The sequence below is a fragment of the Mus caroli genome, unplaced genomic scaffold (assembly GCF_978045245.1).
Source record: "Mus caroli unplaced genomic scaffold, Mus_caroli_1 scaffold_6, whole genome shotgun sequence".
Taxonomy (NCBI): Eukaryota; Metazoa; Chordata; class Mammalia; order Rodentia; family Muridae; genus Mus; species Mus caroli.
This window is the reverse complement of record NW_028227261.1, coordinates 61,050,262-61,122,350: the sequence shown is the minus strand read 5'-3', so window position 1 is coordinate 61,122,350 and position 72,089 is coordinate 61,050,262. Positions and strand designations below refer to the sequence as shown.

At 40.8% G+C, this 72,089-nt stretch overlaps 1 long non-coding RNA gene across 1 annotated transcript; it reads right to left on the bottom strand.

Annotated features, from left to right (window-relative positions):
• Window positions 1-41,498: 41,498 nt before the first annotated feature.
• Window positions 41,499-69,403, bottom strand: LOC110293790 (uncharacterized). Its single transcript, XR_015047344.1, has 7 exons — window positions 69,236-69,403; window positions 53,138-53,219; window positions 50,905-51,018; window positions 49,890-50,013; window positions 49,575-49,671; window positions 46,546-47,821; window positions 41,499-43,989 (listed from the first exon to the last, which is right to left on the bottom strand). It is a non-coding gene; the product is annotated as an uncharacterized LOC110293790 (long non-coding RNA).
• Between the last annotated feature and the right edge of the window lie 2,686 nt (window positions 69,404-72,089).

Sequence of the window (72,089 nt, the reverse complement as noted above, 5' to 3'; positions counted from 1 at the left end):
GGGCTGTTATCCAAGTTACCACCAACCTGGTGATTTCAAATAACAGAGACTTACACTCTTACATTTCTGGAGATGAGAAGCCCAACTTAGCATTGTTAAGCTGAAATCAAAGTGCCACAGGACCATAAGGTTCTCAGAGGCTCTAGGAAGGAATCAGTCCTATCTTCTACACTATCTGATTTCTACCAGCACTATTTGGTCTATTGCAGTGGCTCTCAACCTGCCAAGTGAGGATACCCTTTAATATAGTTCCTCATGTTGTAGTGACCCCCCAACCATAAAATTATTTCATTGCTACTTTATAACTATAATTTTTCTACCATTATGAATTGTAGTGTAAACATCTGATATGTGACCCACAGATTGAGAACTGCTACGAGTCTGTAGTGACAGCAAATCTGCATGGTCTTCATGCTGCCTTTTCCAATGTGTGTATGCATCCAACTCTCTCTCTCTCTCTCTCTCTCTCTCTCTCTCTCTCTCTCTCTCTCTCTCTCTCTCTCTCTGTGTGTGTGTGTGTGTGTGTGTGTGTGTGTGTGTGTCTGTGTGTGTGTGTCTGTGTGTGTGTGTCTGTGTGTGTGTGTGTGTGTGTGTGTGGTCCCTTCCATGCCTTCTTAAAGGATACATGTACAATAGGACTCACTCACTCTAAAACTCCAGGATAATCTCATCTCAAAGTCCATAATCTTGTTGTAAAGGCATCATATCTATGGTAGAAGCTGGAAAAGATGGAAACAAAATCAGTTTGCTCAGAAGCATGGCTCCAGTGGGTTTATAGTTTGGTTATGTCTGCATGCACAGGTGCATATGCTTCCATGTCCTCTGATGGAGTGGGACTTGATTTGTAATAAGAAAACATATGTAAAGGCATCAATATGCCTAAAAGATATCTTCATCCTTATGCTTTCTGCAGCATTGCTCACTACAGATATGCCAACAACCTAAGTGCCTATCATTGAACAGACATAGAAAGTGTAGAAGCTGAGATGGTGGCACAGTTGGTAATGTGATTATCACACAAGCATGAGGATCCGAGTGCAATAGCCAGCATCCTCATTAAAGGCCAGATAAGGTAACACACTCTTATAATCTCAACACTAGGGAGGAGAAGACAAGCAGATGCCATGGCTGTCTGGATAGCCTTCTCAGTCAAATGGGTCAGCCCTGCATCACTGAGATCCTGTCTCAAAGACAAGATGGTAGCTCCTAAGGAAAAGCAGCCAAGGTTGTCCTCTGGCCTCCACATAATGCAAGTGCTCAAACAGTCACAAACACCCACATATACACACACAAGAAACTCAATTTATTAGCTTAAAATGTACTATATGTGCACAATGGGTTATTATTTGTCCACTAAAAAATGAGGGCTGGGGTTCTAGTTTATTAATACAGTACTTATGTGCAAGATTCTAGGGTTAATTGACAGACAGACAGACAGACGAGACAGACAGAGAGAGTTAAAGATACGAAGACAGAGATAGACAGGAAGACAGAGCAGAGAGGGAGGAGAGACTATGAAACCCATCACATGAGGTCAAGAAAAAAACCTCGGACACAGAAAAAAAAAGACTTCACATCTCAGTCTCTATGTAAGAACCAAAAACATTTATCTCATCAAAGTAGAAAATTAAACCAGGGCCACCAGAACCTATGGACACTGGAGTTAGAGAGCAGTTAATAGTACATGGAGGTTCATAATCACTTTTCTGTTTGCAAGCAGAACCTTGAAGGAAATGACATGACTTTCTTAAATGTCATGATCAAATGAATCATTTCCCAAAGGTGAAGCTAAACTCATTTGCTGACTGTAATTTTTGCTTGTTTTTGGTTTCTGGTTTTGGAGGAGGGTTGTTTGTTTGTTTGTTTGTTTGTTTGTTTAAGAACACATTAGCCTGCCATAGCGATGTCTTTCTGGAATCCCAGTAGTAAAGAGGCTGAAATAGGATTGTGAGTTCATGCCAGCTGAGGTCTCATGAGGAATAAGGAAAACAAAGAACAAATACACATTAGGTTCCTGAGACTGCATCTACCAGACAGACCAAGAGGCAGATAAACCACAATGAACAGCTTCCCTGAGTTCTGTTGTAGACATAAATCCTTTTGCACTAGGTCCCAGGCCCATGGTATCCTGGTCCTGCTAGCAGCTGCTTACCCAACAGACTGCCATTGTAGCCGCATTGTCTCTGTGTAGGTTGGTGTTTTGTTTGTGTTGTGCTTTATTTTTTGTTTATAATCACTGTGGCAAAATACCGAAGGAAAAACATTCAACTTAAAGGAGGAAAGATTTATGTACTCACTTATAAGTGGATATTAGCCATAAAGTACAGGATAAACATGCTACAAAGCATAGATTCAAAGAAGCTAAGTAACAAGGAGGGCCCAAGGGAAGAACTGTAAATAGATTAGATATCTGGGCATGACAAAGGGATGGGACTGGATGGATAAGGGATGGGGATGAAAAGAAAAAGGATGAGGTACAGGGAGGACAGAGAGAAAGAATACTGGATGAGACAACTAGATTCGGGGGCAGGGACAAGAGCATCTCTGGGACAAGCTAGAAACCTAGGACAATGGAAACTCCCAGGAATCTGTGAGAATGACCCTAGCTAATACTCCTAGCAATGGGGAATATGGAGCCTGAGCCAGTCACCTGTTCTAACCAGGCAAGACTTCCAATGAAGGGGTTGGGACACCAACTGAGCCACAAAACCTTAGACTCACAATTTGTCCTGGCTACAAGATCTTCAGGGGTAAAAGATGGAGCAGAATTTGAGGGAAAGGATAAGTACTAGTCTTACTTGAGACCCATGCCATGAGAGGGAGCCCACCCACAATATTATTCATGATACTCTGTTATACTTGCAGGCAGGAGCCTAGCATAACTGTCATCAGAGAGGCTTCACCGAAAAACTGATGGAAACTGATGCAGAGACCCACAGCCAAACCTTACGTGGAGCTTGGAGAATCCTGTGGAAGAGGGGGAAGAAGGCTTGAAGGAGTCAAAGGGGTCAATGACAACACAAGAAAACCCACAGAATCAACTACCACTGGCCCATAGGGGCTCACAGAGACTGAACAGCCAACCAGAAAGCATGCATGGGATAGACCTAGGTCCTCTGCACATATGTAACAGTTGTTCAGAGGCCATCACAGAGGAAGACCAGGGAAAGAGCTCAAGGTAGGTGCTTGAAGCCAAAGCCATAGCAACACAGACTGCAGGGGTGTGCTATTCACTAGGTAATCTGCATACAGCTCAGTTTCTTATACAGTACGTGCCTACCTGCCTAGGAGTATTATCCCCCACAGTGGGCTGGATCCTTCTAAAGTAGCTAGCAGTTTCAAAGATGCTCCACAGTTGTTACATATGTGCAGAAGGTCCAAATAAGTGCAACTTGATATGCCAAGGCTGATTGATATCCATGGGAGGCCTCCCCTTTTCTAAGAAGGGCAGGAGGAACAGATTGGGGTCAGGAGAGAAGTGAAGGGAGGGACTATAAAGAGAGGAGGGAGGGGAAGCTGCAATCCAGAAAGACATAGCAGAATAAAGTAGCTTACCTCATGGCAGCCAAAACACAGATAGAGAAGACACACAGGGACTAGAAGCATAACAAACCCTCCAAAGGCAACCCCCTCCAAAGGTAGACCTGCTTCCTCCAACTAGGCCCCACCTCCTAATCCACTCAGTTATGTATCCATCAACAGAGTCACCCACGAATGAAATTAGTGGCCTCATGAGCCAGTCACTGGTCAATAACACCATCAGCTGGGTACCAAACCTTCAACAATCAAGCCTTTTTAAAAGAAACTACTAGCCAAACCATACCATCAGAAGCCTGAAATTCTGTTTCCTAGGGTAGTAATTGTGAGAGGCAACTTGGAAGGTACAAAGACCCTGCATTTTCAAATCAGATAGATTTAGAATTGCAGATTAATCAGGAAATGTTAAATTCATGTATACCGACCTCCACCTCAAACTTTTTAGCAGTGCATTAATGCAACATACTTCAGTGAGCATGTAGGTCAGTAAGAAAGGGTTCACACTGTAGCTGAATGGTAGCATATGTGCCTAGCAGACACAAGACCCTTGGTTTTGATGCCTATTGCCACAAAAAATATAAAAAATAAAAAGGGATAATATGTGTACAAGAATCTAACACCTGTCATGCATGAAGTGCCAGTTGTCCCTGCTCCTTTTCTTCCACTGAAACTTTGCCCCACCCCCACTTCTCTCTGTCTCTCTGTCTCTCTCTCTTTCTTTCTCTCTGTCTCTCTCTGTCTGTCTCTCTTTCTCTCTGTCTCTCTCTTTCTCTCTCTCTCTGTCTCTCTCTCTCTCTCTTGTGTGTGTGTGTGTGTGTGTGTGTGTGTGTGTGTGTGTGTGTGAGTGAGCAAATATATTGATTCTTTGATTTACAGCTACCATCTAGCTCCTGAACTCCCTTTGATTAACTGATTGATCCTGAAATTGAGACTACACTACTGTACTACACTACACTACTACTACACTGTATACATAACACTGCTACTAGGTTTCTGTCTTCCCCCTCGTGTCTCATACCTACTCTCCCACAGTCAGCAAGGCAAAAGGAGGAAGCTGAGAAGGAGGAGCACCCCTCCATTATCACTGCAATGTCCTAGACGACCCTTGGATAAACATCATTGGCTACCTTTCCCTGATTTGGTGCCCACTCTCAAATTCACCTAGACTGAGGGCACTGTGGACTTTTATTCTTTCTGTGATCAAGACGGTTTACGTAAAAGTTATAGCCAGGAAGAAACATTTGACTTTTCAGCAAGCACGATTTGCAGACCTTTGCAGTAGAGAACCATTTTTTGCAGTTGATAAAAAGGAGGCAGGAGAACTGGTCATTTGATAAGCAGCGGGCATCTAGGATTATTTCCAAAGATAACGAATAGGTTCAAAGTCGTAGATTATTTGGACTTAAATTAGGAATCTATTTCATATACATTTTAAATGTTAATCACTGTTCAGTGAACCAGTGGACTCAGATAGGTCACCCACAGCCTACTTGAGAGGTAAAATACCGGGTGGTAGTGGCACAACAGCCTGTCCCCTTGAAGAAAATGACAAAGGACCCAAAGAGTTCATAGTACATACACAGAATCTTCAGATTTGTAAATCTCGCTTCATTTAGCTGACTTTTTAAACACTCCTCTCTACAACAGAGAGTGGCAATGAGTGTTGTCATACATAATACCTACAAGTTACATTGGTTCTTTTTAAGACTTAATTTCAGAGCCTCTGAACATAAGTCGGAGGCACAAAGGCAACAGTAAAACTAATTTGGTAAGGTCTACAATTAATCAATACTGGATTTGAGCAGGACAGGCCACTAGGGGGTTAGGGCTAAACCTCTAGTTCATCTGTCCCAAGAAGCTAAGAGTGCCACCCATTCAAGCACTCCATCTAAAGGGATGAGGGCTGGTGGAATGCAGAGGAAGGAAGTGCAATCACTGAGCAGAAGGGAAAGGAATAGCTAACTGGGGGGCCAGGGGCACCAAGTTTGCTTTGGAGCACTGACCACGGGCCTTAGTCTAAATGGAAAAGGAATTAGAGCGGAAGTAAAGAGAATGCGTAATTAAGCAATAAGGGTCAGAATGTGGCCTAGTGGGTCCTTATCTTGAGTTCTGGGTTTGTATGGTGGCCTTAAGTTGTTATGGCTGTCATCATTCGGTAGGATCACTTGGACCTCTGCAAGTTATTCCTACTGCTCTCCCATGCAGACTTACCATCACAGAAAATTATCCTCATTTGAGGAGAGGTCTTGCTTCTTGCCGAAGTGTTTGGGAGCTCTAGTTTCTGAGTTTCTCAGCCTCTTTCAGCTCTTGTTGCACAGGTGCCAGGGAGCCACATATAAGGATGCACCCAAACTCCATGTCAGTTAAATACCCATCAGCTTTGAGACTGGATCGCTGGGTTTTTATGGTTGGGGGGGCTATATTTATCATAATCTTAGTAGTGATGCCATTAATTTTGGAACCTTGTGTATACAATGGTTGTCTTAATTTTATCTCCTATTGTTTATAGTCAACATGCATTCAAATAGTTTTGCAGCAATTTGACCTCACCTATCTGGGTCCCCTTGATCCAGACCTGAAAGTCAACAAAAATGAAGATCTCAAATGGCCTGTACCCCATGTTTAGCCACAAGTAGCAATATATCAAGGGTCATTGCCTATATTATTTTTTTCAGCTCAGCTCCTAAGTGGGTTAGATAGATAGGCAAGATTGGTGGCCTTATATGCTTCTGAAGATGAACTCTTCTTTCTCATAGTAACACTAGAAAGGGAAATATCACAATTACCACTATTTAAGGTTAAAATCGTCTTAACGATTCAAGATGCTGATGGCTGCCAGCACCCAAGGCGTGCAGAGCCACTCCAAGGAGCCTGGGGGACACGGAGACTTTGAGGATAAACTTTGCGGCAGAGGATGAGCCTGCTGAGCGCACAGTATCTCCCAAACAAGTAAAGAAGGATAGGTCGTATGGAAAGATGCTTGTAAAAAGCCGTCTCACGGGATTGACGCTGGGCAAGGCAGAACAGAAGTGGGTGTGGTAGAGAGATAAAGAACTGGCACACCACAACAGACAAAGGAGGCTGTCCTCGCCTAGCAGGGCCAGTCCTCAGGCCGCTGGGAGGCTCAGACCACCACCAGCACACTTTGTCCAGTTTCCACCCGCTAAGATGGAGCCACCATTGCTGCCGCTTTGCACTGATCGCCATGCTGGGGTAGGACAGTGTGGCACCACGATTCAGTGCTGCCCACAGGCTATAAGCTCGTCTGTGAGTTGGCCACGTGGCCCGTGCCAAGGGCAGGGAGGTGCACAGCAGCCTGAAGCTCCGGCAGATCCTGGCCTCCGATGTGCTGCCCAGCTGCAAGATCACCCTGACTCTGAGCAACAACAATATATCCGAGTTGAAGATTGGTTCATTTTCTGGTTTTAAGCCTCCTCAAAAGACATTCGTGTCTGAGCTGACGCCAGACGCCTTGCTGGTATCCGTGGTCTGTGTTGATGATGGAAATCATGCTGCTGTCTGTGATCAGAGCTGCCACAAGAGGCCATGTTGTTGTCCATGCTGAGGACAGAAACCATGTTAATGTCCTTAATCTGTTCTGCAGCTGGAAACCATGTTGATGTCCGTGGTCTCTGCTGCCACCAGAGACTATATTGAAGTCTGTAGTCTGTGTTGCCTCCAGCTGTCATGAGCAAGGAAGTTTCTTTTGCAGTGGCATTGATGACTGCAGACTCATAGCTAAAAATGAGACAACCCCCTCCTAAAAAATGAAACAAAACAAAACCCAAAACAGCTAGACAGAAAGCTACTGAAGAGAGTTCTTAAAAACTTTGATAACAATGCTAGAGTGTCGCTCTTCATGATTGATGGTTTCTGGTCGGGAGGTGGAGAAGGACTCAGTTTTCTTTAAGAGGCTGGCAACTGGGAGTTTGACCATGATCCAATGAGTATATTGACGATACAAACTGGACTTGGTGTATTGGTCAGGGGAGCACAAGGATGGCAAGGTATACCTGGGAGAAATGGAAAGAAAGTGTGATCGGTGTGTGTATGTGTGAAAGTCCCAAATAATTAATAAAAATATTATGTTGTGGGGAAAAAAATACCACATAAAAAAGGTAAAGATATGAGAACTGTTGAAGTCCATTAAAGAAAAGCTTCTCCCTCTGGTCCAAAGAATACAAACTGAGTTCTGTCTCTAGCCCTTTTTGGAGACATGCCTTTCTGACCTGCTCTAAAGCTTAGACATTACATGTTATTGTTTGCCATGAACTGGGTTCAGCTGGTCTCTCAACCCACGGGGGAATCAGGCTTTCAGTACTCAGGTGGGCAAGGAGTCGGCAAAAAGTGACAAAGAGACACTGACACAGAGAGAGTGCTGTATCTGAATGTAATTTCTCAAAGCAAGCATCAGACTTATAATACAGAAAAAAAAAAAAAAAAAACAAGAAAGCTAGGCGATACATCAGCCAAGAAACATAGAGATGCATAATGGCTCTTTACACAAAACAGAAAAATGTATACATAAAAGTCAGCAGGAGCCAGGAAGTGTTTACAACTGAGATAAGATCAGCCCTATCTAAAATCAGCTATTCACAGGAACCAGGTAAAAGGGCTAATACACCCAGGTGCAATACTATTGTTAAACCCACCACCAGGGGTCCCTTAGTAAATACCTAATTATGCTATTCCTCTGAGCCTAGTGAAAAGCACTAGGGAAGTTCTGTTCTACTAACCCTTTCATGAATAATACAATACTCCAGTTCCTCCTTAAACCACAACCCACCTTCTTTCTACTATTATGTAATGTAGGCTGCCATTCATGTCTCTAGTGAGAATTGTAAGTTTACTATTTTGAACTAGCCCTGAGTTTTCAAGCTCCTATCTAACAAACTGCAATATGTCTGATTACAATATTATCTGATTGCAATATTATCTGTTTATGGGGTGCCCGAAACTTTCCAGGAGACAAGTTTCCATGAAACTTTATGCCTCAGGACTGCGGCCAAGCTTTTGGGTCTGCCATGCAGTTTTTATTGAAGTGGGTGTGGCAATTGTTTCTTCCTTAAGGTTTAATCCATCTGTGTCTGCCAATAGCCTGGCCAGGAAACAACTTCCCAAGTAGGTGGGTTTCTCCTGGAAGCTAAGGTGATGGGAGGAATAATTATCCCCTGAATGAAATACTGTGCTTATTCCTCCAAGAAACTCCTCCCTCCTGCACTTTGCTTACATTGTTTCCACAATACAGTACTTCTAACTCAACTCTCCCCATTTTTTTCTTTTTATTTCTTTTTTTAAATTCAACTCAAAATGGTAGCTTTTCTCTTTCATTATCATTATCTCTTTCTCAGACACGAAGCAAAATCCTAAGGATGCATTCCCTGAAATTCTGGACTCCCTCACTATTTGTCTGAAGAGCCTTCCCAGCTTTCTACAGCTGCCTGACAAAACTCTGTTACTCAGTATGCCAACTTTGTTTGGATCCTAATTCAAAAGGCATGACTTTCTCTCTCCCCTATCAGCCTTCTCTTGGAAGTTACCAAAATTTGTAGATTTCCTTCCCTGCTGTTTTCCCTGCAAATATTAATGCAAGTCTCCTTGAGCTTCCAAGTCCATTTCTAAATTACTTGATTAACAAGACCAAGAACCCAAAAAAGAAAAGCATGATTTCTTTAGTAAGGGTGAGCACACTTAGGAGCCCTGGGTTTTACACAGGAATTCCTAGAGTACCTGTGGTGAAATGAAGACAGAAATACCCTACTTGCATCCTGCTTTAATTTACCTTGTAGATCCAAATGAAGAGGCAGTGCTTCTTAGCAAACGCCACCTGTAACGATTACTCCAATAAAGAATTCTAAACCTAGTCTATGACCTAATTTTGCCTCTTAGAATAAGAAAAACCAAAGACTACTAAAAACAATTGACTTCTCTTAGATATAAGTATCAGTAGATATAAAATAATCTCTTTCCTAATTTCCTGGTATTAAAGTATCTTTCTAAAAATAATAAAAGTTCCTAGTAGATGGTGGCCATGTATTATTGCTTTTAGTAAGTTTGTAATTAGTAAATTGTTTTTCATAACTTCGAAGGATGTGAAGGGAAACCGTGGTAAGTACATGATATTCTCTCTGGACATGCTGAACTGGACTATCCCTGTCCCAGCATGCATCAAGAAAGAAACCCTGTTGTTTTCTGATCTTTCATTTCAGCAAAGGACAATGTTTAAAAGTCAATATTTCTTCATTTCCTGGATTTTCTTCTGATGAGAAAGGACAAACACTCCCTACCTACCTCCTAATGCACACAAGGTACTTGAAGACAGAAATTATTTCCTCAAAGTGGCTTAATCATGCTCTTGAAACCACTTCCTTCAATGGCCTAATCACATAAATCAGATCAAAAGGTTAAAGACGGAGTTCGCTGTAGCAAATCGCCTGTGAATGTTTCTCAGCAACAGATTCCTTTGTATTAAAAGGTGACATCTCTCTGATAATAGTATGCATACTTGGTGTCTGGGTTGTAGCATTTCCTCTGTCCAAAAAATGTATGCAACCTTTGAATATTCAGTTTGAAGAGAAACATGTTTAATTTCTATCAGCGTTTCACTCAGACCTGGACACAAATTGTTTTTCATAGGTTTGAAGGATATGAAGAGAAATCTAGTAAGTACATGATATTCTCTCTGGAAATGTTGAACTGGGCTATCCCTGTCCCAGCATGCATAGAAAAAGAAGCCCTGTTTTCTCATGACAATGTTTAAAAATCAATATTTACTTGTTTCCTTGCTTTTCTTCTGATGAGAAAGGACAAACACTCCCTACCCAACCCAGAGGGGACACAATGGCCACTAAATGTCATTTAATGCCATAAACAAAAGGAGACAGCATCAAGATTCTGTAGGAGTAAAATAATCTAATTTCTTTACTTCTTCCTTGATTATTAAATATCACCCAGAACAATTTTCTTTATTACTCATGATTCCCAGGTAGTACCATTATAAATAAAAAAATAGTCAAAATACAACTTATTCAATAAATACAGTGTATTGCACCACATTGCAATGACTCTTAAACACTTCTGAAAGCCTACAACAGGAAGTCCTGGCCCTGAGTGGCAGGAGACAAAGGGATTTCTCCTCTGGTAAAGCACCATACAAAAGTTACCCAATATTTTGTGTGGCTACTTTAACTTAAAAAGATGTGTTTTGCCTAAAATTTCCCTTTTATCTCTGCTCTTAAGCATTTGCCTTGGCTAGCAGCACACATCTGTAATCCCAACACTCAGGAAGCTGAGGCAGGAGATAGCTGCATGTTCTTAGCCAGTCAGGGTTGCTTAGCAAGACTCTGTCTAAAATAAACACCTGAAGAAAAGCCTGGAAACTGATAAGGAAGACAGTGAAGCCCCAGTGTAAGCTGCATCCGAGTGTGCCTGCCAGGCCTTACAGAAGGACTTCACTCTTAGGTAACACTCACCAATGCATCTGTGGCTAAATGCCATGCCCTGCTGTCTTTGGTTTGTATAATGGCTGAGATGAAGGTAAGGGAGACGTGGAAGGAACATGATCCCACCATGAGATACCTTCATATGCTGACATTCTATTTTCCTTAATAACTGGCAGGATTGATATTTTTATACTACTTTACAAAAAAACAAAAACAGACTCAGAGAGTTGAGATTCAAATTTAGAGATGCCTCTTTATATCTGATTCTAAGTCCTAACACTCCTCCTCCCTCCCCACAGTTATGACTGTTCCGCAGGGGATGTGGGAGATTAACTCAATCTCTTTTCTAACTGAATTTGCTTAGCATCTCAAGAAGGGTGTTTAGCTGTGGCACTTCGGTGCATACATATCATCCCAACTTACTCTTGCTCACCCGGACAGCTCTTCCCAACTCCTTTCGCTTCTCCTGGAACACCTTTTTCTCCTTGTAAGTAATTCTCTCTCTCTCTAACTGACTCATTCAAGATAATTTCATCCATAAAGAACTGTGCTAGAACTCGGGTGTCTGCTCTCTCATCCAGGAACGTTCACATTCCCCAAAATTAATGCAGTCGCTCTCTTCCCAAAGCAAAGGCTCAGCCACAGCTTCTGTGACTACGCTTTGCTCTTTGTGAGTTTTTTTTTTTCAGTTTTTTTTTCATAAGTAATGATTTCTCTTTTCAGAGGCAGCACAATTTCATCTCAGCTCCAGTCAAAAGAAGAAAAATGGGTACTGTGTAATTAACAGAAAGTCGTGCTTTGCAAATGTGAAAATGATCTTATTCTATCAGGGAAGACCCTCCTCTTTAGTGGACAGTTCCGCTTCAGAAAGGATGTACACGGAGCAGAGAGCATCGAGGGAGGAAGGGCTCACCCACCTAGCCATGCAGATCCTCTGAGTGAAACCAGGCAACCACGGGATTACAGATGTCTCACCAGATCACCTCCGAGCCCCCCACATCCACAAGCATAGCTCTTGGAGCAGATGCGGTGTCTATATGCTTTCCTCTCACAGAAGACCCACTCATCTCAGGGGAGTGTAAGTGAGTGCACCCAAAAACTCAATTCAAAATACTTGTATTTGATAAGAAAGACCTTATTTGAAAAATAGAAAGGGATAATATGTTTATGCGTTCTGTTCCTTAAATTATATGTAACCACTGAATTTCTGTGTAGCATCAGGGCAGTTGCAATTCTTGTGATGAGGCAGTGCTCCATTCAGAATTAAAATAAATTTTATTTATCTCCTCATTTGATCTCAAGTGAAAAATGAGAATTGTGTTTACCAAAACTTACAGCTAATGATAGGTGCCTCATACTCTGCTGACTTTACACAATGATTTCTTTCATTCTTTGTGGCTTTGAGCAATGAGCTTGCTCATCTGTGTTACATTTCAAGTAGTACCCAAATTCCAGCTAATTTATCACATTTATATTACAAATAAGGACATGGAGTTAAAACTCCATAAATCAATTCATCTATCCATCTTAAACTAGTCATACAAACTCAAAATGGAAGTGTGTTTCATGGAGCTTATTTTTCTGGCTGATCTTGCTGACAGAGATCTCTCCCTCTCTGGTACCACTATTCCCCCACTCTCTCGACCCTACTGTGTACAAGATGACCCAGAAGACTCCACAGGTCAGAATCTTGGCTTGGTTTCTCAAGGTATGCTTCATTGTCCTCATGAAAGTCCATTTCCCCCAAGCTCTCTAATTGACCAGACAATGAATATTCATTAAACACCTATGGACCACATCGTTAGGAATTGTAGATGATATAAAGATGCAAAGAGAACAGGCCTTTGTCCTGGACATACTAGATAAACTGCCTTTAACTGACCATTAATTCTCCTACCAAGAAATGAAACTAACTACATTTTCTCAAAAGAGATTCCTGTTTAACATAGGTTTGCTGTTCATTTTCTGAGAAGATGCCAATATATTACAAATGTGCACCACTTTTAGGGAAACACATTTGCTTCCCTCATGATGACAAAAATAGTTTAGTGGTGGTTTTTCTCTGTTTCCAAACAGCAGGAATTAATTTTTTATGACATAAGTTTTTAATTTGTTTTAGGCAAAAAAAAAAAAACTTGAAAACAAGCAATTTATTTATTGTGTTATATGGCACTAGAAAAAAACAGCCATATTTCTGTTTCCCCTGACTTCTCTCTTTATAATATTCCTTTTAAAAATTCATTAAAACATGTGCTTCTTCCTTAGACTATAAATTTCATATGACCATTTCCAAAGAAGCTGTAAAAACTACAAAACTATTATCATAATCAATAGGATATCAAGAAACAAAAATGAGATCTAATTACACTTTACTGTAGTCGTATGTCCCCTTAATAGCATTCATACATTTCCAGTTACATAATTAAATGCCAAAGGTGTTATCAAAGATACATTTTAAGGTCTAATTAACTGATAATAATTATAGTTGGATGCTAAGACTACATGATAATTAGAAAGACATTAGCAGAGATAGGCTGCTCGTCTGAGAATTACAAAGCTACTTCCCACCTGTTGCAGCAGAGATGAAGTTTTGTCTCCAAAAGCAATAGCTTCAGGGTTTTAGGGCAGATTGGAAATAAATGAGGCTTAATGTGCACCTGACATAAAATAAAAATTGCAACAGGAACTATTTATTTATTCATTTATTTAGTATTTTATTTATTTATTTACTTATTGCTATGCTGGGGATTAAGTCTGGTGTGTCACCACTAAGCTGTGTGTGTGCTGTACCACTAAGCTACACTACAATCATTTTTATAAGCCAAGTTTCCTCTACATTACTCAGATTGGTTTTGAATTCACTCTGTAGACCAAGCAGGCCTCAAACTTGCAGTTCTCTTGCCTCTGCCTTCCACATACTTGATATGTCAGACCTGTGCCACGAGGCCCATTTCTTCTCTTTAATTGAGATCCAATAGACACAATACAAAATGTACCGCCTATACATTTTTAATGAAACTTTAGTAGAATAAGATGCATTTAGTAGAATAAGATGCACTGTTGTTCACCTGACAGCCAGAACTTCTCTATCTTGCAGAACTGAAACTGTTTATTCAGTATCTCTGAACCCCCTTCCTTGACAAGATCCATTTCACTACTTCTAAAAGTTCAGTGACTCTGCGTCCCTCATATAGGAAGACTTATACAATAGTTCATTTCATACAACAAATCTCAAAGTTTCATCCACATAGTACCCTGCGTCTGAATGTCCTTCTCTTTAAAGATGTACATATTCCATAGTGTATACACCACATTTTGTTTCCAAGTCCCATCAGTGGACCTTGAAGTTGCTTTTCCGTCTGGTCTTTTGGAAATAACGAACCTTTCAATGGGAGTGCTATTGTACTTTTTCTTGATTTCCTACATGTAGAAATGTTACTTACTCAAAAATTGGCCTGGTGGCACCATCACTTCAGCAAAGCTGCCTCTTCTACTGATGAGCCAGCTTCATCAGGGTGACTGAGGTGTCTCCTCCTAATAGGGAGGATCTAATATTCACTGTATCTACAATGTTCTGTGCAAAGCCCTTTTACTTAATGGTCCTATGACATAGATATTGACCCCTTTATTTTATACATGAAAAAACTGAAGCTGGGGAACTAATTATTTGCCCTTAATCTCAAAGTCATAGACTATACAAATGGATTAAAATCTAAACCCATTGTTGTTGTTATTGTTGTTCTTGTTGTTGTTGCTGTAAACCCTATATGCCTTTTCCAACCACACAAATAATTAGTGGAACAACTTTTCCTACTTTACTCATAGGTAGAAATCCTACCACCCGATGGGGCTCACTCAGTATAAGTACTTCTTTATGCCATAGGCATTGACTATTCCTTGCTGTTATGTGCCTTATCTTAGGTAAGATGGGACAATGAATCTGAAGATGAAACTCTATACATAAAGGCCTCACACCTGGGAGGAAACATGAAGAATCTCATGAAGGAGAGCTCATGGAGTGAGTTTTCATGTGCACGCTAGAGTAGGAGTTGAGGGAGGGGAGGCATGGCTTGATCCCAGTTCTAGCCAGTATCAGGTAGGACTTCCTTTACACTCCAGGATTTTGATGTTTTATTGCACATATACAACCAAATTACCAGGTAACTCCAGGCAAAAAGCTTAAGTTTTCATCCTAAGTGAATATGTATCCAGAAAGACCTGGGGGAGTGGTTAATGCAACATTTCCAAGAGAACCAGAAACACCCTTTGGTACAATAGATGGTCGCTGGTACCACCATGGAGGTGTGCTGACCACTGATAAAGTTGACAGCAGAGATGTGGAATAAAGATAACACATGCCAGCGTGCCTAAGGTGTGGTTTCAAGGCTTATCTTTTCCTCCAGGACAAAAACAATTCAGTTCAGCATCCTGACTCCTGGGAGAATCAGACCCAGGTCTGTGTTTGAAATTATTTTCTATCTGCAAGGAAAACCTCCAAGGATTTCTTAAAAGCCCCGTGGCTCAGTTTAATTCAGTCATTTGAGAGGAGAAGCCTTGAGAATCACAAACATTGTTGGCATCTTTAACTGTGCCCTGCCCCCGCCATTTTTTCAGAATCAACACTGCCTGTTTCTCTGCGGCAGCTGCCACACTACCATCTTTTCTGCTTCCAGAACCCTTAGTGCTCTGAAGCTTCAGGTCAAACTTCACAGTACCAACTCAGAGAGGGCTTCTGCATTCTTCCTCAACCAGAGATTACATTCAATGAAGTTTCAGCTCATACCAAATATCTTACAACTATTTTTATTTTATTTTCCCTTTTGTTATTGATGTAGCCTAGAAACTGCAGATAACAGAAAAAAATGGGAAAAAAAGGTTAAGTACATATAATCCACCACCCACCTTCAGAAGTACTAAGATACACACGCATACACATGCATATACACACACACACATACACACACACACACAGACATACACACACACACAGAGACACACATACACACACACAGACATACACACACACACACAGAGACACACACACACATACACACACACACAGACATACACACACACAGACATACACACACACACAGAGAGACACACATACACACACATACACACACATACACACACACAGACATACACCCACACACACACATACACACACACACGGACACACACATACACAAACATACACACACAGATACACACACACACAGACATACACACACACACAGAGACACACACACAGACACACACACATACACACACACAGAGACACACATACACACACATACACACACACACACAGACATACACACACACACACATACACACACACAGAGACACACATACACACACACATACACACACACAGACATACACACACACACACAGAGACACACACAGAGACACACACACACATACACACACACACACAGACATACACACACACAGAGACACACATACACACACACATACACACACACACAGACATACACACACACATACACACACAGATACACACACACACACAGACACACACACACGCACGCACACACACAGACACACACACATTAGAACAGGACAACACTGTGTATTATATTTTTATGATCCTTTTCCACCACACTCTTTTCATCTTGAGTGTTGATTGCTAGATGTCTTCTGCTGATGTGAGCACTGGAGCTGGCTTCCAGCACTCATGATTCCCCAGGTCCAAAGTAATCCTCACATCTAGGTTTCGAAACCACAAAGGATTACCACAGAGAGGCCAGGAGCCTGAGACTGGGGAGAATACAAGAAAAGGTGGCTTTCTGCCTCTCCTCTCAGGCTTCCCTGCCTCCTCTTCCCGCTCTTGTCAGGTAACCCTCTACACAGGGTACACTGAGACTCCAGTGCTTTTTAGTGAGCTCACTCTGCCAGGAATCAGGCACAGTGCCACTGCAGCAGATGGGCTGGAGAATAGGTAGTCAATGAACAGGAGCACCAGCGTGGATTTTGAAATAGAACTCCTAGGTAAGAATTTATCCTTCAACACTCAAATCAAGACAGACACCGTCAGAATGCTAGCTGAGGGACAAATTTACTCTGGCCCAAGAGGAACAGCTGTCAAGTCTTGAGGAAAAATGTTTCCACAGAGACTGGAGGATGGTAGTGAGGCCAAGGAGCTCCGTGGTGGGTTCCTCAGAGTTCCACAGAATCCCTCTCCTAGCCAAAACCAGCTTGCTCAGCCCAGCCGGTGCCTGGTAAAGCAGGCTATTAAAATGCAGGGCTGCACTCTGCAGGCTCTCCTGATACAGAAAGAGTCCATAACATTTGGGCTACAGCCCCAACTCATTATTTGCTATGAAAGTTTATGCAGCCACAAAATTAAATGGGAAAAGCACATTGTGAAGTGTTTGCCACCCACTTTACTCCTGCCTGACATCAGCAGAAGACCCACAACCTGACTGTCAGCTTTGTTCCTCTCTGTGTACATCACAGCCGCTTCATCAAGGGAAGTTCCATACAGACATGACCAGGCCTTGTCCCTTGGACCCAACAGAGGTAAGGAAAATGCTCTATCTGGGACATTGATGGAGTCCTCTGCCCCAGCTGCCACTTCCTGGAAGTCCCGGAGCTCTCTTCCATAGGCCCTACTGGGTGGAAGCTGAAAACCCCCCATTCAGACAGAGATTGAATCTTTTAAAAGATCTTTTCTTTGGCTAAAACACAGATCAGGACTGAGATGGTAGATCAATTGGCAGAGCACACCCCTAGCATGAAAAAGGCCCTGGGTTGGCTCCCCAGCATGTGTAAGTCAGGAGTTGTAGCATTCACACTCTGGAGATGAAGGCAGAAGGATCAGAAGTTAGTTTGAAGTCATTCTTGACTACGAAGAGCATTTGAGGACAACCTGGGCTACAATGAGATCTTCTCTCAAACAAACAAATAAACAGTCAAATAATCTGGGAAGCCTAGTCTGGGCAATGCAGGTGTGGGCCTATAGCTGGACCTCCTGCTATACTACCTGCAGATACTGGAGAGATAAAAGTTTGTTACTTCAAGGAAAAACTATAAAGGACTTGTACAACAAAGTATGTGAATAAACCCTTAAACTTAGAATGAAGATAAGGTTCTAAGGAGACACACACTGTTTGGAAGCAAAACAGACCCTATTCTAAATTTTCTTTTTTTTTTTTTTCTCACTTTATGCTCTACACAACTCCATGTGGGTATTTCTTACTACCGTTGATTTCAAGATGAGAAATCAATAGCTTAAGGCATTGATGGACTCAAGAATTTACAGCAGTAAAGAATAAAGTGTGCAAGGTGACTTTTTTTTCCTTTTTTTTTTAATTAGGTATTTTCCTCAATTACATTTCCAATGCTATCCAAAAAGTCCCCAATACACTGCCCCCCCAGTCTCCCACCCACCCACCCCCACCCCTTGGCCCTGGCATTCCCCTGTACTGAGGCATATAAAGTTGGCAAGTCCAATGGGCCTCTCTTTCCAGTGATGGCCGACTAGGCCATCTTTTGATACAAATGCAGCTAGAGTCAAGAGCTCTGGGGTACTGGTTAGTTCATAATAATTTCCACCTATGGGGTTGCAGTTCCCTTTAGCTCCTTGGGTACTTTCTCTAGCTCCTCCATTGGGAGCCCTGTGATCCATCCAATAGCTGACTGTGAGCATCCACTTCTGTGTTTGCTAGGCCCTGGCATTGTCTCACAAGAGACAGCTATATCTGGGCCCTTTCAGCAAAATCTTGCTAGTGTATGCAATGGTGTCAGCGTTTGGAAGCTGGTTATGGGATGGATCCCTGGATATGGCAGTCTTTAGATGGTCCATCCTTTCTTCACAGCTCCAAACTTTATCTCTGTAACTCTTTCCATGGGTGTTTTGTTCCCAATTCCAAGAAGGGGCACAGTGTCCACACTTTGGTCTTCGTTCTTCTTGAGTTTCATGCGTTTAACAAGTTGTATCTTATATCTTGGGTATCCTAAGTTTTTGGGCTAATATCCACTTATCAGTGAGTACATATTGTGTGAGTTCCTTTGTGAATGTGTTACCTCACTCAGGATGATGCCCTCCAGATCCATCCATTTGCCTAGGAATTTCATAAATTCATTCCTTTTAATAGCTGAGTAGTAGTCCATTGTGTAAATGTACCACATTTTCTGTATCCATTCCTCTGTTGAGGGGCATCTGGGTTCTTTCCAGATTCTGGCTATTATAAATAAGGCTGCTATGAACATAGTGGAGCATGTGTCCTACTTACCGGTTGGGACATCTTCTGGATATATGCCCAGGAGAGGTATTGCTGGATCCTCTGGTAGTATTATGTCCAATTTTCTGAGGAACCGCCAAATTGATTTCCAGAGTGGTTGTACCAGCTTGCAATCCCACCAACAATGAAGGAGTGTTCCTCTTTCTCCACATCCTCGCCAGCATCTGCTGTCACCTGAATTTTTGATCTTAGCCATTCTGACTGGTGTGAGGTGGAATCTCAGGGTTGTTTTGAGTTGCATTTCCCTGATGATTAAGGATGTTGAACATTTTTTCAGGTGCTTCTCTGCCATTCGGTATTCCTCAGGTGAGAATTCTTTGTTCAGTTCTGTGCCCCATTTTTAACGGGATTATTTGATTTTCTGGAGTCCACCTTCTTGAGTTCTTTATATATATTGGATATTAGTCCCCTATCTGATTTAGGATAGGTAAAGATCCTTTCCCAATCTGTTGGTGGTCTTTTTGTCTTATTGACGGTGTCTTTTGCCTTGCAGAAGCTTTGCAACTTTATGAGGTCCCATTTATCAATTCTCGATCTTACAGCACAAGCCTTTGCTGTTCTATTCAGGAATTTTTCCCCTGTACCCATATCTTCGAGGCTTTTCCCTACTTTCTCCTCTATAAGTTTCAGTGTCTCTGGTTTTATGTGGAGTTCCTTAATCCACTTAGATTTGACCTTGGTACAAGGAGATAGGAATGGATCAATTCACATTCTTCTACATGATAACCGCCAGTTGTGCCAGCACCATTTGTTGAAAATGCTGTCTTTTTTCCACTGGATGGTTTTTGTTCCCTTGTCAAAGATCAAGTGGCCATAGGTATGTGGGTTGATCTCAGGGTCTTCAATTCTGTTCCATTGGTCTACTTGTCTGTCTTTATACCAGTACCATGCAGTTTTTATCACAATTGCTCTGTAGTACAGCTTTAGGTCAGGCATGGTGATTCCACCAGAGATTCTTTTATCCTTGAGAAGAGTTTTTGCTATCCTAGGTTTTTTGTTGTTCCAGATGAATTTGCAGATTGCCCTTTCTAATTCGTTGAAGAATTGAGTTGGAATTTTGATGGGGATTGCATTGAATCTGTAGATTGCTTTTGGTAAGATAGCCATTTTTACAATGTTGATCCTGCCAATCCATGAGCATGGGAGGTCTTTCCATCTTCTGAGATCTTCTTTAATTTCTTTCTTCAGGGACTTGAAGTTCTTGTCATACAGATCTTTCACTTCCTTAGTTAGAGTCACGCCAAGGTATTTTATAGTGTTTGTGACTATTGAGAAGGGTGTTGTTTCCCTAATTTCCTTCTCTGCCTGGCTATCCTTTGTGTACAGAAAGGCCATTGACTTGCTTGAGTTAATTTTATATCCAGCTACTTCACCAAAGCTATTTATCAGGCTTAGGAGTTCTCTGGTGGAATTTTTAGGGTCACTTATGTATACTATCATATCATCTGCAAAAAGTGATATTTTGACTTCTTCTTTTCCGATTTGTATCCCCTTGATCTCCTTTTGTTGTCTAATTGCTCTGGCTAGGACTTCAAGTACAATGTTGAATAGGTAGGGAGAGAGTGGGCAGCCTTGTCTAGTCCCTGATTTTAGTGGGATTGCTTCCAGCTTCTCACAATTTACTTTGATGTTGGCTACTGGTTTCCTGTATATTGCTTTTATCATGGTTTAGGTATGGGCCTTGAATTCCTGATCTTTCCAAGACTTTTATCATGAATGGGTGTTGGATTTTGTCAAATGCTTTTTCAGCATCTAACGAGATGATCTTGTGGTTTTTATCTTTGAGTTTGTTTATATAATGGATTACATTGATGGATTTTCGTATATTGAACCATCCCTGCATCCCTGGGATGAAACCTACTTGGTCAGGATGGATGATTGTTTTGATGTGTTCTTGAATTCGGTTAGCGAGAACTTTATTGAGGATTTTTGCATCTATATTCATAAGGGAAATTGGTCTGAAGTTCTCTATCTTTGTTGGATCTTTATGTGGTTTAGGTATCAGAGTAATTGTGGCTTCATAGAATGAGTTGGGTAGAGTACCTTCTGATTCTATTTTGTGGAATAGTTTGTGAAGAACTAGGATTAGATCTTCTTTGAAGGTTTGATAGAACTCTGCACTAAACCCATCTGGTCCTGGGCTTTTTTTGGTTGGGAGACTATTAATGACTGCTTCTATTTCTTTAGGGGATATGGGACTGTTTAGATCATTAACCTGATCTTGATTTAACTTTGGTACCTGGTATCTGTCTAGAAACTTGTCCATTTCATCCAGGTTTTCCAGTTTTGTTGAGTATAGCCTTTTGTAGAAGGATGTGATGGTGTTTTGGATTTCTTCAGGGTCTGTTGTTATGTCTCCCTTTTCATTTCTGATTTTGTTAATTAGAATACTTTCCCTATGCCCTCTAGTGAGTCTGGCTAAGGGTTTAATCTATCTTGTTGATTTTCTCAAAGAACCAGCTCCTCGATTGGTTGATTCTTTGAATTGTTCTTCTTGTTTCCACTTGGTTGATTTCACCCCTGAGTTTGATTATTTCTTGCCGTCTACTCCTCTTGGGTGAATTAGCTTCCTTTCGTTCTAGAGCTTTTAGGTGTGTTGTCAAGCTGCTAATGTGTGCTCTCTCTAGTTTCTTTTTGGAGGCACTCAGAGCTATGAGTTTTCATCTTAGAAATGCTTTCAATGTGTCCCATAAGTTTGGGTATGTTGTGGCTTCATTTTCATTAAATTCCAGAAAGTCCTTAATTTCTTTCTTTATTCCTTCCTTGACCAAGGTATTATTGAGAAGAGTGTTGTTTAGTTTCCACGTGTGTGTTGGCTTTCTAATATTTATTTTGTTATTGAAGATCAGTCTTAGTCCATGGTGATCTGATAGGATGCATGGGACAATTTCAATATTTTTGTATATGTTGAGGCTTGTATAATTGTGACCAATTATGTGGTCAATTTTGGAGAAGGTACCGTGAGGTGCTGAGAAGAAGGTATATCCTTTTGTTTTAGGATAAAATGTTCTGTAGATATCTGTCAGATCCATTTGTTTCATAACCTCTGTTAGTTTCACTATGTCCCTGTTTAGTTTCTGCTTCCATGATCTGTCCATTGGTGAAAGTGGTGTGTTGAAGTCTCCCACTATTATTGTGTGAGGTGCAATGTGTGGTTTGAGCTTTACTAAAGTATCTTTAATGAATGTGGCTGCCCTTGTATTTGGAGCATAGATATTCAGAATTGATAATTCCTCTTGGAGGATTTTACCTTTGATGAGAATGAAGTGCCCTTCCTTGTCTTTTTTGATGACTTTGGGTTGGAAGTCAATCTTATCAGATATTATAATGGCTACTCCAGCTTGTTTCTTCCAACCATTTGCTTGGAAAATTGTTTTCCAGCCTTTCATTCTGAGGTAGTGTTTATCTTTTTCTCTGAGATGAGTTTCCTGTAAGCAGCAAAATGTTGGGTCCTGTTTCTGTAGCCAGCCTGTTAGTCTATGTCTTTTTATTGGGAGTTGAGTCCATTGATATTAAGAGATATTAGGGAGAAGTAACTGTTGCTTCCTTTTATTTTTGTTGTTAGAGTTGGTGTTCTGTTCTTGTGGCTGTCTTCTTTCAGGTTTGTTGAGGGATTACCTTCTTGCTTTTTCTAGGACGTGGTTTCCGTCCTTGTATTGGTTTTTTTCTGTTATTATCCTTTGAAGGGCTGGATTCGTGGAAAGATAATGTGTGAATTTGGTTTTGTCGTGGAATACTTTGGTTTCTCCATCTATGGTAATTGAGAGTTTGGCTGGGTATAGTAGCCTGGGCTGGAAATTGTGTTCTCTTAGTTTCTGTATAACATCTGTCCAGGCCCTTCTGGCTTTCATAGTCTCTGGTGAAAAATCCAGTGTAATTCTGATAGGCTTGCCTTTATATGTTACTTGACCTTTTTCCCTTACTGCTTTTAGTATTCTATCTTTATTTAGTGCATTTGTTGTTCTGATTATTATGTGTCGGAAGGAATTTCTTTTCTGGTCCAGTCTATTTGGAGTTCTGTAGGCTTCTTGTATGTTCATGGGCATCTCTTTCTTTAGGTTTGGGAAGTTTTCTTCTATGATTTTGTTGAAGATATTTGCTGGTCCTTTGAATTGAAAATCTTCATTCTCATCTACTCCTATTATCCGTAGGTTTGGTCTTCTCGTTTTGTCCTGTATTTCCTGGATGTTTTGAGTTAGGATCTTTTTGGATTTTGTATTTTCTTTGATTGTCGTGCCGATGTTCTCTATGCAGTCTTCTGCACCTGAGATTCTCTCTTCCATCTCTTGTATTCTGTTGCTGATGCTCATATCTATGGTTCCAGATTTCTTTCCTAGGGTTTCTATCTCCAGCGTTGCCTCAATTTGGGTTTTCTTCATTGTCTCTACTTCCCCTTTTAGGTCTTGGATGGTTTTATTCAATTCCATCACCTGTTTGGTCTGGTTTTTCTGCAATTCTTTAAGGGATTTTTGTGCTTCCTCTTAATGTCTTCTACCTGTTTAGCAGTGTTCTCCTGTATTTCTTTAAGGGATTTTTGTGCTTCCTCTTTAATGTCTTCTACCTGTTTAGCAGTGTTCTCCTGCAATTCTTTAAGGGATTTTTGTGCTTCCTCTTTAATGTCTTCTACCTGTTTAGCAGTGTTCTCCTGTATTTCTTTAAGTGTGTTATTAAAGTCCTTCTTGATGTCCTCTACCATCATCATGAGATATGCTTTTACATCCGGGTCTAGCTTCTCCGGTGTGTTGGGGTGCCCTGGACTGGGCAAAGTGGGAGTGCTGGGTTCTGATGATGGTGAGTGGTCTTGGTTTCTGTTAGTAAGATTCTTACGTTTACCATCTGGTTATCTCTGGGGTTAGTTGTTATCGTTGTCACTGTTTAAAGATTGGAGCAGACGCTGTGTTCCACTCACCAGAAGTCTTAAGATCCTGTGGCGGGTGTCGTGGGTAGCTGGCGGGTGTCAGCTGACCCTGCGCCCTAGCTACTCCGGTGCTGGTCAGACCGGAAGAGGCTTGTGGCCCCACTCAGTCCAGCTTTCTGCTTCCCTAACTAAAGCAATCTCAGGTCCCGCGCGATTGGACTGGAGCAGAAGCTGTCTGTGTTCCACTCACCAGAAGTCTCAAGATCCTGTGGCGGGTGTCGTGGGTAGCTGGTGGGTGTCAGCCGACCCCGCGCCCCAGCCACCCCGGTGCTGGTCCGACAGGAAGAGCTTCTAAATTTTCTATTCAGAAATTGAAAAATAGTTTGTTTTGTGAGTGTGTGTGTGTGTGTGTTATGTATATGTGCTTGCTTATGTGTGCTCATGCAAAGGCCAGAGGTCAAAACAAGAGTTGTCTTGTTCTATTGCTGTCTAATTTTGGAAACATGTCTCCCACTGAACCATGACCTTGTCTTTTTGGACTAGGTTGGCTGGCTAATGAGACGCTGGGATCTACCTGTCCCTGCACAGGTGTGCACCAACATAGTTGGCTTTTCAGTCCTCATGCTTGTACAGAAATGACCTTACCTACCAAGCCAGCCCTCCATCCCTGGAAATAGTATTTTAATAATTTACCTGTGATGGCTTGTATATGGTTGGCCCAGGGAGTGGCACTGTTGGGAGGTGTGGCCTTGTTAGAGTAGGTGTAGCCTTGTCGGTGTGGCTTTAAAATCCTTGTCTTAGCTGCCTGGAAGCCAGTATTCTGCTAGCAGCCTTTAGATGAAGATGTAGACCTCTCAGCTCCTCCTACACTATGCCTACCTGGATTCTGCCATGTCCCTGCCTTGATGATAATGGACTGGACCTCTGAACCTGTAATCCAACCCTAATTAAATGTTGTCCTTATAAGTATTGTCTTTAAAGTCTAGATACTGTGACAGTGGCCAAATCCATGAGGTAGAAAGAACATTTTAGAGTGAAAATGTGCCTTAAATATTGGGATCACTATTTGGAACTAGGGCTAGATTTATGAGTGATAAGATTTCAGGTAGAACTTCAATGAATACTCCATCATTTATTTCTTAGAGACATAACTGCAGGCTAGGACTGAATATGAAAGCTGTCTAGTTTAAACCTTTCAGCTCATCAGATAAAAATCACCGAGGCATATGAGTAAAGAAGTAGCATTTATTGGGCAGCTACTATGTGAAGTACCACTACCAACAGTAGCACCACTCTACCAATGTTGTCTTGTATAGAGGCAGAAAAATCAACTAAAAGGTTATGTCATAGGCAAGAGAAAATAATAGCTGCAAAGTATGACAGAGATATTTCCAGAAGAGTATTAACCCTTTACCAAGAGGAACAACAAAAGCAGGTGAGAACAGAACCTGGAGAGAGACACCACTGAGCAAAACTGGGCCTGCACAGGTTGATATACTGTACAGCCAACAAGAGAGAGGGCAAAATTCTGGTCTGTGTCTCATTAGTAGACACAGGCTGGAGTAGCCTAAGCCAGCACAACAAAGAGGAGAGACTGAAAAGAAAATCATGACAAGGCTGCAAGTATGGCTGAATTGAAACAGCACTTATTTAGCTTATACAAGGCACTGGATTTGATCCTCAGTGTTGCATAATCAGGTGTAGTGGCAAATGCCTGGAATCCCAGCTCCTGAGGAACAGAGACAGGATACTCAGAAGTTCTATTTCATCTTCATCTATGTAAGAGTGTGAAACCAGTTAGACTGCAAATCTTACCAGACAGACAGAATGAAAGAGACAGACACAGACAGACAGACAGACAGACAGACAGACAGACAGAGACAGTAGCAGAGAGGGAGACACACACAGAAAGGGGCAGAGACAGATGACAGATAGACAGACAGATGGACAGACAGAGAAAGAAATCTCAAAGGAGAGAAGAGGTCCTGAAAGCAATAGCCCACCATCAACACTAAACGTTCCCAATAGGTTAAGTGTGATCAATAGTTTAGAGAGATTGTCTAAAGCCAGGCCAGGAGAGCAAATGTCACATTGTACATGGGGAAGTTGTAAACTTCAAGAGGCAGGCATCAAGAAGAGAGAGCAGTGAACTGTTTTCTAGTTAGTGGAATGCCATGCCCCTGACCAAGTGTGGTCTTTACAGAGTTTTGCTGGTCTGGTACTTGAATATTTGAGTTTTATTCTTTTATTTTTGAATTCATCGTCATCCTTGAAACTTATATTTGCCTAGTCTTGTCCATACCCTGTAGAATCAACTGCACTGAGGACTAAACAAGATTTTGGAAGCAAGCCTCAACTCATCCATTTATAATAACTTGCTGTAAAGGACAGTATTGAAAACTAAACTCCTAAGATTATGTAGTTGTTCTTTTTCTCTCTCCCCACCCCCATCTTTTCTGAACCTATACCTTAGAGAGAGGACGTCCAAGTTAAAGGACCTGTTTATGAGAAGAGTATTTCTTAATAAATCAACCTAGAAGAATAACTGCATCTTGATACTCTCTAGGATTCTGACTCTCTCTCTCTCTCTCTCTCTCTCTCTCTCTCTCTCTCTCTCTCTCTCTCCACACATAGAAAGTTATATGAATTATCTCTGAATTACTATCACAAGTGGAAATGGTAGTTTAAAATATATTCTTTTTCTCTGTAGCAAATCTGAACTGTAAAGATGTAAAACAGAAACTATTATACTACAAATAAAACCTACACCTGTGTCTGTCTAAGATGCCAGTTTATTATTGTTGTTATAAGAAAGGAGAAAAGCAACTCTATAGGTATAAACCTTCACAGAAGAAAAATATCACACTGGCAACTCATTATTTTGGGTTGTTATTCTGTTAGATGATAGTTTCTAGGTGGAAGGCACACATGATCACATTAAGGCAGAACCTCGTTAATAATAGATGAGATCCGATTATATCTATTCCTGATGCTGCTTTAATAATGTGGCATTTTTGCAACAAAAATAATAATTTAATCTTTTTTTGCTTTTTTTTATTACAAAAGTTATTCTTGGAAAACCCTTAGTACCAAACTGGAGAATATAAGCTGCCTTTGAATCAAAGCTCAGCCTCTGAATTGACATCTTCCTTGTGCCTTTAGACATTAGGACTTGGCATTTCAAAGAAAATGAAATAACTTTAGACTAAATTTCTGGTCTTTTAGAGAATTTGATAGCTTTTCATAGCTATGTACAGTCATTTTTGGTGTTTTCAATTAGAATACATCAGCTTCTGTGACTACAGCAAACCCAAACACTTTGTATTCTCTATCAGTCAGCTGGTCCAATGGAGTTAACTGTAGGAACTGAACAGTTATCTGTACAAAGTCTCTGTTTTTTCCCTATGAGGGGCTTCCTTGTTGATTTCCTTAGTCCCTCCCCTCTCATATACACGTGATGGCATGGGGTAATTAGTGTCCCTTCCACCAAAGATTCCATTAATCATCTATGAGAAATAAATACTTTGTTACTTTATTTTATATGTGTTCGCATGTATGCCATGTGCATATGTGTGTGCATAAGAGTGTGTGCAGTCCAGAAGTCAATATCTCGTGTCTTCCTCAGTTATTCCCTATGACTGCTGCTGTGGCTACTACTACTACTTCTACTGCTGCTGCTGCTGCTGCTGCTCCAGACAGAATCTCCCACTGACACTAATGTTCACCAAGTCAGCCAGGCTGGCTGACCAATGAGCTCCAGAGATCCACCTGTCTCTAGATTTCCAGCACTGAGTTTGCAGACACAGACTGTCACACCAACTTCTGTAGGTGCTGGGACTCAAACTCAGGTCCTTGGGCTCGCTCAGCCATCACTTTTCAAACTGAGTCATCTCTACAGCCGCAATTTTAGTTTATTTCCAAGACGTCCTTTATTTTCTTTTTTGTCCTTGCTGGACTCAGACGCCAAATTTCAAGTGCTCTTTCTGCTTCAGCCTCCTGAGGGATGTCGCTGCAGGACCCTGCTACATTCCACACCCCCAGCCATAACTTGTGCAAATATTTCTTAAGGATACTGACATGGAAATTGAAAGACTATGTTGGGTACCTGAGTCTACCTGATAGAATTACAAATATCATCATCGTAAGGGAAGAAGGTGACTGATGGGAGAGAACAGTGGAGTCTTTTGAACATGCAAGAAGGGACCACAGCCAAGCATTAGTCAGCCACTGTATGCTGCCAACAGTAGAGAAACAAATTCTCCCTCAAAACCTCCAGACAAGCCCAGACATTTCTATATTTTTACATTAGCGACATAAAATCAAAGTTTTCTGACCTCCAGAAGTACACAGGAATGAATTTATGTCGTTTTAAACCAGGAAAACATTTATTATCACTTGTTATAGCAACAACTAGAGACCAATGTGCCCTGTATGTTCTCTCCTTTAAAGGGTATCGACCTTAAATCTTTTTGTTTGAAAGGAAATGTTGTGCAGGGCAAAGGAAAAGGAGGAGAAATGCCAAGGGTCATAGTTTTCATCTGAGTCTGAACACAAACCCGTGTTAACAATGAAAATCATCACTTTCTTATGAAGATAGCACTTATGGTTTTTAAGTTGGAAAGCATAAACAGAACAAGCAGCAACGGTTGGCATCCTACTGGGGTTTTTTCCTTCCATTCTCCTTTCTATGTGGTTTTCTATTTGTTCTCACATTTGCTGCTGAGATCCTGGAAATCGTGGTAGACAGGCATTTAATGCCCATTTTGTAGATAAGGAGTGTGGTGACAGAAATAGAAGCAATTTTGTCCAGAGATACTGCTCCTGGGGAAAGCTTGCTCCCATCTGGGTGTGTCTCAGAACAAACTTCTTTTGACCACCTCATACTGTAAAGTTAGTGAATGATAAAACTGGTGGCCAGATTCACCAGTTGTAAACTATAGACTCACTTCCTGCTGGAAGTAACCCCACAGAACCAGATACCTCACAATGAAGTGCTCATGAGGAAGAACCACCTTTGTTTTTCCTAGACTGACTCTACTAGGAGGCCAGAGAGGTCAGGAAGACATTAGATTGATATCACTGAGATCCATAAATTCTCCTCCTTTCACATCAGCAGCAAGTCTGCTTTACTGCTTTATTCCCAAAGGGAGGCAACATGGTTTCCCAAACCATCATGGAATCCCCGAGATAAAGGATCTTACATACAGACTTCTCATCTACTGTGTTACTCGTGTCTACACCATCTTGTTCCGTTGTCATGGACTTACTTTGTCTTTTTTAATTTTACTGTTGTGTGCTTGTGTAAGTGCATGTGTATGGTGTATGTGTGGATGCCAGAGGTTGACACTAGAATGTCTTTTTCTCAATCATTGCTCTACCATGTTTTGTGAGACAGGGTCTTTTACTGATCCTGAAAAATCACTATTTCAACTAGACTAGCTGCCCACCAATGTCCTGCCATCTACCTGTCTCTTTTCCCTCAGTGTTAGAACTGTGCCTTGATTTTACATGGATTCTGGCATTCTAAACTCAGGTCTTAGAACCAGCAAGGCAAGCACTTAAGCTGCTTTCCCAGCTCTCTAGCCTTTTCTTTGCAAAGAAAACTTCAAGGAAGAAAGGAAGTTTTTTTAAGCCCTTATAAAAGTTAGAAACTTTGATTATCAGGTTCTCCCTCTTTGCATTTTGGGTTCCTCCATGGGCTTCCTTTTTTATTATTATTCATTAAAGATTTCTATTTGTGTCGGACAATTGGGAATTGCTTGCATTTAACAATTTAATGCCTGTGCAGTCAGTGATATAGAGAAATTAACGAGAATGAAAATAAATTGAGTATTATGCCCAGTAGGAAAGTACTCCAGCCTGCAACCCTCATCTAATTCACTGCCTAAGCCAGAGTACAGAACTTCTAATGTGGTATAATTTCCTCTTCATAAGGTGCAAAATACGGCTTCCATTAATGGTCAATCTGAAGGATGCTTCATAAAGAGAAAGAGCATCTGTATCTAGGCAGGTACGTGTGAAGCTGGTGTCCTCTGTATGGATTCTGGCTGGGACATTCATCCTGAAGGCAATTTGGAGAGAGAGACAATAGGCAATAAAGCTAAATCATTCCAGAGACATCAGAGGGCTCTCTTCTGTGTCCGGGCAGTGGAGCTGGGCTGTGGCCAAGGCCTTTCTCTTTGCTCAGAATTCAGTTCCCCCACACACATCCCTTCAAGGTCATTCTCCCAGTAGAGCAGAAAAGCAGAAGGGGCTGGAGCTGACATGAGATTACTGAATGCCCTTATACGAGAAATCTACAGCCTCTCATTTCTTATGCTTTCTTCTGTGCCACGTTCCTAGATCATATTCTCAGGGTCAGGGTTCTAGCAGCTGCAGGATTATCTAACCTCATGTCCACAGTATGTAAGGTGATGTGCTTGTGTTTATGCTAGGGCCCATATGGCAGAAACGAAAACACATACCCCTCCCCCCAAAATAAAAGAAAAATCGTTGTCTCTGGTAAATATATTCATTATACACACTCTTTGCAATTGCCCTCATCTTCTGCAATAGGCACCTAACATTTTTACAGTTAGAAAACACTTAATGAAGTATATAAAGGTTCGTTTTCTATCTAACCTGAATCAGCTTTGCTCTGTTCTAAACACTTAAGAAGCTTTGAAGGAGACAGAGAGATGGATCCATGAGTAAGAGTATGTGTTGCTCTTCCAGAAGACCTCAGTGTGATTCCCAAAACCCATATGGTAGCATATAACCATTTGTAACTCAAGTTCCAGGGGAAACAAACCCCTTCTGGCATCCACAAGCAACAAGTACACACATGGTGCATAGACATACACAGGACAAAACACCTGTACACATAAAATAAAATAAATAAATATTTAAAATAATAACTATTTTAAAAGATCCTGATCAACTGGTTAATCATGCATATATTTCAGTATGATTTACCAAGCACCAAGTAGGATCTGAGCTGGACTACAAAGTTAAATAAGACTCCATCCAGGAGCTAGAGAGATGGTTTGTCCTGTAAGAGCACTTGGTATTTTTACAGAGGACTCAGATTCAATTCTCAACACCCACTTGGCAGTTTGCAACATTCTATAACTCCAATTCTATGTAATCTAACGCCCTCTTCTTGCCTCTGTGACCAGTGCTGCACAGAGCAAAATATTCATACTCATAAAATAAAAATACAATTGAAAAATGGTCTCTGTTCTTACCTCAAGTGGATATTAAGTTAAAATATCAACACACATTGATTGTGTCTAAGTGTTTTGCATGTTTACTCTAGCCTGAATAGTATTCTTCACATGTTTTTCTTGTTCTTTGTATTGTCAAACAGATGTCCTATTAGATGACAACATATAAATTGTGTTTCAGTGATATTTGGAAAGTGGAAAATGGAGAAAGATTCTATTCTTTGGGATGAAATTCTTTGTTTCACTTCTGAAACACTGGTCACAGGCCAAATGCTTTAAGTGGTTGTTTGCCTGGCTTGAGTGGTATAAACTGAGAACAGCAGGTCAGGGCTGACAGCCATCATGTAATGGATCAACCCCACTAAATCCAGATCTGGAAGAGAAGGAGAGGCAGAGGCACATACACATCGCTGTAGGAATCTAGAGCATATGACTCCCTTCAGCAGGAAAGAGGATAGGTTTTTTCCCCTTACCTTACAGGGTAAGCCATTTCTCTAGCCCCTGAATAGAGCCTTATTTAACTTCATAGTTGTAACAGAGCTCAGAGTTGGGTACTCGATAAATCTTACTCAAATATATGCGTGTTTGGCCAGTTGATCATAATCCTTTAAAATAATAATTATTTTTTATTATTTCAAAGATACATGTTCCGGATTCATAATATCTGGTCTCTCTGGTCTTTCTGTTAAGAAGCGTAGTTACCCAGCAACACTTTGCAAACACTACCACTCCTGCTAACACTGTGGCCCCAATTTAAGAAACACTGCTCCTTCATGCAAGCCTATCTCTCACTCATCTTGCATTTTTTCCCTCATAAATACAGCTCACAAGACAATTCTTTATCAGCAAAGATAGAAAGACACAGATAAGAAAATTCAATGATATTGCCTGAAGTGGTCATGGTAAACAAGCTCTGAAGTCTCATCTCCAGTCATTTCCTCCTAATGAGCGCATAGGAGGAGCCAATCTGTTGACACTGGGAAACATTCGTCATAAGAAACCCTTTGATGTGTCTGTTCTTAGATGTACACTGAATGTAAACAAGGGCTACTCATCAGGTAGAGCATTGATTTCTTCCTGTTTGAAGTATCGAGGATGACTTTGACAGTTGTCTTACTGCCATGATTCTGCAGAAGGTAAGTTGCTTCACACTGAGACCGTTTTCCTAAGTGACCAATTAGACAACTTGTCACTTTAATGTGAATCAATTATTTCCACTCTGGAGATTGTTCTCTATATACTGGAAGCAATATAAGATCAGAAAAATTCAGCTTTCACTCAGAAACCTCTTTTCCTTAATACCTACGGCCTACTAGACCTACAGGACAAATAGATCCCAATTCTTTTTAACCCAGTCAATCTACCATGGCCCTGAGCAATGCCCATAAATCCAACTATAATTTATTCAGGACTTTCAGAGCACTCTGTTGAACCAGCTCACACAGACAGCATGCTTTGTTTTTAAAAAATGGTCCTATCACCAAAAATGAGAAAATACAAGTCAAGGCCATAGCACGTTTAGAGTAACAGCATTTGAATGTTTGCGAATTAGAATCCCAAGTTATCTTGGTGATGACAGGACAGAATGCTCCTCATTTAGCAGCAATTGATGGAGTATGTGTCCATGAACAATTCCCCAAAGATAGGGGAATATAGTTTCATCTATAACTCTCCCTGTATCAGAGGACCCTGGAACCTCTAGGATAAAATGAGAAATAATAAATACTCAGGATTTCTGAACAACTGCAACCTATTGGGTTTTCAAATATCTTGAGTCATTAAAAGAATGCTACATAAGTACCCGTGTGAGAATAATTGTACTTTAATGCGATAAACCAATTCCATGCTTAATACATTTACCTAGGGCCAGCAGCAGCAGAGGAAAGAGGACTGATGCATAGATTGCTTGTTTTGTTTTGTTTTGTTTTGTTTTGTTTGGTTTGGTTTGGTTTGGTTTGCTTTGCTTTGCTTTGCTTTGCTTTGCTTTGCTTTGCTTTGCTTTGCTTTGCTTTGCTTTGCTTTGCTTTGCTTTGCTTTTTGAGACAGGGTTTCATTGCATAGCTCTGTCTATCCTGGAACTCACTATGTAGACCAAGATGGCCTCAAACTCACAGAGCTCTGCCTGAATCTGCCTCCTGAGTGCTGGAATTAAAGGAGTATGCCACCACACCAGGCAAGATGCATAGATTTCTTAAAGGGAATATAAAGAGGAAGACATACAATATTAAGGAAGACATACAACATTACCAGAAAGTTCTTACTCAGGGTTTTAAGTGGGAAGAGTGGTTGATATGATCTGAACATATACTCAGCACTCATGTGTTAGAAATTTGAGTCCTGGGGTTGGGGATTTAGCTCAGTAGTAGAGCACTTGCCTAGCAAGCACGAGCCCCTAAGTTCAGTCCTCAGCTCTGAAAGAAAGAAAGAAAGAAAGAAAGAAAGAAAGAAAGAAAGAAAGAAAGAAAGAAAGAAAGAAAGAAAGAAAGAAAGAAAGAAAGAAAGAAAGAGAAAAGAAGGAAGGGGAAGAAAAAGAAGAAACTAGTCCTTTTCCCTCTCATCTTTATGCCCCCCCCCCCATAGATGCATGTGTTTGAATGTTTGACCATAGGGAGTGGCACTATTAGAAGGTGTGACCTTGTTAGAGGAAGTGTGCCACTGTGGAGGTGGGGCTTTAAGGTCTTAAATGCTCAAGCTATGCCCAGTGTGAAACACAGCATGTCTCTTTCTTGTTGCCTGAGGATCAAGATGTGGAACTCTCAGCTTCTTATGCAACACCATATCTACCTGGATGCTGTCATACATTCCACCATGATAATAACTGACTAAACCTCTGAAACTGTAAGCCAGCCCCAATTAATTGTTTTCTTTTATAAGAATTGCCTTGGTCATAGTGTCTCTTTACAGCAATGGAAACCCTAAAGAAGACAAGGACATAGTAGAAAACTTTTATCAGAGTGCCTGATACTGGACTTCTATGCTGTGAAAATGTGTGTGTGTGTGTGTGTGTGTGTGTGTGTGTGTGTGTGTGTGTGTGTTACTATGAATTGAGCCTAGGATACAAGACATGCTAGGCAAGTGCTCTGCCATTTATATTCCCAGACTTCTTTTTACTTTTTATTTTAAGATAAAGTCTCATTTAGTTGACACACTAGCCTTAGATTAACCTGTAGTCCAGGCAAACCTTGAATTTGTGAGCCTCCCTTCAAATCCCCATGTGACTGAGATTACAGACTGCCACCACCAGGCTCATCTATTTCTAAAAATTAACTAGTGTGTAATATTCTATAATATAAATAGCAAGTTGAATAAGACAATGGTGACACAAGACTAGTAAATAAAGTGTTAGCCTTCAATAGCATCTTCTGATATTCTCTGTGATGTTAAAGTCACAATTAGTCTCTTTACATTTAAAGTCAATCCCTTATATCCTAACCACTGTGTTGGCCAATATGGCTTCCATTACAACAGTATGCAAATGGTGCAGACTTTAGAGGAAGGAAGCTGAGCTGGAGAATGTGACCAGTACTAAGATGTCATGTGTTAGTGATCGGGAGTGAGTAGAACTGAATGTTAGAGAAACCGATGTTTAGAGACTCCAGTGAAACTAGGAAAAGGAACCATTCTGAGAGAACCATCAAGGCAAGCAGCAAACGCATCAAGATCTTCTCCAATGTACCCCCATGGGATGATATCCATCACCTTCAAGGTCCACACTAAGTAGTCCCAGAAACTTAAAAACTAATTTTGTCAAGATCCTGTCAATGAACCCATCACACTAAACAAGCTAGGGGAATTGATATGCAAGACTGGAAAATGTTGTATTTTCTCACAATGAGAAATCAATATCAAAAGGAGGGGGGGGAGGGAGTGCTAAACTCCATTTAATCACTCTTTTATGACCCTGTACAGAGAAGTTTCACAGATGGTTAGTTAGAATGTACTTAAAAACAAGCAATTGGGAAAAGCTAATTCAAATTTGGTTAAATATTAAAAAAGAAGATTAGACTGACTTATATAACTCAAAAGATTGTTGTAGGGAGGCTTGAGGCAAGACTTGATCCAGCATCACCAAAAATTAAATTGCAATCCATCTATTGCCTCTATTTCTCCATTGCACTGGCACCCTCCTACTTTTTGTGGCTGCAATTCAATAAGATGAGAAAGGCTTCTGCCTAATTACCAAATAAAAGTCCTAAATTTGTGTTTGATTGAACCAACTTAAGTATTCACTGTCCTAGTGTCATTTCTCTCGATGTGATGAAATGCCCTGACGATAGAGAAAGAGTTTGTTACACATCACAGTTCCATAGAATTCATGACTGTGGAGAATCCAAGGCTGCAGACACTTGAGAGTCACATCACATCCAGTCAAGAACAGACAGAAATGAATGCATGCGTGCTTCTAGTGCTTATCTTACTTTCTACATCTACATACTCCAGCAACCAGAAACCAGAAAGCAAGGGAATGGTGGTCTCTATAGTAGTCTGAGTCTTCCCATATCAATGAACATAATCAAGACAGTCCCTGAGAGACATGCCCATAGGCTAACATGATCTGGATATCCCTCATTAAGACTTTTTCCAAGCCAGATGGTGGTGGCACATGACTTTAATCCCAGCATTTGAGAGACAGGCATGAGGATCTCCTGAGTTGGAGACCAGACTAGTCTACAGAGTGTGTTCCACTGGGTGTGGAGGTGGGGAGGGTTGTAGGGACAGTCTCTTCCCAGATAATTTTATGTCATGTTTTGTGTCATGTTGACTATTAAGATTAGCAGGCAACCTTGTGAAATAGGAGATTGGGGGTCAAGTTACCCTCTAGAATGCACCAGAGATCTGGGAGGTGAGAGACTCTCAGGATTCAAAGGGAGGGACCTTAGATGAAATGCCCGACAGTGGGGAGAGAGAACTTATAGAGCCACCTCCCCGCAGGAAGACAGGACATCAAGTGAGGGATGGGGTTGACATCCCACAGTCACAGCTCTGACCCATAATTGTTCCTCTCTGAAAGAATTACAGGGATGGCAATGGAGAGGAGCCTAAGGGAAAAAAAGGTCTAGCAACAGTCCCAAAGTGGGATCCAGCTCAAGGGAAGGTCCCAAGGCCTGACACTATTACTGAGGCTATAGAGCACTCACAAAAAGGGACCTATCATGACTGCCCTCCGAAAGACCCAACAAACAGCTGCAAGAGTCAGATGCAGATATTTGCACCCAACCAATGGACAGAAGCGGCTGACCCCTGTTGTTGAATTAGGGAAGGCTGAAAGAAGCTGAGGAGAAAGGTGACCCTGTAGGAGGATCAGCAGTCTCAATTAATCTGGATCCCCAAGATCTCTCAAACACTGAACCACCAAACAGACAGCATACACCGACTCATATGAGGCCCCCAACGCACATACAGTAGAAGACTTCTGGGTCTGTGTTCATTCAGAGATGATGCACCTACCCTTCAAGAGACTGGAGACTCCAGGAAGTTTAGAGATCAGATGGGGTAGGGGTGGGGACATCCACGTGGAGATGGGGATGGGGGTGGGAAGGAGGTATGGGATGTGAAACAGTCGGAAGGTGGGGGGGGGGGCAAAATATGGAGTGTAAAAAAAAATGATTAGCAATCACACCTGTATACCTGCCCATTATAGCCAGAGAATTGGGTTAGGCCTAAGTTAACATCTGTAAACTGGTCATTGTGACAAAACATATGTGGTTATAAAAGTAGGTTTATGGCTTATCTCTGAACTTAAGGAATTGTATTATCCCCTCAGACATCAATGTAACACTGTGTAGCATAACCAAGATGGGATGGAAGCTTGGAAATAATTAGTTGCCTGTAAGTCAGAAAAGTATACCATAACCAGAGGGTTGATTTATTATTATGCAATCAGAAAAAAAAGCAAAGCAGGCATACAATGTTTGCATGACATCAAGATAAATAGCAAGATTCATTCAACACTCAGAATGAATTTTCTTGTTCAGTTGACAAGGACCAGCATCAGCTTGGTCGAGGATCCTTAGAGAAGGGATGTTTGAGAGTGGTGAAAGAAAATCCGACTCGCTGCCAAATCATGGGTACAAGCTAATGACCTGTGTTCTGCTCAAGATAGCTTTCTCATGGGTACAAGCTAATGACCTGTGTTCTGCTCCAAAGAGCTCATACAGATAGCTCAGCTCTCGAAGACCAAGGCCTAGTCTTTTATTTACGTATCTATTCAGGCATTTACTCCAGGTTCCCTTTTGATTATCCCACAAATCAGCATTCCATAACCCCAGACCTTTGATTCTGAAAGATAGCAAGCACTTTTTTTTTTAATACATAGCAAATGGATTCAGAGATCTGCCTGCCTTTGTAAGCACAGACAATAAGCTAGCTGGGTGGGATCCTGCCTGAGATTACCATTCCCACCATGTCTGGGCCCAAACTAGTTCTTTTCCAGGCTGTCCTTGAGCTCAGGAATCTGCCTGTCTTTGTATCTGCCTGCCTTTATATTTTTCTGACAAGCTCGCTCATAGTACAGCTATCCCTGTTCTTTTAAGTCTGTGAAGCTCTTCATATATTCATATTGTATCCTTATATTTTGCATAGTTGAGAAATTATATATTTTTGAATTTATATATTCAGAATCCTTTCCCACAGCCTTAAAGGCTGTCCTGAAGGTCACAGCCTTCTACCATTTTGCTGAGTCATTAGACAAACCCTTGTCTTCCAGGCTCATGTTGTCTTTGATTATCATAGAATCAATAACTTTAGCAGAAAGGATATCTCACAATAACCTTAGCAGCGAGCATATTCCTCAAAGGCAGAACATGAAGTAAAATATGTATATTCTTTATACAAACAAGCATCATGCCCAGAAACCATCAGCTCTTGCAGAGGCCCATGTCCTGCTTGCTCTGCACCTGGGATGGGAAACCATGTCATGCTGTTCCTTCCAAACCATGCAGCACTCAGCCAGGGGACTAGATAACTTTTTTGTGTGCTCCTGGTTTTTTTTTCTGTTATTATGTATATTTATTATATAAAGTAATGAGTTCATTATGACATTTTCATACATATATTTTATATTTCAATCATATTCACACCCAAATAAGGTTAAGTGAGCATGCAACAGATAACTGGCACCTCCATGTTTATTGTGGCACTTTTTATAATAGATAAGTTAAGGATCAGCCTAGGAGTCCATCAGCAGATCAATAAATAAAGAAAATATGGAGTATATATGAATAGTGGAATTTTTTTCAGCCATGTAAGATAATGAAATTATATCATTTGTAGGAAAATGGATAGAACTGGTAATCCTCATGAAAACTGAAGTAGTTACCCTTCCCCTTTTGTATCTTTAAAACATTATTTCTGTTTAATGTAGATTTTTGTATATGAGTGAAAGTGTGATGCTTGTCTTCCTGGCTGTTTACAAGCTGTATGCTGACTTAGACTCAGGAACATGCCCTGGTGTGGTGTAGCTGAATCATATGGTAGTTCTAGCTTTAGTTTTCTGAGAAACTTTCACACTGAGTCCATCATGGCTGCTCTAATTTTTTCATGCAATATATTTTGAATATATTCTTTCTCCACCCTCAACACTTTCCAGTCCTCTTTATCCCCCTACCTGCAACTTTATGTCCTTTCTCTCTCATACAAAACAAAATAAAAACCAAAAAACACAACAACCACAGCAAAAACAAAAACAAAACAAAATAAACAAAAAACCCATGGAGTCTATTGTGTTGGCCAACTATTCCTGAGCATTTATTAGGCCTGCCATGGAGTGTAGCTGGCAAACCCAGTGTCATTCCATCAAAGTAAACAGATTTTTCACATGCAGATATCCAGTTAGACTAGAACAATTTTTTGAAGATGCTTTTTTTTTTCCATTGTATGGCTTGGGCTTCTATGCCAAAAATCAAGTGTCCATAGGTGTGTGGGTTTATTCCAGGATCTTCTATTTGATTCCATTGATAAATTTGTCTGTTTCTATACCAATACCATGCAGTTTTTATTACTATTGCTCTGTGTAGTATAGCTTGAAATCAGGGATATTGATACATCCAGAAGTTTTATTGTACAAAATTGTTTTAGGTATTCTGGGTTTTTCATTTTTCCATATGAAGTTGGGAATTGTTCTTGCAAGGTTTGTAAAGAATTGTATTGAAATTTTTATGAGAATTGCATTGAATCTATAGATTGCTTTTGCATAGCCATTTTCACTATGTTAATCCTACCAATCCATGTACCTGGAAGATCTTTCCATCTTTGGATATATTCTATTTCTTCAGAGACTTGAAATTCTTGTTATATAGGTCTTCCATTACACCAAGATATTTTACATCATTTGCAGCTATTGTAAAGGATGGTATTTCTCTGATTTATTGCTCAGCCTGTTTTTTTATCATTTGTATAATGAAGGGCTACTGGGTTTTGTGAGTTAATTTTGTATCCAGCTACTTTGCTGGTGTGAGTGCAAACTTGTACAACCACTCTAGAAATCAATTTGGCAGTTTTGCAGAAAATTGGGAAAAATTCTATCTCAAGACCCAGCTATACCACTCCTGGGCATATACTCAAAAGATGTTCTACCACACCACAAAGACATTTACTCCACTATGTTCACAGCAGCTTTATTTGTAGTATCCAGAAACTGGAAACAACCCATGCCCCTCAACTGAAGAATGGATAAAGAAATATGGTCCATTTACACAATGGAGATATATATATATATATATCATGAAATTTGCAGGCAAATAGATGGAACCAGAAAATATCATCCCGAGTGAGGTAACTCAGACTGAAAAGGACATGCATGGTATGTACTTACTTCTAAGTGTATATTAGCCATAATGTACAGGACTACAATCCACAGACCAAATAAGCTAAATAACAAGGAGGACCCAAGCCGGGCGTGGTGGCGCACACCTTTAATCCCAGCACTCGGGAGGCAGAGGCAGGCGGATTTCTGAGTTCGAGGCCAGCCTGGTCTACAAAGTGAGTGCCAGGACAGCCAGGGCTACACAGAGAAACCCTGTCTCAAAAACCAAAAAAAAAAAAAACAAGGAGGACCCAAAGAAGGATGCTTAAATCTCACTCAGAAGGTGGAAGGGGGGATCAGATGTAGGGAGAGTCAGTGAGAGAGAGCCAGGAGAGTATATGGAAATAGTGGGCGTGGGAGGTACCTCTAGGACATGTCAGACTCTGTTGGCCGCCTGTGGATCCTGTCTCCCTAATTGGATTATCTTGGCTGGACTCAGTGGGAGAGGAAATATCTAGTCCTGCAGTGACTTGAGGTGTCAGGGTGAGTATGTATCCAGGAGGGACTTCACCTTTCTCAGAGATGAAGGGGAGAGAGGGAAATGGAGGATCTAAGGGAGGGGGGAGACAGAAAGGAGGGAAGCCTGTACAGTAAATTAATTAATTAATGAAGTAAAACAAAACAAAAAGGCTGATTTCTCTTCTCATTAGTTATCAGCTGCAAATAATTTCTTGTAGGAATGTGACTTTGTATCCACTTTTCATCCTTTGTGCTGGGATTTTTTTTTTCTGGCTTGAATTTATGAAGGTCTTGTGCGTGCTGTCACATTCTCTGTGAGTTTATTTCTGTATCAGCCCTGTTGTGTCTGGAAGATGCTGTTCCTTGGAGTCATCCACCATCTCTGGTTCTGAAATTTTCCACCTCCACTTCTGCATAAATTCCTGAGCTTTGAGGGCAGAGGTGTGATAAAGATATCCCACTAAGGGCTGAGTCATTCTTTACACATTGTTTAGTTGTAGGTCTTAAATCCTATCTATTGCAAGAAGCTTCTCTGATAAGGGTTGAACAATACAATGATCTATGGGTATAGTAATATGTTATTAGAAGTCACTTTATTTTTATATTCCTTTAGCAGAATAATATAGCAGGTTGTCCTCTGGGGTCCATGACCTATCTAGCTTCAGGTTCCTGGCCTTATTTACAGTGTCAGGTCCATCTCATGGAGAAAGCCTTAAATCCAATTTAAAAAATTTGTTAGTTACTTAGTTACTGTTCTATTACTGTGAAGAGACACTATAAACAAGATAACTTACAAAAGAAAACATTTATTTTTTTTCTTTTTTTTTTAATTTTTAATATTTTTATTACATATTTTCCTCAATTACATTTCCAATGTTATCCCAAAAGTCCCCCATAGCACCCCCCACTTCCCTACCCACCCATTCCCAAAAAGAAAGCATTTAATTGGAGCCTTAAGTTAGAGGGTTAGTCCATGAACATCATGGTGAGGAACATGGCAGCAGGCTGGCACTAGAGCAATAACTGAGAACTCAAGTTGATCCACAAGTATCAGGTAGAGAGAGATAGACTAGGCTTGGTTTGGACTTCAGAAACCTCAAAGCCCACTCCCAGGGACATACCTCCTTCAACAAGACCACACCTCCAAATTCTTCCCAGTTTCACTAGCTGGGAACCAAGTATTCAAACATACAAGCCTATAGAAGGCATTTTCATGCAAGCCCATAACATTTGTGTACTGTTACACCAGTGGGCCTACACTGCAGGCAGGTCACTATTGTAGGTAGCAGGGTTCATGGCTAGGTGAAACTGATGTTACTCTTCTCCTTGATAGCACAGATAGTACTTTCCAGCACTATAGATGCTAGTCAGCAGGAACAAAGCCTCTGGTTGAGTACCAGCTCAGTTTCTCTATGTTGGATGACATCAGCATGTGGCATCTTTAGGAACTGGATCTTATTGTCAAGTTGCAGAGAGTAACTAATAATTGGCAATGGCCTATAATGTTTGAGGAGGGATCTGTGGGACCCACTTGGACAAAGACTCAAAACAAATTTAACTTGTTCCTAGTGCTGAGAGTTTCATTTGGTAGCATATGATGTCTAGTTGGGACACTGTCTCTCCCAGTATGTGATAACTTAAATACCTCTTGCTTCTATAGTAGTAGGTTGGAACTGGTTTTCTAAAACAGCATTTAGTGTTAGTTACCCTCACCATAATCTTTCTAGTTGAAATTCGCACCAACAGTATATATAGGTTCCTTTTTCTGGTTTCCACACCATTTCTGATTTATCAACATAAATTGAAACTGAAAATAAAAAGACAGATCTGAATGAACCCACTAAATGAAATTTTTTTGAAAAGTCTATTACTTAGAGAAAGTGGAATAGAGATTGTTGAGAGCTGTGGGCAGAAAACAGTGCCAATTATTGCTAAGTAGGTATAGACTTTAAGTTGTTATAATATGAAATAAGTTGCTGATTATATAAAAACATAAATGTACTGAATATGCTGAAATGCCCATTTGAAATATGAAAAATTTTATATATTTTAATACATATTTACCATATTTTTAATAAATGAATAAATGGGTGGGTTGTGAACCTCAAAGTTGCTAAGTGTCCCTACTCTAAAGTGTTATGCACCTACTGTGAAGTGAAATTGTGAAATAGAAATAATTTTGTTGTGCTGCAAAGTGACAGCATCAAACAATGCTACACAAAGAAGATATGCGTCAACACTTTAGGGAACAAGAGGTATGATGATGATCATAATCTCCACTCCTTCACCATCCAAGGGTCAAGCTGGGGATGTATGCTTAATCCAGCACAGTTGAATGCTATATCCATTATACTGCATGAGGGACCAATAATAACCTTCCACTCATACATTCATAGCTGGGACATTAAGAGATCTCCTGACCTGGTTGTTTTGAAAAACAGGGCACAGTTTTCCAGTATGGTGAAGCAATTATTCTCAATTCTGAGAAGTTTGCATAAGAACAGTGGTGCCAAATAGCAGAAGTTCAGACTTTCTGCAGGACCAACTCATTGGACTACTTGAGTGAACATTGCTAGAGGTGGCCAATAAATATGTGTATTTGTCTTTCTTCATAATCTTGTATCCAAATGCTTGGAGGAAGCCTCACTGTAGTCCCCACATACTGACGAAAAGCATTGATTGTATTTCCGAGGAAACTAATAAGACAGAGAAAAGATATCCTTAGTAGCTATAGCAACATTCCCAGAGGCCTGGAAAAGAGCCAGTGGTAGTACAGACAGTGGAGGATGAAGCAAGCACATCTACCAAGGGTGAGAACCTGATGAGAAAGATGAGCCCACAAAACTGCAACCAGGCTTCAGTCTTCTGAGCATAAGGGGCAGTGCTCCATACTGTTCTGTATCATGTTGGCTTTGATTTCTCTGCACTCTGTGACTCCGATGTGTCTGATCCTTGAACTCTAAAACTCAAAGGATGTGGCTCAACAGCAACTATAGCTAGTTCCTCAAAAGAACACTTCCTTTACTTCTTAGTAACTATTATAAAGTGAATTGTCATAGTCTGTCTTGAGATTACCATTTCCTAAAGAAGAGAACAAGTCCTTTATAAGCACGATGTTGACTAATGAGTTCATATTTTGAGCTTGATGGTGAGTACAAAGCTTAGTATGCACATTCTTATGTTGGTCATGTATCAGTACTGGTGTGGTATCTTCAGTGCTGGAGACTAGTTAAGTATAGGACATAGCTGTAACATGTATATATGTGTATAAGATCCTCCAACCCTTAGAACACCAACATCTTGATGACGATTTCAAATTTACAAAGGAGGAAGTTGAGAATTAAGAGTTTACTTAAAAATCTGCCCAAGATCAAATGGCTGAGAAATAGTACAGCGTGAGTCAAGTTGAAATCTGTCAGATAAAAACACAAACAAGAGTTGAGGGTGCAGTTCAGATGGTAAAGTATTATCCTGGAAGCACAACGTCTTATATTCAACCCCTGGATCTACATAAAACTGAGTGACAAAATGGTGCACCCAGAACATGAAACCAGAAGGATCAGGAGAGTTCAAGACCAGTTTTAGCTATAAAGCTGCAGAGACTAGCCTGGGCTACATAAGACTGTTTTGTTTTTGTTTTTAGGGATCATAGTTTTAAGGAGACTATGTACCTTTTTCTGAACCAGTAAAGTTTTCATATATTTCCCATATTTTGAATACTTCTCCAGGAAGCATCCAGACAAAGAATGTTGGAAACACATGTATTTTACACTTCAGTGTAACTAGATAGCTATAACATGCCTGCCCCAAACTTGAATAACAACACAGAGACTTATTGATGGGAGCCATTAAGACAACACAATTGTCCTGATCTCTGAATTGGGCCTCTCCCCCCGAGAAGAAAAGGGGGTCAAAAGCGGGCCACTGACACACCAATTCCGAGAACAACCACAGAATGTTCCAGCCCTAAGTCATTGCCAATGTCCTGACCACATCCTGATACCACCAAGTTCCTGCTTCCCCATGTAGCTACCAAAAGAAAAAATTTCTATTGCTCCCCCTCCCACTGATAAGTACTTCCCCTTTTGCTTGTGCATTTAAACCTTGGGCCTGGCTAATACATTGGGGTCTTGATGCAATTCAGAACGTTTCCGTGTTGTTATTCTCACAATACCCTCGTCTCTCTCTCTACCCCCCAATTTGGTTCTAGGAGAAGGTCCCCTCGAGACCCTCGAATAACTGGACCTGCTGGATGGGTCAAGTGGCGCCCAACGTGGGGCACGAGGTACGACTACCCTCCGGACAACGGATTAAAGAGGTACTGCGCAGACAGTGAGACAGTGAGACAGTGAGACAGTTCCCGGCCACTTCGCTCGAGTGTCATGGACGAACGTCGAGAGGTAAGCCTAGGCATTCAGTTGTTGTCCCATTAACCATGGGGAATGTTCTGTCCAAAGAGACAGTTTTAGTCAAGAGATGAAGGGGTCTCTTAAGTAGAGAGGGATAAGAGTTTAAAAAAAAAGGGATTTAATAAAATATTTTTGTTTTGTGGACGAGAGATGTCCATGGCTGGTATTGAATGGTTCTGAAATACACCCTTTAACTTGTAATAAAGTAGACAAAGATATTAATGCTTTAATAAAACAAGGAGAAGATGTCCCTGAGTCCTTTTTTAGCAATTGGGGAATCATCAGAGATCTCCTTAAACAGGCAGAAGAGGGCAGAGAAGGTGCTTGCCTCCTAGCCCTTACTGAAGATTTTTTAGAAAACTCCCGATTGCCATCTCGCAAAAGCGAAACTAAGCCGCCTGCACACAGTATCTATATTAGAAGGTTTAGCAGGAGAAGGCTACTTGATACCCAATGAATGGAATAAAGTTGTTCAATCTGTCCTCACTAGAGGCCAATATTTAACTTGGAAGTCGGAGTTTGTGGACAGAGGAGAAAATTTGGCTGCAAATAATAGAAAGAATCCTACTAATAAGACAGCATCCTGGACTGCTGATAAAATCTGTGGTAAAGGCAATTTCGCTGCAGACATAAAACAATTAGGGCTCTCCCCTGGTATCCTTGCCCAGACGGCACAGGCGGCCCTGGGAGCTTGGCGCGCTGTCCCTGCTACAGGGACGCTAACTACGCCCCCTAACCAAGATTATACAAGGCCCCAAGAGTCCTATGCACAGTTTGTTGCCAGATTGCAGGAAGCAGCTGAGAGAATTTTGGGACCTGAGGAAAGTGAGGGTCTGTTAGTCCAACAACTTTCTCTTGAAAACGCCAGTTCATCGGCAGCAGACATCTTGGTTCTGGGACCCAGCTGAGAGTATTCTGCACAGGTGAGAGTATGGAATACAGAAGCTAAAAGCTTCTGGGACAGGCGGGAGCCACAGAGCTTCTAAGGCAGCCCCCTTTTCGGGCCCCAGACAGCTGGCCACTTTTCCGGCCAGAGGAAAGGGGTCTGCCCGGCCCGTGAGCGCTTTGTCTGAGCATCGGCAGCAGGCATCTTGGTTCCAGGACTCCACTGAGTGTATTCTGCACAGGCCCCAGACATCCGGCCACTTTCCAGGACCCCACCAAGTGTATTCTGCACAGCTCCAGAGATTACCAGATGGTGAAAGGCAAACATAAGAATCCTACTAACAGAAATCAAGACCACTCACCATCATCAGAACGCAGCACTCCCACCTCACCTAGTCCTGGGCACCCTAACACAACCGAAAAGCTAAACCCGGATTTAAAAGCATATCTCATGCAAGGGCAGCCACACTGATTAAAGAAACTTTAGTAAAGCTCAAAGCACACATTGCACCTCACACAATAATAGTGGGAGACTTCAACACACCACTTTCATCAATGGACAGATCCTGGAAACAGAAACTAAACAGGGACACAGTGAAACTAACAGAAGTTATGAAAGAAATGGAGTTAACAGATATCTACAGAACATTTTATCCTAAAACAAAAGGATATACCTTCTTCTCAGCACCTCACGGGACCTTCTCCAAAATTGACCATATAATTGGTCACAAAACAGGCCTCAACAGATACAAAAATATTGAAATTGTCCCATGCATCCTATCAGACCACCATGGGCTAAGGCTGATCTTCAATAACAACATAAATAATGGAAAGCCAACATTCACGTGGAAACTGAACAACACTCTTCTCAATGATACCTTGGTCAAGGAAGGAATAAAGAAAGAAATTAAAGACTTTTTAGAGTTTCAATACTATATAACATTTCAAATAAAGTACATCAATTAAAAAAAAAAACTTTAAAAACTTATTGCTCTCCCAATATTCCCTCTGCCCTGTGAAGTGCCCCCATACAGAGAGGTGATGGTATCAGTGTTTGTGCTGTAGGACACAGCCCTGTCTTCCTGAAAACCGATGGCAGGTCACTAAAGACAAGAAATAAAGGCATCAGCATTACAAAGGAAAGGTCCATAACACTCCGCTTCTAATGTCCCTGGAGATCCAGTCTGTAGCATCAACCTGCTTGCCACTCCAACTCCTGAATTTCAGGCTCTGACTTCATCCAACAAATTCTAGCCAGAGTTTGCTTATGTTGTCTGTAAACCTGAGAGAGAGAGATAAATAAATGGATATTTAATTCATTTATCTGGTATTTATCTTAACCTCTACCACAGATAGTTATACACCTATTTAAAACATAAGGTATTCAAACAGCTAGAAAGTATATCCATCCATCCCTTCATTGAATAAACTTTTATCCAATTGTATCTTGTATGCCAGATACCACACCAGATATTTTCACATGTCATTCAAATGACAGATCAACCTCTATAGCCATCTTACACTTAATGTCAAGAAAGCTCAGGCTAAGTAGCCTCAGTTACTTAATATCAAAGAGTTCCTAGTTGGTACTGGATTCATAATGTGCCAAGCCTGCTTAACTTCAGATACTTCTCTATTCCCCACATTCTTGTCCAGGAAGGGTATACCCTTATACCAAGAGTGAGCTCACAATATCCAGCCACTGTAGCCTGTGTCTTGTAAAGGGGGGGAGGGGATGGTGGCAGTGGGAGGCATCCCAGATGTTTAGTTGCCTCAATTCTGCTTCATATGTGACAGAACAGCCTCTGACGACAGCTGAAGAGGTCTCAACACTACAAAACTTGTGACCTAGGAGAAGAACAATTATCTGTTCTCAAAGTCAGAGACAATTAGGGTCCTTCTTCTCTGGTGCTGATGACTGTACTGTTGTCAAGTAATAAAACTGGTGATCTAGAAACAGAAAAATGTCCAGTCATAGGAAAAGCCGAAGCAATGACACCCCAATCATACATCAAAACATATTAAAACACATCAGTTGCGATAATCTTCTGAGAGCTCACTTGGAAGCTTAGGCTTGAAGCTGCACTTGTACCGGAGGTATATGCTAAAAATTCCCATTGTGCTGCCTCAGGCTAAAGACCTCACAGTGCATCCCTGCCCTCAGGGAAACAGGTCTCCAAGAGCAGAGAGGTTCATTTTCAACTTTACAGCTTTCAGTTTAGTTTAACTACATTAGTCGAGTTAAAAATATACAAAAACAAATGGGAGGTGTCCCCTAGATCCTCACATGTTATATTCTTCTTTTTGATCTGTAAAATATTAACATTATCCTTTATGATCTGTAAAACTATAGACATGTACTAAAAATCAATATATCATTTGCAAGAAAGACAAAAAGAAATGGAACAATGAATGATTAACGTTAACCAAAAGAATATTCATATTTTAAAAAAACTACACATCCAAGTATTTCAAACTAAAACTATAGAGGGTGATATCTGTTATTTTCTAAATGATTAAAGATAGAAGGTTGGTGAGATGGTTCAGCCTAGGATACACAGTTAGATCCTGTCACACACACACACACACACACACACACACTATTTAAAAATAGGTGTCATCTGGGCGTGGTGGCGCACACCTTTAATCCCAGCACTTGGGAAGCAGAGGCAGGCGGATTTCTGAGTTAGAGGCTAGCCTGGTCTACAAAGTGAGTTCCAGGACAGCCAAGGCTATACAGAGAAACCCTATCTCAAAAAACAAAACAAAACAAAAAAATAGGTGTCAAATCTAATTTTAACTTCTCTCTTTCCTCCTCCTCCTCCTTCTTCTTCATTGCCCACCTTTGTCCTTTTACCCACAATAAACCTTTTCCCCGAGAAGAAAAAAAAAAACTTATCTTAAAAATATGTTTGTTGATTTACATGGGATAAGGAAGAGAATACAGTAAATACTAACAGTATTAATGCTGAGTACTTATAAAACTCCTTTCATCTTTCCTTTCTATTTTATCCTGTATTAAACACATATTTGCTAAATATAATATTAGGCCCTGGAACAGAAAAAAAAAGATACCCATTATTTAAAAAGCTCATTAAACCTGAAAAGACATGTAGTTTACTTAATAATGTATTAATGGTAATACCTGGGTTGAGAAAATGCGTATGGCTATGTAAGATATGAAGATTAGGGAAACTGAGTGAAAGGAAGTGCTAGCACTGTTGTTCTAGAAACAAATGTGTCTATGTGTCTATGTGGCACCTAGAGACAATAGGAACTGAAACAATGTAGCATGTACATTTACAGGTAGCTTATATATATATATCTTGTTCTTCCAACTATTGGGCAAATTCTATGGGCCAGAGCTATCCTGGACTGTGCCAGTGTCCTCCAAATAACACATATGCCGGTGCAGACTAACACTGTGCCAGCATGGAGACATAATTGACGAACTGTCTTATCTTTAGAAAAACTCACAGAAACACAAAAGATTCATTGTAATGCTACCTTCCTACTTCTTATGAGGTTTAGAAAATATTCCAAGTGTGTTTTAGATAAATGGTAGATTAGTAGAAAACATTAACAAATTAATTAGTTTTAACTGGATGAAATTACATTATAAGGGAAAGATGTGTGCCATTTACATTTATATGGTTCAGCTTAAATATTAATAATCATTATGTTAATCATTCTGAAACAATACCTGTCTAGCGGCAGTAAAGGCTCTACTGCAATTCTTTCCAAGCATTCTCTTCCACACTGTTATTCAGACTCTTGACTAAAGAACATTGTGTTCTTTCCTAAAAGTTACATAAACAATAAAATGTTCCCCAGAAGTTTGAGACCAATTGCAAAAACATAAATTAAAAACATGACATGTGACATTGTCTGAATAAACACAGTGTCTGTGACAAGAAGTCTAATATTTATAATTGGTTTATTTGTTTGCCATTTACTATAAATGTGTGTTATTTAAGGTAGTCCCTATAAAGCCTTATACTTATACTCACTAGCTTACCTGCTAACATGAGTTCGAGTGGAAGAGGAAGAGGTGCATGAACAGGCAGGGCTCTGGAAGCCACACAATACTCTTGGTTTATTTCAATGGCACGTGTGCATCTTCAGGGTCAGCCTGTGTGCACCTGCAAACAAAGGAAGATGGAGAACATCCATGAGTGTGAGAAGGGTTTGGCCATGATCGTGAGTTCTCGTGCAGAACCCTACAACCTGTGTACTGAACCATCACAAGAAGCGTATTTGAATGGGAAAAAAGACATTTGTAAAGATATCTCTTGGATTTATGGACATGTTCATTTAAAGCAGTGGTTCTCGACATGTGGGTCACGATCCCTTTGGGATTGAAAAACCATTTTACAGGGATTGCCTAAGTCCATATGCATATCAGATATTTATATTATGATTACTAACAGTAGCAAAATTACAGTTATGAAGTAGCAATGAAGATAATCTTCTCATTGGGGTAATCACAATATGAGGAACTTGTGTTAAAAGGTCTCACCATTTCTTTAGAAACAGAAGAATCACTGATATATAGCAATGCTTCTTACGCTTCTTAAAGTTTATGTATTTTTTCAAATGCAATCTTACAGATCTGTATTCACTTATCTAAGTTTTCTAGAGTGCTTACTGTTTGCCACTAAGTGTGCTACTGCTGTAATTAATGAAGTAGATTTTCCCCTAGGCACAGGGAATCTGTTGTGGAAGCACACAATGTGCAATGAAAGTTTCAGGAAGAGCTATTTTTAAAATACTAGGAAATAAACAGGGCAGGGGGTACAGGGATCTCTGTAGGGAAGGAGACCCAGAAAGAATTCTTGAAGGTGGTTATATTTAAGGTGAGACCTGGAGGATCAGAAGAGAATGACAGTCATGCAAAACAATCATGGGGATGGATATGGGACACAGAATGAACGAAAGGTCCTGAGACTGGAATATGAAAATATGGAGCAGTGGTGCCTTAATGGCCAGGTGACCTATACATCATTGGGAAACATCAGAGACCTGAGATTTACCTAAGAAAACAATCTGTGCCATCTTTCACACTCTGCTTGCAGACAGCCACACACTTCTCATCTGCCATGAAGGCATGGAATAGCTGGGACCTGCACAGCAGCTTTCAATAAAATCTGAAGATATCTGAAAGAGAAGTACAAGTTCTTAACAAGATTCTATGATGTCCTAGGAGACAACCTGTACCTACAAGCCAACAAATGGAGCCTAAGGCCGCACTTCCTCCTGTGTTCTGGGGACCTGTCGCCCCACCCAGGGAACATTACAAAAATCAGCAACCACTTGACACATCCCTCAGATCACCATTAACATAAATCAAGGCTTGGTCTGTAATTTATGTTCTAGCATTTAAAGAATACCTTGATAGTTATTTTAAATACATAAATCAAGTCAAAAAAACCATTATAAAATATTAGAGATGTCATAAGACCTCTGATTTATTTAACAATGTGTTATATTTCTTGATCTCAATTTATTTCAAGTTTTTAGGAAGAAAAATGGTTCTCTGCCTTATCCTGTTCTTGTTTTTAATTCCTTCATTTGAGAGATTTCATCTCCACTTAGAACCATTTTTAATAATAAGATATGCAATTTTTAACTGTTGATATTTTTAAAAGAATAGAAATGATTAAGATTAATTCATGTAGCTTTTGATATACTCAATAGTAGATTAGTCTAAGCGATACTATGATTCATATTGGATAGTCAAGGTTTCATACTTTAACTTCATCTAAATTAAGAAAAATTTACTCCCTTATTTGCTTAATAGCCAGACTGCTATGCCATAGGAAGAAGTGAATATAGACTACATACTACTCAGAAGCCCACAGCTTTCAAATTACATACATCAAAAGGGAAAGACGATTAGATATACTTGATATACGATAACAAAGATAAACTTGTGTCCCTGGACCACATAACAACTCTTCCCAGAGTTAGTACTTCACACAAAGTTAAGAACTCAGTTCATGAAGCAGATATAATTATTCCTGTAATTCTATTTGGGAGGAAGAGGCAGGAGGGCCATGAGTTCAAGATCATCCTGGGTAACAGAGAATTCCAGGTTCACAAGGGCTATATAGAAGATCTTACCTCAAACAAAGCAGAAAACTCGAAGACATTGAAAGGGAGAAAGTCTTAATAAGCTAACAGAAGAAAGGAAAAGATTTCTCCTATTCTAAGAACGATGCCTGTGCTAAGTCTTCACTCAGATTCACAACTTCAGAAACTAACTTACTTAGAGTTTCCATATACTCAGTCTAAGAATCATAGAGTTCATGACTGATCTGAGAAAACTGCTAACTTTATTCACTTACATTTAATTTCTGTCCTTTCTACAGTGTGTGTGTGTGTGTGTGTGTGTGTGTGCATGTGCGTGTGCGTGTGTTGAATTCAGAGAAAAGTCACATAAGAAGGTCCTTTTTGTGTATTTTAGAATAGACAGCAATTCAGTTCTTTCTCTGGTATGATATTGTAAGTGCTCAACATGATGACTTTCCTAGCATTTACCCCCCAAAATAATAGTGTGACAATGTTGACCTAAGTCATTACAAAATGAGACTCCAGTCCATGATAGAACGGTGAGAAATGCAAATGAAAATTAGTTTAATCATTCTTATATTAAATGTATATTATTCTTATGTTAAATATTCATTATTAAATACTAAATTTAACAAAAAGGAAAAGTTGAGGAAAAACTGAAACAGATTAGCAACTAAGTATCTATTTGATATAGAAAAGATCAACAAAGCTTAAGACTCAAAGGTTTCAATTTCACCAAGAACAAAACACAAATACAAAGGAGCTTGGCAATCTAATAAAACAGTATACTTTCAACTCTGGTTTTTCTACCCCTAAGAAATATGGAATGAGAACATTTAAGGCAATCTTAAAACCACTGTAGTTTTCTGTATCAACTCAAGCCTTCAGCAACATCCTCCTTTCAGTTTCACTTTTCTCTTTATTGTTCCAAATAAAAACAACAACAAAGTCGACAACATGGTGCTGTTCTCTCCCCTCCTCTCAGTTATGGTAGTACACCAACATTGGGCATAGACGGACGCGCGCGCACACACACACACACACACACACACACACACACACACACAAGCTCTGCCTTCACATCACTCCTGACACACATTGCACTTACATGCATGGTAAAAATATTAGGATTATCACAGCAGGGACAAGTACCATAAGACCAATGAAGGAATACTGAAAAAAGATGTAACTTACCAGTATCAATTCAAATACTTGCAGATATTATAAATGAAAGAGAATTGCTTCTTGGGTCTAACGAGCCATCTGGAGACAGACACTGAGACAGAGATAAAAAGAGAAAAACTGTATTCTTAGTATTAGTGAAAATATAGCAAAGCCATTTCTTAAAAGAAATGGTTAATATTCAAGCTTAAGTTAAGTAAATATTTAGAGACCAAAAATAAGTGTAAAGCAAGAGACTGGGTAGGAAAGTTTACTGTTGGTTCTTCTCGTCTGCATTTCAGATCCTCTGAGACTAACCAGTGATGTTGCCTATACCACACCATGGCAATAAACAAAGCAAATGAGCAATGAGAAGTTAAAGAACTAGGAAACAATGTATTTACAACTCAAAGTTAAATTCAACATCTCCAGCTGACAGCCTGTCCTATAGGTTGAGAGAGAAAAATTCAGATTTTTTAATTTGGTTCCCAATGAAAAGCCACCCTGTGAAATCATCTCCACTGATGTTCCTATTTACAGAGTCTCAAGATCCTCAACATTAATGCTTCTTTCTGGGGATGCTTGTAAATGGGTCTCTGGTTTTAGAGGAACAAAGAAGAAAAGCATATGATTTGGTTAGATGTGCTGAGAAGTGTTCTAAGCTTAACCTCAGCTTGAAAAATATATTTACCTAGTCTTTCTTAAAACATGAGCTATAATTATATTAAATCCATTATATTTAACAAGCAATGAAACAAATACAGTGGATAGGGAAGTTACAGACTGGAGGAGATAGTCAAGGTTAAGATGCTGAGATGCTACACAGGACAACTCTGTCTAACAAGCTGGCAGTGTTTAAATGTGTGTATACAGGGCTGCAAACACCTAAGATTTCAGCACTGCAGAGGCTGAGAGGCTCAAAATGTAAAGGCCTGGTACTTAGGGAGACTATGGGTGTGTTTATTATTTACCTTTCAGAATAATACAAAAACCAAGTGCAGTGTGTGTGCCATACTTGGAATTTGCACAAACCAAATATGAGCAGTTATCTATTACTATCATGCAAATTTAAACTTGGACTGGAGACAGCAGGTGCAGAGCATTAGCTGACCTTAGAGAAGGCCTTTAAGCATTAAGAAGTCAGTCCAGAAGTATTTAGTAGTTAATGGTAAGACACTGAAAATTTCTCTCATATTCTTGAGAAATAATGGGAGATTAGTTAGCACAATATATGGAAAAATGTTAGTTGTTACTGGACTAGGAGCAGATACATGGGAGTTCTTTGAAAATTAAAAATTTTCTATGAAAGCCAATATATTAGCATCTTTCTTCAAAGGGCACAAAAATATTACCATTCATCTCAGCACAAAATGAAAATATCTAAATGCTCTGCAGTAGCAACAAAAATTAAAACATATATAATTAAGATAAATCGATCTGATGGAAATTACTTAGTAATTAAAATGACAATATTAAAAACTAAAGCAGCAAAAATGTTCCTAGTCAGCATGTGAGGATGAGGACTAGAAGTACATTATTCTGAGAGTTTACGTTTGTATGAATAGAAACAAATCATATACAATGACAAATAAAACAATGCAGTGGTGTGTGTAAAGATGGTGACATGTTTGTCACATGGTGATACTGTATTGTTTCTGAAACAAAAGGGTGACAGGAAGGAAATAACAAAGAATTGCCTAAGTGCAGAGGCTGACATGTATCTTGCTACACCGTAAACTGTATTAAGTCTGATCTTGGACAATATGGACAAGTTCTCTAAACCATCCAAGGATGCTGTAAAGTCAATGCGGCCACCCTTTGGGTACAGTACAAAGACTGGAAGGTGGTGCAAACAAATCCCTACAGTAACACAGATACATAATGAGCATTCAAAGAGCAGAACTCAGTGCTATTATCATATTAAAGGTGGAAGCATACCATGGAAGTAGAGATGGGCAAGAGAAACCCATGGTACAATGGTCTCAGATTCTACATGAGCAGAAGATGGAAACAGGGCAAAAGGCTTTAGAGGTTCTTGTGGGTCAGCTGAAGGTAAGGGGCAGGAGATGGGCCAAGAGTTCTGAGTTAGGACACAGTGGGCATCTTAAGTGAGCAGTGGAGGGGTGAACAAGGCCACCATGGGAAGAATGGGAATTCCAACCAATAGCACACTGTGTTCAAACCTCTCTGCAGGTCAAGGCAAACCCTACAGACTGAGGAGAGCAAGAAATGAATATGAAAGGAAAGAACAAAGAAGAAGCACCCAGAGGACTCTACTGGAACAGAGACGAGTGCTTGTTATGAGGAGCCAATGGGATGGGCTCTTTGTGGTAGGTAACAGCGGATCATTAAAACATGAAAAGGGGTTCAAAGCATGGAATCCATGTAAGACTACCTCTTCTTGTCTATTTAATGAAATGAAGTGGGGAGTCTAAAGACGGTAAGTCCCAGAACCATGGCCAGGTCTATGACAAAGCTGTACCTACACCAGGGCCCTTGTCCTACTTCACTGTCCTCTGCCCACATGACTGTCCCATTCTTTCATCATCACCAAGCCAATGATTGTTCCCACAGCAACTTTCTGTGTCTTAAAACACACTATAAAATATAAACAATGTTTTTTACATCAAAAGCTCCCTTTGACTTGAAGATCTTTTGCTGCATGCTAACAGAAGAAAGTGCATTGAGCATTTGTTCAGCAAATGCCCCATCAGTGCCTACTATGTGTCAGGTACACAAAAACAAATAGTATAGATGCTCTCATCAAGAAGCCCGTGAATATACTTAGCTATGTAGAGCACATCTGCGAATCCGTATGATCCAGTAAATACACTTTGTTCAGAGTGTCTTGGAAACAAAGAGGCTACATCTTAACTGGCCTACACAGTGAGAGGGGAAGAGAAAGCCTCACTGAGAGCTGAGACTGGAGAAGACCCTGAGGAAAACTGCTGATCGACAGACAGGCGAAAGACCACATTCTTCTCTGCTATTCGGTTGCCTGAGCCTATTAGACGATTCAAATTGTAGAAAGGCCCAGGTACCTGTGATTATTAATTTTGGAGAGGAACAGAGGCATACTGAACCTTGCTATTGATAGATGTGTAGAATATGTTAATCGTAATGCTCATTAGTCAGCTAAGTTACTATTTTCTCAGATGATTTTTCTCCACTGATCATTTTTTATATTTAGCCATTTTTCATCTCCAATAGAACATACTTGTTCCTTAGAGGAGGGAAGGGAGGAGAGAATGAACATGATCAACTTTCACACACACACACACACACACACACACATCTTCCATACACATCTATTTATGTGTATAAAAAGAATTCTATGCATGTGTTTTTAATGTTTTATGTTATTGGATAAATGTGTTATCACACAATAACAAAAATTTCTGAATTTTATCTAAAGTTATTAAATGAGATAATTTTAAATACTATGAAAATAATATTCTCCTTTTATTTTTAATTTATTTGTTTTAATTATATCTTGGCCTAGGATGAAGCTAGCAAGGTTCAGAAACAACTGCTCAGGACACTGGTCCCTCCCATGACAGTAGCGGCATTCTACACCTGCCCCCCACACCCCCTTCACAAGTGAACTTCTAGCACCAGTGGCCTCAGGCCGAAGCTTTGGGGAAGTAGCACATTTCTGGCATTAATGACTTTTAGAAACTCAGACTCAGATATTCTGAAAGACCAAACAGATCTCAGCTATGCTCAGAAACAGAAGCAAGAAACCACCTCTCATGAGAAAACTGAAGTCAAAGTTCAACTTCTTCTTGGAAATGACCAGCAAAAACTGACACACAAGACTGCACCATCGGCTCCGGGACTCCGCCAAGCTTAGTCTCTACAGGTCAGAGTGGGGACCACGGGGGCAGACGGCTTCTGGGACAGGCAGGAGCCACAGAGCCGCTGAGGCAGCACCCTTTTGGGGCCGCAGACTTCCGGCACCCTCCCAGCCGGAGGACAGAGACCTGCCCTGCAGGGAGCGCCATCTTGGCTCCGGGACTCCGCCGAGCTTAGTCTCTACAGGTCAGAGTGGGGACCACGGGGGCAGACGGCTTCTGGGACAGGCGGGAGCCACAGAGCTGCTGAGGCAGCACCCTTTAGGGGCCGCAGACATCCGGCACCCTCCCAGTCGGAGGACAGTGACCTGCCCTGCAGGGAGCGCCATCTTGGCTCTGGGACTCCGCAGAACTTAGTCTACAGGTTAGAGTGAGGACCACAGAGGCAGACAGCTTCTGGGACAGGCAGGAGCCACAGACCCGCTGAGGCAGCACCCTTTTGGGGCCGCAGACATCCGGCACCCTCCCAGTCGGAGGACAGTGACCTGCCCTGCAGGGAGCGCCATCTTGGCTCCGGGACTCCGCCAAGCTTAGTCTCTACAGGTCAGAGTGGGGACCAAGGGGGCAGACGGCTTCTGGGACAGGCAGGAGCCACAGAGCCGCTGAGGCAGCACCCTTTTGGGGCCGCAGACTTCCGGCACCCTCCCAGCCGGAGGACAGAGACCTGCCCTGCAGAGAGTGCCATCTTGGCTCCGGGACTCCGCCGAACTTAGTCTACAGGTTAGAGTGAGGACCACAGAGGCAGACAGCTTCTGGGACAGGCGGGAGCCACAGAGCCGCTGAGGCAGCACCCTTTTGGGGCCGCAGACATCCGGCACCCTCCCAGTCGGAGGACAGTGACCTGCCCTGCAGGGAGCGCCATCTTGGCTCCGGGACTCCGCCAAGCTTAGTCTCTACAGGTCAGAGTGGGGACCACGGGGGCAGACGGCTTCTGGGACAGGCAGGAGCCACAGAGCCGCTGAGGCAGCACCCTTTTGGGGCCGCAGACTTCCGGCACCCTCCCAGCCGGAGGACAGAGACCTGCCCTGCAGGGAGCGCCATCTTGGCTCCGGGACTCCGCCGAACTTAGTCTGTACAGGTCTGCTGACAGAGGATACTCAGAATCCCCAGAAGAACAACCTCTGAACAGAGACAACTATAACAACTCCAGAGATTACCAGATGGCGAGAGGTAAAGGTAAGAATCTTACTAACAGAAACCAAGACCACTCACCATCATCAGGACCCAGCACTCCCACTTCGCCCAGTCCAGGGCACCCCAACACACCTGAAAAACTAGACCTGGATTTAAAAGCATATCTCATGATGATGGTAGAGGACATCAAGAAGGACTTTAAAGAACTACAGGAGAACATGGCTAAAGAGTTACAAGTCCTTAAAGAAAAACAGGAAAACACAACCAAACTGGTAGAAGTCCTTAAAGAGAAACAGAAAAACACATCCAATCAGATGATGGAAATGAACAAAACCATACTAGACCTAAAAAGGGAAGTAGACACAATAAAGAAAACCCAAAATGAGGCAACACTGGAGATAGAAACCCTAGGAAAGAAATCTGGAACCATAGATGCAAGCATCAGCAACAGAATACAAGAGATGGAAGAGAGAATCTCAGGTGCAGAAGATTCCATAGAGAACATGGGCACAACAATCAAGGAAAATGGAAAATGCAAAAAGATCCTAACTCAAAACATCCAGGAAATACAGGACACAATGAGAAGACCAAACCTACGGATAATAGGAGTGGATGAGAATGAAGATTTTCAACTCAAAGGACCAGCAAACATCTTCAACAAAATTATAGAAGAAAACTTCCCAAATCTAAAGAAAGAGATGCCCATGAACATACAAGAAGCCTACAGAACTCCAAATAGGCTGGACCAGAAAAGAAATACCTCCCGACACATAATAATCAGAACAACAAATGCACTAAATAAAGATAGAATACTAAAAGCAGTAAGAGAAAAAGGCCAAGTAACATATAAAGGCAAGCCTATCAGAATTACACCAGATTTTTCACCAGAGACTATGAAAGCTAGAAGATCCTGGACAGATGTTATACAGACACTAAAAGAACACAAATTCCAGCCCAAGCTACTATACCCAGCCAAACTCTCAATTAACATAGATGGAGAAACCAAAGTATTCCACGACAAAGCCAAATTCACACATTATCTCTCCACGAATCCAGCCCTTCAAAGGATAATAACAGAAAAAAACCAATACAAGGACAGGAACCACGCCCTAGAAACAACAAGAAGGTAATCCCTCAACAAACCTAAAAGAAGACAGCCACAAGAACAGAATGCCAACTTGAACAACAAAAATAACAGGAAACAACAATTACTTTTCCTTAATATCTCTTAATATCAATGGACTCAACTCCCCGATAAAAAGACATAGACTAACAAACTGGCTACACAAACAAGACCCAACATTTTGCTGCTTACAAGAAACTCATCTCAGAGAAAAAGATAGACACTACCTCAGAATGAAAGGATGGAAAACAATTTTCCAAGCAAATGGTCTGAAGAAACAAGCTGGAGTAGCCATTCTAATATCAGATAAGATTGACTTCCAACCCAAAGTCATCAAAAAAGACAGGGAGGGGCACTTCATACTCATCAAAGGTAAAATCCTCCAAGAGGAACTATCAATCCTGAATATCTATGCTCAAAATACAAAGGCAGCCTCATTCATTAAAGAAACTTTAGTAAATCTCAAAGCACACATTGCACCTCATACAATAATAGTGGGAGACTTCAACACACCACTTTCACCAATGGACAGATCATGGAAACAGAAACTAAACAGGGACACAGTGAAACTAACAGAAGTTATGGATCAAATGGATCTGGCAGATATCTACAGAACATTTTACCCTAAAACAAAAGGATACACCTTCTTCTCAGCACCTCATGGTACCTTCTCCAAAATTGACCACGTAATTGGGCACAAAACAGGACTCAACAGAAACAAAAACATTGAAATTGTCCCATGCATCCTATCAGATCACCATGGACTAAGGCTGATCTTCAATAACAAAATAAATAATAGAAAGCCAACCTTCACGTGGAAACTGAACAACACTCTTCTCAATGATACCTTGGTCAAGGAAGGAATAAAGAAAGAAATTAAGGACTTTTTAGAGTTCAATGAAAATGAAGCCACAACATACCCAAACTTATGGGACGCAATGAAAGCATTTCTAAGAGGAAAACTCATAGCTCTGAGTGCCTCCAAAAGGAAACTAGAAAGAGCACACATTAGCAGCTTGACAACACACCTAAAAGCACTAGAACAAAAGGAAGCAAATTCACCCAAGAGGAGTAGACGGCAGGAAATAATCAAACTCAGGGGTGAAATCAACCAAGTGGAAACAAGAAAAACTATTCAAAGAATCAACCAATCAAGGAGCTGGTTCTTTGAGAAAATCAACAAGATAGATAAACCCTTAGCCAGACTCACTAGAGGGCACAGGGAAAGCATCCTAATTAACAAAATCAGAAATGAAAAAGGAGACATAACAACAGATCCTGAAGACATCCAAAACACCATCAGATCCTTCTACCAAAGGCTATACTCAACAAAACTGGAGAACCTGGATGAAATGGAGAAGTTCCTAGACAGATACCAGGTACCAAAGTTGAATCAAGATCAGGTTAATGATCTAAACAGCCCTATATCCCCCAAAGAAATAGAAGCAGTCATTAATAGTCTCCCAACCAAAAAAAGCCCAGGACCAGATGGGTTTAGTGCAGAGTTCTATCAGACCTTCAAAGAAGATCTAATCCCAGTTCTTCACAAACTATTCCACAAAATAGAAACAGAAGGTACTCTACCCAACTCATTCTATGAAGCCACAATTACTCTGATACCTAAACCACAAAAAGACCCAACAAAGATAGAAAACTTCAGACCAATATCCCTTATGAATATTGATGCAAAAATCCTCAATAAAATTCTTGCTAACCGAATCCAAGAACACATCAAAACAATCATCCATCCTGACCAAGTAGGTTTCATCCCAGGGATGCAGGGATGGTTCAATATACGGAAATCCATCAACGTAATCCAGTATATAAACAAACTCAAAGACAAAAACCACATGGTCATCTCGTTAGATGCGGAAAAAGCATTTGACAAGATCCAACACCCATTCATGATAAAAGTCTTGGAAAGGTCAGGAATTCAAGGCCCATACCTAAACATGATAAAAGCAATCTACAGCAAACCAGTAGCCAACATCAAAGTAAATGGTGAGAAGCTTGAAGCAATCCCTCTAAAATCAGGGACTAGACAAGGCTGTCCACTTTCTCCATACCTATTCAACATTGTACTTGAAGTCCTAGCCAGAGCAATTCGACAACAAAAGGAGATCAAAGGGATACAAATTGGAAAAGATGAAGTCAAAATATCACTTTTTGCAGATGATATGATAGTATATATAAGTGACCCTAAAAATTCCACCAGAGAACTCCTAAGCCTGATAAACAGCTTCGGTGAAGTAGCTGGATATAAAATTAACTCAAACAAATCAATGGCCTTTCTCTACACAAAGAATAAACAGGCTGAGAAAGAAATTAGGGAAACAACACCCTTCTCAATAGTCACAAATAATATAAAATATCTTGGCGTGACTCTAACTAAGGAAGGGAAAGATCTGTATAATAAAAACTTCAAGTCTCTGAAGAAAGAAATTCTAGAAGATCTCAGAAGATGGAAAGATCTCCCATGCTCATGGATTGGCAGGATCAACATTGTAAAAATGGCTATCTTGCCAAAAGCAATCTACAGATTCAATGCAATCCCCATCAAAATTCCAAATGAATTCTTCAACGAATTAGAAAGTGCAATCTGCAAATTCATCTGGAATAACAAAAAACCTAGGATAGCAAAAACTCTTCTCAAGGATAAAAGAACCTCTGGTGGAATCACCATGCCGGACCTAAAGCTCTACTACAGAGCAATTGTGATAAAAACTGCATGGTACTGGTATAGTGACAGACAAATAGACCAATGGAATAGAATTGAAGACCCAGAAATGAACCCACACACCTATGGTCACTTGATCTTCCACAAGGGAGCTAAAAACATCCAGTGGAAGAAAGACAGCATTTTCAACAAATGGTGCTGGCACAACTGGTTGTTAACATGTAGAAGAATGCGAATCGATCCATTCCTATCTCCTTGTACTAAGGTCAAGTCTAAGTGGATCAAGGAGCTTCACATAAAACCAGAGACACTGAAACTTATAGAGGAGAAAGTGGGGAAAAGCCTTGAAGATATGGGCACAGGGGAAAAATTCCTGAATAGAACAGTAATGGCTTGTGCTGTAAGATCGAGAATTGACAAGTGGGACCTCATGAAACTACAAAGCTTCTGCAAGGCTAAAGACACCATCAATAAGACAAAAAAACCACCAACAGATTGGGAAAGGATCTTCACCTATCCTAAATCAGATAAGGGACTAATATCCAATATATATAAAGAACTCAAGAAGGTGGACTCCAGAAAGTCAAATAACCCCATTAAAAAATGGGGCTCAGAACTGAACAAAGAATTCTCGCCTGAGGAATACCGAATGGCAGAGAAACACCTGAAAAAATGTTCAACATCCTTAATCATCAGGGAAATGCAAATCAAAACAACCCTGAGATTCCACCTCACACCAGTCAGAATGGCTAAGATCAAAAATTCAGGTGACAGTAGTTGCTGGCGAGGATGTGGAGAAAGAGGAACACTCCTCCATTGTTGGTGGGATTGCAAGCTTGTACAACCACTCTGGAAATCAGTCTGGCGGTTCCTCAGAAAATTGGACATAGTACTACCGGAGGATCCAGCAATACCTCTCCTGGGCATATATCCAGAAGATGTCCCAACCGGTAAAAAGGACACATGTTCCACTATGTTCATAGCAGCCCTATTTATAATAGCCAGAAGCTGGAAAGAACCCAGATGTCCCTCAACAGAGGAATGGATACAGAAATTATGGTACATTTACACAATGGAGTACTACTCAGCTATTAAAAAGAATGAATTTATGAAATTCCTAGCCAAATGGATGGACCTGGAGGGCATCATCTTGAGTGAAGTAACACAATCACAAAAGAACTCACACAATATGTATTCACTGATAAGTGGATATTAGCCCAAAACTTAGGATACCCAAGATATAAGATACAATTTGATAAACGCATGAAACTCAAGAAGAATGAAGACCAAAGTGTGGACACTGTGCACCTTCTTAGAATTGGGAACAAAACACCCAGGGAAGGAGTTACAGAGACAAAGTTCGTAGCTGTGATGAAAGGATGGACCATTTAGAGACTGCTGTATCCAGGGATCCGTCCCATAATCAGCTTCTAAACGCTGACACCATTGCATACACTAGCAAGATTTTGCTGAAAGGACCCAGATATAGCTGTCTCTTGTGAGACGATGGCGGGGCCTAGCAAACACAGGAGTGGATGTTCACAGTCAGCTATTGGATGTATCACAGGGCTCCCAATGGAGAAGCTAGAGAAAGTACCCAAGGAGCTAAAGGGGTCTGCAACCCTATTGTTGGAACAACATGATGTTCTAACCAGAACCCTGGAGCTCTTGTCTCTAGCTGCATATGTATCGAAAGATGGCCTAGTCGGCCATCAATGGAAAGAGAGGCCCATTGGACTTGCAAACTTTATATGCCCCAATATAGGGGAATGCCAGGGCCAAAAGAATGGGAATGGGTGGGTAGGGAAGTGGGGGGCGCTATGGGGGACTTTTGGGATAATATTGGAAATGTAATTGAGGAAAATATGTAATAAAAATATAAAAAAAAAAAAAAGACTGCACCATCTCTGGCTGCCAGAACTTGAAGGGGCCACCTTTACATTTGGGGTGGAATTGGACCCAAATATCATTGAAAATAAAATTTACAAGTATTTTTTTGTCACCAAAAATTTTTAGCCCAAAACTATAGGAGAGGGAAAGCGCATACAGTTCTGGGGAAGTCCTCACGCCATGTTTTCACAGACATCTTATCCTTATTCTTGTTCCAGAAGGTCAGCACTTCAGAGCAGAAGATGTGGCTCGGCTGACTGAGCACTGGCCGAGCAGCACGAAACCCTAAGTCCGATGCCTAGCAGCACATACGCTGGGCACGATGGTCCATGCCTGTAAGCTTCAAATTCAGTGCCAGAGGTAGGAGGATGCCGGAGGTAGGTCATCCTCAGCAAGTTTGTTGCCAGCCTGGGTACTTGTGACCTTGACTCAAAAACAAAAGTCAGAACTTCGTATCCAAAAATGATTCATATAAGCCAAAGTCTTCAGTTAGGACGGTCCATGCTTCATACCCAAATGCAACCATGGTGTGCTGTGCAATACAACAGTCTAATCTAAATAAGCGGGTGATCAATGATCAGGCCACACCTTAGACACCTTGATAACTCCTTACTGTAGCACCCCAGGCCTTCAAGAGGAGGACTGTGAGGGTGAGACACGCCAGTGTAACCAGAGAATAATGTTGGCTGCACTATCGCCATCATTGTGTACACAAGACATGTTAATGTGGCTTCCAGCGGAAACAGAAATGTTTTCAATCTGAAAGATGAAATAATCTCCATCACATTTGGTCTAAGATGACTGCTATATATCAGAGCAGTAATGTATCTTTTTAAAACATGCTTAGCATTGCTTGTCACAGCCCAGACTCAGACAATGACAGCTTAAAATAATAACAATAGGCTTCTTTGATTCTTCCCTAGTAAGCCTCAAAGAAGTAAAATGAGAAGTGGGGGATGCCTTTTCAACTTCTAGCATTGTGCAATTCATGTTTAAATTGATAATCTAGATTTCATCTTCTGACCTTGAAGAGACTCACTATTTCAATTGTAAAATGCAAATCTCAACCCATCTCCCCAAAGCATTCGATAATGGATTATATGGAAATAAACATACAAAACCGACTGCTTAGAAGGCAGGTTTATAATTAATCCCCAACTCTCCACAAACTCCACTATGCTTTCTATTCCAGTCATTCAAAACCTGAAACTCGGTCCTTTTACACCTGTGGTAATACAATGGAAATTATAACGGAAATTTTCTTGGGTAGATTAATTCTTCTCTCTGTGTTAATTTAATTCCAAATTCTAATTGGTCCATGTTACAGTGCGGAAAGTAATAACAAAGGGCAGAAAGACTAACAGACATACAAGGGACTGATGGTACCAATTACTACCCTGAAAGCTGCCATTTTTCCTTTTAATTATTAACATAAACACTTTCTCTTGGACTGATCTCCCTTTATTAGACTACAGTGTTGCATCGTGGATGAGGAAATGCAGGCACTGGATTGGTATGGATGAGAATGGGAGACACTCAGGGCTGCCAGGACTCCCGGGCAACTGGTACTTGATCCATTATGGACTGAATTGATAGTCTCCAAGACTCCCTTTTTCTGAAGACAATGGTTCTCTTTCAACCTTAGCAACTTTACCAAAATGATACAACTGGGTAGCACGGTGAAAAGACTGAAGTGTGACTCCCCCTAAATTCACTCATTGAAATCATAACCCTTATTGTGACGATATCTGGTGTTGGAGATTTGTAACAGGCACAGATCTAGTCATAGTAATAGGCCCCTCCTAGTGAGATTATAACTGAATAAAGAAACCAAAGATCCAACTTTCTCTGTCCTTGGGCATACAGAAAGCAGGTTGTGGACTTGCACAGTAAGATGACTGCTGACTACAAGCCAGGAACAGGACCTTCCAGAGCCTGCCATGCTGGCACCCTGATCTTAGTAGTCAGCCTTCACTACCATCAGAAAAAGACTGGTACAGAAATCCAAAACCAGATAGGTAGAAAGACAGGCATGCTCTTGAGAGACATTGTATCCACAGAAAATAGAGCAGTCTTGTTAGTGGTAGTCTCTGTCTGAGCAGGTGTTTCCAGGTTCTTGGAATCTTGTTCAAAGAGTTGAAGAATCACAAACGAATTAATGCAGCAGGGGTTTGATTCCAAAGCAAAGTTTAAATTTGGGTTAAATGTGCTGCATGAAAGTGTGATCTGAGAAGGCTTGCAACTTAAAGAGTGCCTGGTCACTGCGACCTGGGTATTCCTTTTGTGAGTCTAGGAGAAGGAAGGGTTGGTTGCTAGGAGCAGGGCATAAGTGATCTGCTTTTGACTAATAGGCTTGGGTTCTGTAAGCCTTAGTTCACTACACACATCCTTTACTATGATGTGAATAATTTCAATCACATGCATACCCAATCATGCACAGGTAAGATGATAAAAGTTCACTCAGAGGACATGTTTACCTTACTCTGCATGTACCTAAAGCCAGTCCTAGCTGGACCAGCCCATTGTCTGCAGTTGCTGGATAAGTTTCAGGATATGTCTGACATGAAAAGGACATCAATTAAAACCAAAAGATTACCTATACCCAACCCCTAGCAACAGATTTCTCCTCCTTCTGGATCCACAAAAAAGGGAGCCCCAAGCAGGGACTCTTGAGCACTCTGGATTGGAGTCCACTGCTCCTTTGTAGTATAGATAACCTCTACCTTCACTTAGCTTCTGGAGAAAATTCCTTGCCACCTGTATGTTTCTTTAGTCTTTGAACAATGCTCAAAATGCCTAGAAACACTAGATCCACAGAGATGACCAGAATGGTGTGGTGTGTTCCTGTGTGTGCTTGTGTTTGTTTATTTTCCAATAGAAAAAAAATCACCTCTTTTTAATTTTATTTATCTAGTTTTTCTTTTTTCTGAGAACTCACTGTGGGGAGACCCTAAAAGGTAAGGGTATATAGTTATTGTAGAGTCAATCATGAGTGAAACTGGTCAAAAGCCACAGATGATCCTTGCTCCAAAGTAGTTACTGGTTTTATGAAGTTTCTTCTGTGTTAAGCAATAGAACAAAGAATATTATAAATACAAGCCTAAACATATATGGACACAGACAAACAGATTTCATCACCATAGGACAATCTCTACTACAGGACTGAGACGTGTCTGATGAGCTCTCGCCTTTGGGTTGGTGAAGCATTATGCAGTAGATTGTAAGAGAGGGCCAAGGGGAGGCTGCAGTTCCTCGTGAGGGGCATGTGGATCTCTCAGGAGTAGATCACCCACAGCTCAAGAGGCAGGACCGGAGTGACCCTCTTTCTGGGCTTGCTGGCTTGGCTGTGTCTTGGTGAAGGCTGTAAAGGCCTATACGTATGGCATCTCTGACCTTCTGCCAGGCTGCTATGTGCCTTGCCAGAAGAGGGATGTTTGTGTAGCAGAGTCACAGGTTTCCCTACACTTTGCTGTCTCAGTTCTAAGTGCAACAGATGGTAATTTCATCTCATCCACACTCAGATTTATGCAAGTTTCATGTAACACTGTTTTCCCAGTGTCTGGGGTTATCACCCTTAGAACAGGAACAAGAAAGTGAGCAGAGCCCTTGTCAGGAGATGGATATGGCAGTTCAGTTTCTGCATATCATAACTTTTAATTGCGGCAAACTAGGAGGCAATTGGGCCTTGTGGCAGAAGAGGACACCAACATCAGGGCAACCTCTTAGTTGGGCATATGTTTACTGTAGCCCCTCTGTACCTGGGCTCTCCCATGTCTCACAACCTATACTTCCTATGTCTCAGAAACACCTGGAAAGGTGAAAGCAGTTACATGAAAAGATCCATGGCTTCCAACATAGAGTAACTTAAAAAAAAAAAAAAAAGCCTAAGAGAACTGTGACACCCACCCTGTAAGCTAGGGTTTTTTCACTTATGACTTTGGCAAATTCAATGCTTTCTACTGTAACCCATTGGGGTCTGATACACTAGGGCTCATGGAATACTAGTATGCACAGCCAGGTTTACCAGATGGCTATGGTCAAAGGTGAACATGACCTGGCAGAATAGGTTCTGGTTACCTAAGCATTCTCTGTTGTTTAAAAGAAAAAGAGGAAGAAGAAGAAATTGTCAATTTCATTCAGACGAAGATTGAGGCAGAAACGAAAGTTCTGCCGCTGACTCCAATATTTATTCTTTTTTGTTTTTTTAAATAAAACTGATTTGGATCAGTTTGAGATAACTGCTGGGAATGGAACGTTTTCCTTTCAGGTATGTCGCTTGTTTTTGTTTCTGATATGGTCTCATAAGGAACACTGCTGATATTTTTCTGTGTGACATTGTAGTCCTAGAAGAGTTAAAATAAGAAACTACCTGCTTAATCTGCCAGAAAACACACGAGAGGAGCAATCAGCTCTGCAGAGAGTTGCTGGGAACGAGGATGCCTGGCTGCTTTAGGCCTTGCTGATTGTCAGTCTTTCAAAATTCAAGTCATTACCAGATGCTGATCTACTATAATATTGTGATATTTTATCTGATTACACTTACCTGATTGTGCCTTATCTGCTATTTGCCTTCCCATTCTTCCATGTATATTAAATGCAGGTGCTTTTATTATTCTGAGAGCTAGAGAGTGTTGACTGCACTGAATATAAATGGGGATATTATATCATTAACTTGCTCTGAAAGCAGGGCCATTCACTGTGTAAATCACATGCAAGGTACCTGCTGGAGACACAATAAACCATAATGTCTTGAGAAAGAAAGCCACGCGGAATGGATAAGGAGATAAAAATTTAAGGCATTGTTAAAGAAGGGTAATCTTCAAAATCCTATTTGGTTCTTTCAAACTCTAGCGTTTGTTGATAATACAACCTTTATATTAGAAACTTTTTTAAGTTAGGGAGGCAAATCTTCTGGGAAGACATCACACCATGAGTTTCTGTCACCAGTGGAAATGGCACAAAACCCACAACTAGTAACAGTCTGTGGATTAACTGGCTTAGGAGGACATTGCTAGTGCATGAGGCTAAGCTCTTAGAGGACTGTTCTTCGATTTGGCAAATATATTCTAATTTGGATGGGTTGCCTGGACAACACCAACAATGCCAAATGGTGCCCCCATTTTCAGACATTAAAAGGTGAGAAATTTAGACTCTGGCTGCAAATTTCAAAGGAAGCAATGTGCAGAGAACTGCAACAGAACTGAGCAAGTGCCTGGCTTCCCGACACTCTGAGGTGACACGCTCCGTTTGGCTTCCACTGGATCAGTCTTGCCAAAACTTAATCCACAGTCACTTAAGTTTCAGGAAATCTATTTTCTGAACAGATGTGACGTGAGAGCTGAAATGAGCCGCTGCCCTCTGCTGAAGAGAATATCCGGCGGCCTGCTCACTCAACAGCGTCACTCTCCTCTCCTCACACAGCAGATGGGAGACACACAATCCACATTACTTACCTTTTCACTGCCGTGACAAAAGGCCACTGAAGGACTGAGGGCATAACTCAATGTTTGGCTGGGATGGATTTTCAGAATTGCAAAACCCAAACAAAAAAGCTGAAAAGCAACTCAATGGAGGGACTGCTTTGGTTCACAGTGTGAGGATGTGGTCCATCGAGTAGGAAAGACAAAGTAGCGGAAGTGCTCCTCAGCTGTGACTCCTCCCTCTCCACACTCAACGAAACAGGAAATCAAGCAAGAAAGGCTGGCATTCGACTTGCTTTCTCTTTTCTTCCCCCCTCCCCTTTTTTTTCAGGTGGGTCTCCCCATTCAGGTAAGCCTCGCCAGGAACAGCCGGCTAGACACTTCTGAAGGTCTGATTCCAGATGATTTTAAAATCAATCATGTTGACAACTAAGATCAAGCATCATGCTTCCCAGGGGCATAAGCTACAGTCTTAGCCTGAAAGAGTGAGACCAGTCACATTATTCCGATCTAGCTGTATAGAGAGGGCAGGTATGAGGACCAGTGGGACCAGGAGGAGGAAGTAACCTGTTTATTTTCCTCCCAGGTTCCTGTGGGAAGAGACTCCTTGTGCTGGCTGTTACCCAGACATGACAGTCCATACCGTTACCTGAAGCAACTATGCTAAAGGAAGTCAAGGTAGCCTTTGGATCAGAAAAATCATTAGTGTTATTAAACTCCAGGCCAGAAGGCAGAACAAACTTTGGAAAATGGTCTGGTTTTTTTCCCACAATTCCAAACCTGCATACATTTTCTCAAAAGAGATATTTAATAGGATTTTTGTGATCTTGTTAAACATACTTGAACCTAAATAAAAGTAATTTTAACTGGCTGTTATTTTACATACTTTAGAAGATCTATTCTCAAAAATCATGAAATTCAGTAAGGTAGAAATAAATAAATAAATGAGCTATGTCTAAATATTAAAGCTGTAAGGTTTTTAGCAAAGGAGAATGTATGCGTAAGTCACAAAAACGATTAAAGTTTAAATTTTCTGCTCATCAAAAGACACCATGATGAAAATGAAGAGTGATCTCAGAGACAGTGAGCCTCTGAAACACTGACGAAGGACATGTATGGCAAAGGACTGCTGTCCAGACCAGCTAGAGCTGGAACAACACAACAGAGAGACAAGCAGCCCACTTAAACTGGCAAAAAAAATATATTTTCAAAAATATATATTCAAAAAAAACCAAAATATATATATATATATTCACTAGTGGCCAATGACTACATGGAAAGCACCATGTATCTCAGGGAAATGTAAATTAAAACCAAATGGGAAGGTGAGAAATACACCAAAAGAGAAAGATACACGTCTACTTTTTCATTCCCTAGCAGTTTCTGAATCTAGATTATTCTACTCTAGATCCCCGGCCTTTTCTAGCTGAGGATTCCAGATTGATCAGCTTCCACTGTCTAGTTCTTTTTCAGTGTCAAACTTTCCTCTTTTTTTCCCCCCGATACTTCTACCTCAGGAGACATCAACTGTGCATATAGCCCAAATTTGCTACAATAGCCCGAATGGTATTTTCATTAGCAAACACAAGAAATGTCCAAATACGGTGGGTGGGGGAGCACCCTCATAGAAGCAGAGGAAATGGGATAGGGGGTTTCTGGAGGGGAAACTGGGAAAGGGGATAATATTTGAATGTAAATAAATAAAATATCCAATAAAAATGTAAAAACATATGTCTAAATAACAGAAGTCAATGTTTCTACCTTCTTACTGTTAGAACAAATTCTTTCAGGAGGGGCAATGCTTAAGAGAAAGCTGCACATTATCAGAAAGATACATAGCTCAGTTTACTGTTCTGTGAGGCTATCTATCACATTATCTATTTCACAAATCATTTTTGCCCCTGTGAAGTGATATTCCCAATAAAACTTCTAAATGTAAAAAGATATAAATATTATCCAAATGTAAAAGGGTTTTCCAAACATACAAAAATATCTAGAAAAAGCATTCCAAGGAGAAAACTGCTGTTGAAGCTTTAAAAATGGGATCCATGGTGTCTGGGGAGATCTCTCAGTCAAGGGGGCCCATGGTGTCTGGGGAGGTCTCTCAGTCAAAGGATGGGGATCTCATTTTGAATCCCCAGTACCCATGGAAACATCTGGACATGGCTGGACATGCCTGTAACCTCAGCATTGTGGAACAGAGGCAAGCTACTCCCAGGAACTCATTGTCTACTCAATGTAGCAAAACCAGCCAGCTTCTGGTTTAGAGAGAGACCTTCTCTTAAAGCTACTAGTAAAACAGGAAGGAATATGACACAAATGTTCTTCTCTGGCCTGCCTTCACATGTGAAGTGTGTACAACACTCCCCCCCACACACACACATATGCACACATACACATGGAAAATGTGACACAAATTTTTAACTATTTAAACTTTTTCTTCCCTCACTGACTATACCTGTGAAAGAGCCAATGGCAAGTCACTGATCATACAGGTATCTCCTGACACTTCATTTATTGTCTTTGGACACAGAAAAGGAACCATCTATGTCTGTATTTCACTTGAAAGTTCAATCACATTAACTCTATTTTGGATCACCTCCTATTCACTCAGAATTGGATATGTTGGCAGGTGCCTGGTAAGGAGACAGGAAGTCTTAGGCAACACTATGAGTTTTCAGTTCCTGTGGAGCATTTACTAGAGAAATGTGGCAGGGTAGGAAGGACTGCTAATGTGTTATAAACAGTCCATGTTAGAGTGAAGCTCATTAAAACTGTTCTAAAGAGAGATGAAGGACTAGAGAGATGATTCTGCAATGCTACTCTTTCAGGGGATCCAGGTTCCAGTCCCACCACCCACATGCTGGCTCACGGCCATCTGTAACAC